Below are 63,481 nucleotides of genomic sequence, written 5' to 3'. Positions count from 1 at the left end.
TATTAATTATATCACATCTTATTAGTAGAAGAACTTCTCGTTAAGTGATAGTGCGATAATGATAAATCTTGCAAGCTGTATAATATGATTTCATCATGTGATAAATCTGACAATATAGATCAAAAACATGTATTTGAATAAAAGCAAGAATTAAATAGCGTTCATTTCTTTAGGAATCATGTTAGTTATCAAAGCTAATTTGATAATATAGATTAAAAACGTGTATTTTAATAAAATAAAATAAAAATAGTGTCCATTTCTTTAGCTCACTGAACAATTTAATTCAAATTAATATTAGAATATTCTAAAAAATTTCCACAAAGGTATGTTTGTAATAATTTTAGTATAGAATATTTTATCAATGCATTAGTGTTTGGTAGGAGGGAATGAAGGAGTGGAGTGAGATTTTAAAACATTTTTAATATAATATCTAAAATATTTTTATATTTATTTTTTGAATTTGAAATTATAAGGATATAAAGATAAATTAGTTTTTAAAATTTTTCTCCTCTCCTTGAGTCAAATAAAAAGAGTTATTTTTAATTCTCTTCTCTCAGTCAAATAATTTCTAACTCATTCCTTCCCTTCTCCTTCATTAAAATCTCTAACCTTTTCTCCTCTCTTATGAATCAATAAGATAAGTTACTGCAATAAAATATGTGAATTTCTTATTACATTCTACATGTTTGAAGGTAAATTATGCTCTCCAAACAAGCTAATAAAATGTAAATTCATGTTAAAAATTGTTAGCAATATTTTTTTATGAAGTAAAATTTTTGTTGAACTTTAGTCGGGAGTTTTATTTACTATTTTACAAGTTTTACATGAAGTTCACCTGAGCGCAGCTAGGCCTAATACTCTTACTTTTTTTTCTTCTTGTTTATGCATGCTTGATACTCTTACTTTCTCCTTTTTATCTTAATAGTAAAAACTAATATATTAAAACTGTTTTGTTTGGACTTGGGTTATCCTAGTATTAAAAAAACAGAGACTAATATGTTAACATTTTTCATTAGTATTTTGTTTTTTTTTTATCAAATTAATATTTTGTTATATCATGGTGGATACGTCAATAATATATTATTTGGAGTTACACTATATATTCACATTTTTTACATTCGGACAAATTTGGATTTGCATCACATGTACAAATGATGTGCAATTGTATAAGGAGAACTAGAACCACAAAACACTTCAGTTTATCTTGTATAATAAGATGAGGATGTTTTCAATTAATTTTATTGCATGTGTTGTGTGATGTGATGAGATTGGCTGTTTGAGGACATACACAAGGATAACAATTGATATTTTGATACTCATCTCACATGACTGGGTTAGATAAGACTAAAAAGACTCAAGATTCATCTTCTTTGGCAATTTGACACTCCTATGCTATGACTAATTAGACCTTTTATTAACAGATCATGTTCAGTAACTTGTCGTCGTTATCGTTCTTTTCCATTCTTATGCCGACAAAATACACATGCATTACATTACTACCCTTTCCACTTTTTCAATATGATCCATGCATCACAGAAGAAAAAGTATCTTAAAAGGGTTGGTGCCTCCTCTCTCTCTCTTTTATTTATTTCAAAAAAAATAGGTTTGGTGCATGCAATTAGAATACTATTCTTATTGCGACCGAAAAAATAGCCCATTTGCTAATGTAATGGGTGACCCGTGATAGGGGAGAGTCTTTAGTCTAGTATTCTGTTTGGCATGTATTGGACATTGGTAAAAAGGAACGAGACAAATAATTTGGTGAGATAGGTTCAAAATTAAAAGATTCTCTTTGTAAATTTCCTGTTACGGTATTTTATAATCACGAATCTTTATTTATGTAATTTGATATCTAAAGGAATATTAAGAATATGTAATCATTTTTTATCTTCATTTTTTAAGTTGATGATTGTATTCCTTAAATATAAAAAAATTATATTTTCTTCAAATAATTATATACAAATTTCTAATATTTTATCTGTATACAACTGCACAAAGTGTCTTAACTCATTTAATTAAAATAAAGGGAATTGAACTTTTCAATATACATAATTTTTGTTTAATTTTATTGTTATAATTACTTTTTATAAATTATAAAAAAAATTTAAAATTTCACTTCATAACTATTTGTATTTTAAATAATCATCTGCTATACTTTTTATGCTCTAATAATAATAAAAGAAGATAAACAAATAGAAATATGATGAGAAAAGATGTAGGTAAAAATAAAGTAAAATAATTGATCTACAACTAATATTTTAATCTGTACAATATGGAGATTAAATATTTATTATATATAATTAAAATTTATGATAAATTATATATGTAAATAATGTTATGTTTGAATTTATAAATTATATTTTAAATTTATATAATATATTTTAAATATATAAATTATATATTATAATTATTTTCAATAATTTGTATTATAACACAAGTTCATTTTTATTTATTGATAATTTATTTTAAAAATATTAAAATTTAAGTCATAAATAGTTATAATAAATAAAAATTAAATTAGATAAGTTAAAAAAGTCTCTAAAGATCCTAAAAATATGTTTGCGGCTTTGCGCTTGATAACTATTCATATTTAATATATGGAAATTGTTTAAAATTAATTATTTAACAAAATATTTGATTTTAAAATAATAAATAAATATTAGGATTAAATGTATTTTTATCCTTTAAATATTGTAAAATTGTGTGATTTTAATCTTTAAATCTTAATTGAGTAATTTTAGTTTATAAAGTATTAAAATTTGTACAATTTTAATCTCTCAACTTTTAATTGAACAATTTTAATCTTTCAAATATCCTATAATCTTAATATTTGTTACTAGTATAAATTAGTATATATTAATAAAATTTTTATGCAGCGCCAATGGCTAACATGATGCATATGTATTTCTAATTAAATTTTTTATACATTTATCTTATATAATATATTTATATTTTAAAAATATATTAATTTATATTTATGAAATTGTTAATTTATCTATAAATACACTAATAATATTATTGATACTAATAATATATAAATTTTATTTATTTAGTAACAATAAATATATATTATTTAATACATAAATGAAAATTTATAATTAAATAGGTTAATAATAGTATAATTTTAGAAAATTATATATATATATATATATATAATTAATTAAAATTATTAGATTTTAAATGACAGACTAAATTGTATAATTATAGTATTTGTTAAAATTACACAACTATGATATTTAAAAATTAAAATTACTTAATTAAATTTTTTTCTCTGCTAAACACACTTGCACAATATATTTTCGTTCACTTCTATGCACCCATCCTCTTTTATAGATGATGCTAAACACATCCTAAATGAGATTGTATAATTTGATGCGTTAAAATTGACCTAATTTATTGATTTATCATACCAAATTCTTTAAATTTAGGCTTAAAAAATATTTGGTTAAGTTAATTTGGTCTAATAGGCCAAATGAGTTAAGTCAAGTCAGTAAAATTTAAGTTTCAAAATATTAAATTCATTTGGTTTTAATATTTTTAAAATTGTATATAAAATTATTAAAAATAATAAAATAATTTAATTTGGTTCAGACAGACCGGTTAGAGAAAACACAACTCATAAAAGTCAAGTTAGACTAGATTAAATTAAATTATTGATCAATTTATTTAACAACTCTACTCATAATAATAGTTTTTAAATGTAAAGAATTAGGAATTTTATGGATATTGATTAATTTTACCAATGTCAACTTATAAATCAGCCAATTTTTTTAAAGAATATTAATGAAATTAATATTATATTTAATTAAAAAATAGTTTGATATACATATATTATCAGTAAGCCAAAACTTTGGTTCAAAAGAGAGGGAAAAAAACACAGCTTAGTGTGGAAAATTTAAGTTTTCATATGCATAACATAAATAAGAAATTTAATATATAAATAATACTTTCTTGTGAATTAAAATCACAAAATTGTATTGCGTATAATAATATATAAGAAAAAGAAGCAGATTAGATAAACCAAATATTTGTTTATATTTTATGAAGGGCAACAAGAATAATCTTTATAATAATTTAAATAAACATAAAAAGTTTAAGTATATTTTTAGATTAACATTTGTCTTTACTCTTTAGTTCCTCAACTAAATTATCTCATTATGGTTGCTTTTTTATGAAAATATGTGTCCTTCACACAAAATGGAATTATTTAATTTTTATTTTCAAAAATTGAAATCACATATAACACATCTCTATAAACTAAAAATAAAAATAAATAATACCTTATTTATATAGATTAAAAACATTTTTAATCTAGAAAAAATGAAAGAGATTATGATCTTATCTAAAGTTGTCAAATGATTTGACTTAATCTTTCATATTAAATGTGAGAATTGGGTGAACTGAATTTGACCTAAAATTTATTTAAGCCATTTTTTTATGACCCAACCTAATCTACTGATCAGTTAAGCAAAGTCAAATTTTAGATGACTTTATTATTTTTTAATAATTTACTATAACTTAAGAGAGAAAAAATAGCATACCAAATAGATTAGGCTACAAATTTATTTTGGTCCCTTATAATAATTGTTTGTTTCAATTTAGTCTCACTTTTATTTTTGGTTTCAATTTGGTCCTAAATAAATTAATTAGTTTCAATTTGGTCCCTAATAAATTAATTGGTTTCAATTTGGGACTTCCGTCCAAATTATTTAAACGGAGTTAACTGTTGGCCATGTGAATGTCACGTAGATGCATAGGTGGATGCCACGTGGATGCCAATTTTTTTGAAAACACTTGGAACAAGAACGGTCCGTTTTGAAACCAGAACAGTCCGTTCTGGTTGCACTTTTGGTGTGTTAATTTTGCATCCGGAACGGCCCGTTCCGGGTGCAAAATTAACACACTAAAAGTGCAACCAGAATGGCCGGTTCTGGTTTCAGAACGGGCCGTTCTGGCTCCAGATTGCTAAACATAAACGATTAATGATTATAGTTCACAGTTGTGAATCATGGAAGGAAAAAGACCCAAGGTATAAAGCATTTCAAACACTGAATTTGGTAATAATGTCAATGGAAATTGATAACTTCAACGGCTAAACAGTTAGGCTATACAATGTATTATTAAGGACAATGCAATGTATCACTAAAGACAATGGTAGCAGATTTTATTTCATTTCAAACTGGAGTGAACCACTTACTACCAAATTAACACTATACAGTAAATGATGAAATGACATGATATTTTTCCTTGAAGTCATTAACGATGTACTCCAACAACAACAACCTGTTCTTGAAGAGGTAGAACCTGAAGTAAAGGAGGAGGATACACAGGACTAACATTTCATCACACAACCATATGCAGGGACAGATCTAAGTTAATCATAGTGGGGGCACTTGCCCCACTAATTTTTTTTTCATTTTTTATATATATAAAATATTAATAATTTTATAAAATATATATTATTAATTACATTTTAATTATGTTGTTATATCTAATATAATAAATATATTAATAATTTTTATATATTTTATTTTATTGTTTAATTGTTTTTATTTTGTGGTAAAATTATCTTCATTTTTAATGAAGAAAAAATTTACTTACTTCAAGAGTAAGTTTTGATAGATTTATTCTATTTAATAATTAATGTTCTATATCAAATTTTTAAGAATTTAATTGTTAAATTAAAAAGTTTTTCATGTATAGATCAAATTTATAAATTTTTTTAAAAAATTATAAATTATATGATATTTCGTTAAATTAATTCAAATTAACATATAAAATATTTTTGTTTTAAATGAATGTAAAAATTTAGAGGACACTAAAAGAAAATAAATTAATAATTTTATTATGTTTATCCTATTAATTTTTATCATTTTATTCCTCTAATTTTAAATAAGTTACAAAAAATTATAAAGTGACACTTAAATATTTCTTCAGACAGAAAGAGAAAAAAAAGTTATTACTCTATTTATAAGACAATTGTATTTTATAAAAATATGTAATTTTAAAATTTTTACCATAAAAAAATATTTTTCAAAATTATTATATTTTTTTAATAAAATTAATAAAGAATATTCTATTCTCAGTTTTGGAACGGGCCGTTCTGGTTTTAGAATGTACCGTTCTGCTGTACTCTTGGTGTATTAATTTTGCATATGGAACGGCCCGTTTCAGATGCAAAATTAACACACCAAGAGTGCATCCAGAACGGCCCGTTCTGGTTCCAGGTGTTTTCAAAAAAATTGGCATCCAAGTGGCATCCACGTGACCAACAGTTAACTCCGTTTAAATAATTTGGACGGAAGTCCCAAATTGAAATCAATTAATTTATTAGGGACCAAATTGAAACCAATTAATTTATTTGGGACTAAATTGAAACAAAAAATAAAAGTGAGACTAAAAATTGAAACAAACAATTATTATAAGGGATCAAAATAAATTTTTAGCCAATAGAATTAGTATCTTTCAAGTCTTTTTTTATTGGTCCACTAAACTGAGTAAAATTGATTCAATCTTTTTCGTGTTTTAAAAATAAAAACGTTTGGTCTAACTTAATTTAGTTGACCAATAGATTCTGTCAAGTTGTAACAATTCACATTGTCAACTTTCCCATTTATTAATAAATTTGTATTTTTTTTGTCATATTGTCACCTTTTAAAACATTAAATTTATTTAGCTATAAATTGTTTTATTATTATTATTGTTATTAAGACATCTTACAACAAAACTCTATTTTTTTTCTTTTTTATTTATATCATAGGTATCATCTACAAAAAATAATCATATTTAAGTCGGACAACACTATTGTATATACCAAAGTTTTTCATCGAAACATTTAACGCAAATTTATATGAATATTAAGATATAACAACTCCGTATCAATACATTGTTGCTCTCGGTTGTGCTATTATCTCTGGAGTTGTAACAAATTTCTTTTATACACAAGGTATTCCTTATAAATAGTGTGTTAAATGCTTGAATTATTGTCTTATCTAGAGAACAAAGTTTGGTTACCATTACACTCAACTCTTGGTGAATACAATAGATGATGGATTATTGAACAGGGTTACGCATTAACTCCCACAAAATAAGCAAATTAATCATTAGATATGGAGTAAACTCATGTCATTTCAATGTATTCCAAAATCATTATACCATACAAAGTTTTTTTTTTTTTTTTTCCAGAAAAACTCAACAAAGAAAAAGCTTTTCATGTAATCCCGGCACCGTGACTGACGGGTCCAGCCATAGAAAAAAAAAAATTATTGTGGTAGGTGTGATAAGTGTGGTAGGTGAGGTAGGTGTGGATTAATAATGACCAAGTATCAAATCAATGGTTGTGGTGTTTTCTAGTCACATATATCCAATGGCCATGATGCATTCTTGAAGTATATATATAGGAGGCTTGAGAGGAGGCTTAATCATCCAAGAGTGAAGCATTTCCACTCATAGTTTGAAGAAATAGAGAGAGAGCCTTAGAGAGAGTTTCTCTAAGAGAGAAAAATAGTGAGCCAATTTGTGAGTGTCATCCACAAATTGAGGATACAATATTATTGTATTTTGTATTCCCATTATTTTTATAGTGGAAGATTAAGTGGCTTACTGGTCCCGTGGTTTTTCTTGAGAAAGATTTTCCACGCTAAAATTTTTGGTGTGATAATTTTACGTTTCCGCTCAGTGCCCATTTTGAGTTAACAGAGAAGGGAAATTATGATGCCATTTCCCAACAGTGGTATCAAAGCTCTCAGAGCTCTTGAAGACTAAGGTGTCATTCTCATAAGAAAATTCTTAGTATGCTCTGTGGTTGCAGTTTTATCTGATCTTCCACATCAGAAAAGATTATTCTTGTGGTTGGACACTATTCAGCCTGTATAATTCAAGATGGAGAGTACCACCACTCATGATGGAGATATGTTCAAGCTAACTGCTGATAATTTCTCATATTGGAAGCCGATGATGGAAGACCATTTATATTGCAAGGATTTGTATGAGCCAATCACCCAACAAAGTAAGCCAGAGGGGAAGACTGATAAAGACTGGGAGATCCTGAATCGGAAAGCTGTAGCTGTGATCAGAAAGTATATTGATCGAAGTTTGTTCGAGCATGTATCAACTTATACCAATGCGTATGAGTTGTGGACAAAACTTGAATCTTTAATTCAAAAGAAGACACCTAGGAACAAAGCCCACCTTTACAGACGACTTGCAAAGTTGGAGTACATGGACGGTCAAAACATGATCGAACATCTGAATACCTTCAAAGGTCTTGTGAATCAACTGAAGAAAGCAGAAATAAACATAGATGATGAGGTGCAAACTCTTATGCTCTTCAGTTCTCTACCTGAAAGCTGGGACACTTTAATTATCACTCTCAGCAATTCTGCTCCAGAAGGAAAGCTCAGTCTAGATTCTGTTACAGACAGTTTGCTAAATGAAGAATCAAGACGAAGAGAAAGAGGCTTAAACAATCAGTTTGAAGCCAATGTCATTGACAATAGAGGGAGGAGCAAGAATCGTGAAAAAGGAGGACGAGGAAAATCACAAGGTAGATCCAAATCTCGTACAAGAATATGTTGCTATTATTGTGGGAAACCAGGCCATAGGAAGTCTGAGTGCAGATTCTTGAAGAAAGACCAACAGGCTGGAACAGTCCATCCTGACCAAATCGACCCAAGAAAAAAGAAGGAAGATGGAACTACTACTGCAGTAACCTCAGATGATGTATTTCTTGTCGGAGAAGAAAATTATTTGAATATTGCATTTGATGAATGCATTTGGATAATTGACTCAGGAGCATCTTTCCACGTCACACCTCATGAAGAATTCTTCTCATCATATCAAAAAGGAGATTTTGGTATGGTGAAGATGGGAAATCATGTCACAAGTAAAATTGTTGGCATTGGTGAAATAGCTCTAATGACTGAAAATGGAAACAAGCTTATGCTGAAGGAGGTAAGACATGTTCCAGACATGCGATTGAACCTTATCTCAGTAAGTAAGTTAGACGAAGCTGGGATGATAAATCAATTTAGTGCCGACAGATGGAAACTTAGTCGAGGAAGCATGATTGTTGCTCGTGGCAAGAAGGAAGGCTCCTTGTACACTATGCAGGGAAAGATATGTAAGGGAGATATGAATGTTGCTCAAGATGCATCCAAAGAATTATGGCACAGACGGTTAGGCCATATGAGTGAGAAGGGCTTGGAGATTCTCGCAAAAGATCATCTTCCAAATATTAAAGGGCAGCCACTTGAATCCTGTGAAGACTGCCTAGCAGGCAAACAACATAGAGTATCTTTTAGAAGACCAGATGATGCAAGAAGAAGAAAGCATATACTGGATCTTGTTCACTCAGATGTCTGCTCTACATCTGAAAGATCCATTGGCGGTGCTCAATATTTTGTTACCTTCATTGATGATCACTCCAGAAAAGTGTGGGTGTATCCATTAAAGACAAAAGATCAAGTTCTTCAAGCTTTCAAGGAGTTTCATGCTTTAGTTGAACGTGCAACTGGAAGAAAGTTGAAATGTATAAGAACAGATAATGGTGGAGAGTACTTAGGTCCATTCGAGTATTATTGTAAGACTCATGGGATCAGACATGAGAAAGTACCTCCCAAGACTCCTCAGATGAATGGAGTAGCTGAAAGGATGAACAGAACGATTGCAGAGAAAGTCAGAAGTATGCTTTCTCATGCTAAAATTCCCAAGTCATTCTGGGGAGAGGCAATATTAACTGCAGCTGATTTGATTAATTTGTCACCTTCAAGACCGTTAAATGGAGAGATACCAGAAGAAGTATGGTCTGGAAAGAAAGCCTACTATGGTCACCTGAAAGTTTTTGGATGCAGGGCTTTTGTACATATTCCTAAGGATGAAAGAACAAAGTTAGATGCTAAAGTGAAGGAGTGTATATACCTTCGTTCACCAAAAGATGAACTTGGCTTTAGATTGTGGGATCCTGTAAACAAGAAGATTGTTCGAAGCAGAGATGTGATATTCTTTGAGGATCAACGATCCAAGATATCAAGAAACCTGAGAAGCCAAAGCAAAAGGAGGTTCAAGATTCAAGCCCCATAGTGATAAACAATTCAGGGGGAGAGATTTCTCAAAGAATTGATGAACCTAATCAGACAGAACAGCCTGAGTCAGAACAAAGTCAAACAATGCAAGAAGAACAAATGGAGACTAATCAGGAAGAACAAGAACCTGAAGTTAGAAGATCAATGAGAGTCAGACAACCGTCAAAAAGGTATCTCTCAGATGATTATGTTAATCTTACTGATGAGGGAGAACCTCAAAGCTTTATAGAAGCCATTGAGATGAATGATAAAGAAAAATGGTTGCAAGCAATGGAAGAAGAATTGCAGTCCCTGAAGGAGAATGAAACTTATGAACTAGTGGAGTTGCCACAAGGAAGAAAAGCATTGAAAAATAAGTGGGTGTTCAAGCTCAAGACTGAAGAGAACAACACAAAACCCCGATACAAAGCAAGGATTGTTGTTAAGGGGTGCAACCAGAAAAAGGGAATAGATTTTGAAGAAATCTTCTCACCAGTAGTGAAGATGACATCCATCAGAGCAATTCTCGGCCTAGCTGCGAAGCTAGACTTGGAGATAGAACAACTCGATGTCAAAACTGCATTCTTACATGGAGACTTAGAGGAAGAAATCTATATGGAGCAACCTGAAGGCTTTGCAGAACCAGGCAAAGAACATCTTGTGTGTCGCCTGAAGAAGAGCCTCTATGGTCTGAAGCAAGCTCCAAGGCAATGGTACAAGAAGTTTGATCTTTTTATGGCCCAACATAATTTCAAAAAGACCTCCGCAGACCAGTGTGTGTTTGTGAAGAATTATGAGAATGGTGAGTCCATCATACTATTGTTGTATGTTGATGATATGCTAATTGTTGGAAAGGATAAAACAAAAATAGCTGCTCTCAAGAAGGTATTAAGCAAGTCCTTTGCCATGAAAGATCTGGGCTCAGTGAAGAAAATTCTTGGAATGAAGATAATTAGAGATCGTTCCAAAAGAATGTTGTGGATGTCACAAGAAGACTATATCAAGAAAGTTCTTGAAAGGTTTAATATGCATAACGCCAAATCTGTGCATGTTCCATTACCTGGTCATCTCAAATTGAGTAAGAAGCAATGCCCAGTGAATGAAGAAAAAGAAGAAATGAGCAAGGTTCCCTATTCCTCTGCAGTAGGTAGCCTTATGTATGCAATGGTCTGTACAAGACCAGATATTGCTTATGCTGTAGGAGTTGTGAGCAGATTTCTATCAAATCCAGGAAAGGAGCATTGGAATGCTGTGAAATGGATACTACGATATCTGAAAGGAACTGCCAAAAGTTGTTTGTGTTTTGGCAATGGAAATTTAATGCTCACTGGATATTCAGATGCAGATATGGCTGGAGATGTAGATTCAAGAAAGTCTACATCAGGATACTTGATTACTTTTGCAGGGGGAGCTATTTCTTGGCAATCACGACTACAAAAGTGCATTGCCTTAAGCACCACAGAAGCAGAGTTTATTGCAATCACTGAAGGTTGTAAGGAGATCCTGTGGATGAAGAAATTCCTACAAGAATTAGGACAAGATCAAGAAAGTTATGTTCTCTACTGCGACAGTCAGAGCGCCATACACCTCAGCAAAAACTCGACATTTCATTCAAGGTCGAAACACATCGACGTAAGGTATCACTGGATCCGTGATGTGTTAGAAAGTAAAATGCTCAAGATTGAGAAGATACACACCAAAGACAACGGGGCTGATATGATGACAAAATCTCTACCAAGAGAGAAGATAGAAGTCTGTAAAGAAGTTGCAGGCTTAGCATCAACCCTAAACTAATCCAAGGATAATCCCTCTTTATGGCTGGAGGGGGAGAATTGACGGGTCCAGCCATAGAAAAAAAAAATTATTGTGGTAGGTGTGATAAGTGTGGTAGGTGAGGTAGGTGTGGATTAATAATGACCAAGTATCAAATCAATGGTTGTGGTGTTTTCTAGTCACATATATCCAATGGCCATGATGCATTCTTGAAGTATATATATAGGAGGCTTGAGAGGAGGCTTAATCATCCAAGAGTGAAGCATTTCCACTCATAGTTTGAAGAAATAGAGAGAGAGCCTTAGAGAGAGTTTCTCTAAGAGAGAAAAATAGTGAGCCAATTTGTGAGTGTCATCCACAAATTGAGGATACAATATTATTGTATTTTGTATTCCCATTATTTTTATAGTGGAAGATTAAGTGGCTTACTGGTCCCGTGGTTTTTCTTGAGAAAGATTTTCCACGCTAAAATTTTTGGTGTGATAATTTTACGTTTCCGCTCAGTGCCCATTTTGAGTTAACAGAGAAGGGAAATTATGATGCCATTTCCCAACAGTGACAAGTGAACGATGGATTTTAGAAGAAAATTTTCGATGGGAAGAAATTAAGATTAAGCTTATCTTAGTTGTTGAAACATATCCAAATCATACAGTATCCGAATCTCATGACAATATATTTAATAAAGAAAAAAATTGTTTTATTTGTCCTGTTCTTGACCTACTACTTGGAAAGTTAACGATCATCGCTGGATTCCATCGTTTCAAAATGGATAAGTTAACTATTTAATTGATGCAAAGAAATTGGAACTACAACCAGAAGGTCCAAATATACCTTTTTTCTCAATGGTGGGTCATAATGGTAATTGGGAGGGATCTACATGGCTGTGGCAGGTTAAATGGAGAAGAGAACCTTTTGTCCATGAAGAAGGAAGTGTGAATACATTAATAGAAATGCTCCAGGAAATTCAAATTTTCTCTTCTAAACAAGATCAATGGAGATGGATTTGTGATAAAGATGGTGTATTCTCAGTGAAAAGTGCGTACTCTTGGCTGCAACACTCGATGGGTGGAGAACTTTCATATTCTTCAGATTTTATTCTAGTCACAAAAAGTCTTTGGAAATGCAAGGCTCCGATCAAGTGCTTGGTGTTCTGTTGGCAGGTATTCATGAATGCATTCCCTTGCAAATCATTGTTACAAGTTCGTGGTGTGGAGGTGGAAAATAACCTTTGCTCTCTTTGCTCTTTATTTATAGAAGACCCTATTCATCTCTTTCTAATGTGCCCAATGGCTTTTAATATTTGGTTATCTGTAGCCAATTGGTTGGAGGTTGAGGTGGTCCTTCCAAATTCCCTAACTTCTCTCTATCTATATTGGACGAATCTTGGTATTTATAAAAAATCCAAGCAGTGTTTTAAAGTGGTCTGGGTGTCTGTAATTTGGTCACTATGGCTTCATCGGAATGGTATAATTTTCCAGCAAGGTGTAATGGATTGCAAGGAAGTGTTGGACAATATTAAAATGCGGTCATGGAAGTGGATTAAAAGTTCTGTCCCTGGTTGTTCTTTTAGTTACTCTAATTGGTATTTTAGCCCACGTTTGTGTATTTCGTAATTTTTATTAGGTTTTGAAATCTTCTGTAATGGGTTGGAGTACCCCTTGTACTCCTTTTAATTAATTTCTTTTGCTTATAAAAAAAAAAAAAAAAACATTAAACCGATAAACTAAAAATCACAATCCACAAAAAGTTAAACAAGAAAGTGGTTTATATTTTTGAAACATGGAAGATAATTTATAATATGAGTGATCTTAAGATCTAATATATATAATGGCATAGTTAATTATTATATGTAGCACCTGCAAATACTAATAGCCAGGATAAGCCATTTTCATGGCTTCTATTGGCCCACCACTAACACTAGGAATTGTAGTACAACCATATAAAATTAAATACACCTAAATTACACGGATCCAACTCCAAGCACCAAACACCAATCACCACCACTTTTAATTGCCTTCTGATATTTTTCTATTAATTGGTTGTAACCTCACAGTCTCCCTTTATCACACATGAAAATAAATATATAAAAAACTCGATCACAATCTTCTGACAAATTTCACTATTTAAAATTAGGTTGATAGCCAAATTTATTCTATTCAATAATTTCTTACGAACATTGAGTTTTTAAAACTCCAGTATTTGAGTTTTTAAAACTCCAGTATAGAATAAAAACTTCTCATTGGGTTGATCAATTGTACAAAATTTTATATAATTTGGCAAAAATTTGGTGTCTCATCAAGTAACTTCATTTAAACATGTAATATGCAATTTAAAAAAAAATGCAAATAAACGTTTATTTCAAGAGTATATATTATTACACGTGTTTAATTTATCTAAATTTTAGTATGTCTGATGATCGACAAGATAAATATGAACTAATTTAACAGTTAAATTTATTAAATATGTATTATCTAATAAATTATTAAGTGGTGTAACTAACGAGGCTCTTTAATTTTATTTTATTTTCTTTTCTCCCTATGCAAGTTTCTTCTACCCTAATTTACTTCATTTTGGGCCGAATGTTTATTAAGAGTCTTTAAAACAATTTAAAGATTTTTAGTAATAAAAGTTTTGGATAATGACTGCATGTTGTGTGTGTGTGTGTTTTTTTTAATACTTGAGAGAGACAACTTTAACTAACACAAATTTTTAGAGGTTAAAATTATAAATAACACTCTCCTTATTTTTACTGAGAATTTTTTTAGTGGTATTATACTTTTTTAGAAAAATCTCAAATAACCACGAGATTATTTTATAGCAGAATCACTTTTTATAACCAATATTAATCGACCCTTAATCTTTATTATAAGATGTTTTTTTTTTTAAAGATCGTCTGTTTTCCATGACAAAAGTCATCGGCAAAAGTCACAGTAGTCACCAGAGTAACTGAGGTTGCTAATTAAAGATAATGGGAAGAAATCTCTGATTATCATGAGCTGAAATTTAATTATGTATTATATAGACTTCTTTAAAAGTGTTTCTATATATGTCGATTATTTATTTAACCAATATATAATGTAATTTCTACATTGGTTATTAAATTAATAACTTACATAAAAAAGATAATTATATTTTCACTATATATATCACTTTTTATATTGAGTGAATATCACTTGACATAAAAATTATCATAAAATATATATTGTTCCCAGTGTATCTTGATGCAAAATAATTTTGAGAATATAATGCAAAAAAATTATGGATAATATTTTTTTATCGATAAATAAAAATTAGAACGAGAATAATGAAAATTGAATTAAAGTACTCATGCATCACTAAGTCGATCAGCGATTGATAATCGATAGTCTGATACAAAGACAACGCGTGTTTGTTTAACTACACCTATTGATGCATAAACAGTGTTTATTAAACTCACAGTCTAGTATTTAATAAAAAATAATATCTGATGTAGAAAACGAAGGATAAATTAAGTGGAGGCTTTCAAATAATCTTCAATTTAACTTGGTACATACTTTGGACAGCTGTATTGTTTATTTATATTATATCCTAATGTAAAAGCCAAAATCAAATCTCAAAAGTTGTGGTCAATGTCATGATACATATATCCAATTTGCTTAGCGTGCGAATTTTGAACATATATAATAATGTCTATCCGAATCACTAGGCACTATATATCCCCTTTTTTCTGGAAATTTTTTATTTACTATTCTATGTGATTTCATCTTAAACAGAAGATGTTCCAACGATATTAGGCGCGAATCCAAAACGTATCTCAACTGTAAAGTACACACCACTCAATTAATCTCATAAACTAGATATATAAAATTTAATTTACTAAGTACATGTAGAATCTTAAATTATGTACAGTGAAATTAAAATGAGACGATGAGTGTTGGGAATCCCCACTAAGAAAGCATTATATATATGGAGAGAATTAGCATAATAATATGTGGAAAAGAGAAAAACTGAAAAGGCATAATGGGTTCCCTCCCGCAGGCGCACGTAGTAGAGGACTGCATGGGCATCCTCCAACTCTATAGCGACGGTTCCATTCACCGTTCCAACCAAATAGAATTCAAAGTTTCAGCCACCAAAGACAACACCGTAACCTTCAAGGAATACCTATTCCACAAAAGATTCAACCTTTCACTGCGCTTCTACAAGCCCCAAAACCAAACCCAAACCCAAACCCAAAAGCTCCCCCTCCTCATCTTCCTCCACGGTGGAGGCTTCTGCTTCGGTTCGCGCACGTGGCCCCATATTCACAACTGTTGCATGCGCCTCGCCTCGGGGCTCCGCGCCGCGGTCCTCTCGCCGGACTACCGCCTGGCGCCCGAGCATCGCCTTCCCGCGGCGCTGGACGACGCCCTGGAGGCGGTCAGGTGGCTCCAGAGGCAGGGGCTGAGCCACGGTGGGGACGCCTGCTTCAGTGCCAACGTTGACTTTGACCGCGTCTTCATCGTGGGTGACTCCTCTGGCGGGAACATTGCGCACCACCTCGCGGTCCGCTTCGGTTCCGGTTCGATTCAGATGGACCCGGTTCGTGTACGAGGTTACGTGCTGTTCGCGCCGTTTTTCGGCGGGGAGGTTCGGACCAAGTCAGAGGAAGGTCCACCAGAGCACATGTTGAACCTTGAGTTATTGGACAAGTGAGTCACCCTCAATTTCACTGCTGTCTTTTTTTATTTTTATTCAATTAACTCTTTCTTTAACATACCAAATCTTATAACTTATGTTAAGGGGATTACTCCTAATATTTCTATTCGATGGATTATTTGAGAACTTTGTGTAGGGTGTCTTTTTTCTCGGCCCTTTCGATCTTAGCTATGTTTTATTTCCAAATGGACCACTTTAATTAGAGGACTAGCTAGCTTAGCATCACTATCACTGCTTCATTGCAAGTGGAATGTAAGTAATTAAATGAACAAATGCTACGAAGTGCTGTGGTGCCTATGAATGGACCCACTCAAATCACTACACTACACTTGTTTTTGTTTTCGCCTTATATGTGGGAAAGGTACATGCGACGAATAAGACACATCTCTATAACAACAATTTTTTTTTTAATTATAATATTAATACTACATATTTATTATGTAATTATTTTTTGTTGAGCATCACGAACACATATAAAATATGTGTATTTTTTTCTCTCAATATAATTTATTTTATATCAAAAGTTAGAATTTAAATTTTAAATAATTTAATTAAAAATTATTATCACTTTTGTGAATTAATATTGTATATTATTTAACTACACTAATCTTGATTCTTAATTAATTAAATGTTACTGTACTCTTTTCAAATTATAATATTTTTTTTCATCAATTTCTTAATAGTGCTAATACTGATTTCATCGTTCATCGAAGCAATTACAACTTTTACAATAAAAATATTTCAGAATAATAGAGATAAGAATGAGTTTAATTTATACATACATATAGTCATATATATATATATATATATATATATATATAAGTATAAAAGAATATTTAAACTACATCGATATAATTTTTACTAAATATTATATTGTTCAATAACTTTATATTAAATATGAATTTTATAAATTTAATCATTAAATTATAACTTTATATCATTTTATATATTTATATAAAATTTTGTTAAAATTACATAAATTGAAAATAATCAAAATATTCATATTTTATCTTATTTTAAAATGCATATATTACGTTACTTTTATTTTATAAAAATAAAGTATTAAATTATCTTAAATTAATATAAAATTATATATATAATATAAAAATAAAGAATTTTTAATTTAATAGTTGAATTTGTAAAATTAATCCTAAAATAAATCAATTAAACATTAAAATAATAATGCTTTACTTTTTATTCTTGAATTATAATTTATTGAGAATATCATATATAGTGGCGATTTTTCTTTTTTCTTTTTGGATGAGTAGTGACGTAAATTGTTTACTTAGAATAAAAAGCGAATTAAAACATGAAACGCGTGTACAACATTAAGATTAAATAATATAATTAGTTATCAACACACATCAGATTTCCAAATATATCCTTTGAACAAAGTCATTTATAAGCTTTTCCGCTTTCTAGAAGATATTGCTAATCCAATATTATAGCAAAATGCAATATGTTAATACATGTTCTAATTAATTCCATATCATTTATTTATTCTAAGCCTTATCCAATTAATATGCTTCGCAACAAATAGAGACAACTGTTAGATACATATTCGTCATATAGGTGACAATGAAATAAAGTTTTTGTGATGATCATGTGGTTAGTTTTTAGGTCTCTTTCACACACAAACATATGCTAATAGTACTATTTTTTTTTATATTATTATTTTTAATTCCAAACAGATTTTGGAGGCTGTCAATGCCTGTTGGAGAGAGCAGAGACCACCCATTGGTGAATCCATTCGGACCTGGAAGCCCAAATCTTGAAGAAGTGAAGCTTGATCCTATTTTGGTGATAATAGGTGGCAATGAATTACTTAAGGATAGGGCAGAAGATTATGTTACAAGGTTGAAACAACTAGGCAAGGACATTAAATACGTTGAGTTTGAGGGATGCGAGCATGGGTTTTTCACTCATGATTCATACTCTTCACAAGTTGCAGAAGAGGTCATCCAAACCCTTAAACGGTTCATGCTGGAAACTTCTAGTTAGAACACACCTCGAAAATAAATTAAAGAGTAGAAAGATATATATATTAATGTAATTACCCTTTGTTAGTGTATATTTTTGGTCAAGTACAGTAGTTCGTGGGTGTCAATTTGATGTTATGTGCGTCTAGTTTTTAATTTGAGATGCTAGCTAGTCAAGTACCCTTTAATTTCTTAGGTATTTGTATGGGTATTTATCTATAAAGTTTTATGGAAAAATGAATGCAAGTATGAGTAATTTATCACATATTCACCTTTCCTCTTTTTTATAAAGATAAAAATCCTCTTGGGTCATACCCACACATTATTAAACATATTACATTTCATGTAACAAAAAAAACATATACATTTATAACTTATAACTGATTGATAATTACTAAGTTTGTGTCTAATGTATTTATCTATTACAAATCAATTTTAATGGTTTAACTTAGCCCGATGTGTTTGACTCTGACTTATTAAAAGCCTACTCATGATACCTAATTTATATAAGATTATATATGCCTATAAAATTATTATTTATTATTGTTAAGCGTAAATTATATATAATAACATTATATTATATATTTATTAGTGTATATAAATAAGTCGACTTAAAAACTATTGATTACTATTATGTTAAAATTTTAAACAAATTATCACATTTAGAGAAAATTTTAATATCATAATTCAGCTTTCATTTAATGTAATTTAAATAAATTAGTTATATTTTTATCATAATATAATTAAAATTATAATTACATGCAATCAATATTAATTTAACGTCATTTCAAAATATTACATTTGTACAAGATCTTCATTTGCTGGTTGACGTGATTCATTCCTTATGAAAGTCAGAAAATTAATTTAGATATTTTGAAGAAGAAGGAGAAGAAAAAAAGTGGGATGATGATTGATCGATGAATCATGAATGACAATTGACAAGCACATAGTGATGAGATTGTGGGAGTGGGAATCTTATAGGTCATTCAGGTCTTGTTTATGATCATACAATTTGACACACAGATAGAGTATAAAAGATGACGGATAACACCAATAACATAAGTTTACAGATTTCTGTGTTCGAAATTAGATGACATGAATGACTTGCTTTTATCTAAGTTCCACTAAACACTCAATGTATTTTGTCCTCCTTTTTAGTGGGTTGGGAATGTATTCAAACGATAGTTTTATGATTAATTAAGGTGGATCGCCGAATCTTTTGATCATTAGTAATCTAATAAGTAATAATTAATTAGTTCATAAACTAGTATCTTATATTTAATTTGTTTTTATATTTATATATTTTGTATTAAGTTAATCTTTTATGTTTTGAAATGTTAACAAATTTGCGAAATTGCCGTTGTCACTAAACTTCGTTAGGTAAGTGTTGTTGTGTCTGCTAGCTGGGTCGTGAAGGGAAAATTTGAAATCAAGTAGGAGATTGAAGGACTTTAGATTTTGAATTGTGTGCAAGATTTGTGAACTCATGAGCATAAATATTGAGATAGAAGGGCAAATGCCATTGAAAAGTAAAGCAAGTTCTTAGAATTACAAAATTGGAAGGTATGCTTGATTTGTAAGTGTTGTTTAATCTTATTTCATTTCGACATTGTTGGTTTGCAAAAGTGGAAAAGAACACTTTTAATTTAATTTTCCGTGATAAGAAATCACTCCAGCACTAAGCAACATAGTGAATATCAATAGTTCCCCCTCATCTATATCAACATGAAAGAACAACTGAAATGAAAGAAAAAAAAATTGTATACCACATAAACTAAATATTTTACGCCATTAAGTGGTATCGTACGTGCCCTTAGAAATTTTAAAGCATGCGTCTTTGACTCACTAATCACAAATCACAATTTAATTCGTTACCAATCATTTTGACAACACACTTGCAGTCAAACCCATCCATCATCAAATTCATCTCAATTCTCAACCATAAAATATTAGTATTCTTTTTGCTTTAAAAAAAATAGATGAGTTAAATCCTCGAACTTATCAGAATTAGAATAAATCTTAAGACTCTATAAATATTTATAAAAATAATTACAGATTACTCACTAACAAAATCGACAAAAATATAAAACTCATGTTCTTGGTTAGTTTTACAATATTTGAAAATTGAAAATATCATAGCGTCTTTAATTAGTTTCACATTAAAAACGCTTTAGGTTATGTTTTTAAAAATATTTTTATTTAAACTGTTATGACTTAAAAATTATGTAGCACTGATTTGTTTTTTGTTAATTCACTCTGATTTCATTTTCCACTCTATTCCATTTGACTAAAACTCAACCATTTAACACCAAAGCATCGTGGCGTCAACATCGATTGCAACCTCCACAAGGCACATTCACACCAGCACAAGGTTCAATGAAGGTCCACCACTTATAGCGAGAATCACATGAGCAATATATACCAAACAAATGCTAACAAAATACACCCTATGTATGACTTCATGAATACCATAAAAGAAAAAGGAATTAATGAAAGAAGGGAGAAATTTGAGAAGGATGTCAAAGCTATAAAAAAATTCAAAAGATAAGTACTTCAAACACTAAAAAATATTCACTTCTGTCGTTTTTATGTCATGTTTACTCACTTGTATATAATTAAATTAAGTCTTTATTCTTAAAATTGTGGCAACTTTTATAAGTATATATTTTTTATAACATTTTTCTCATTTTATAATACTTTCTTAAATCAAACTAACTTGATGTTTTAATTTCTCTTTAATTTTTTAGTCCACTAAATTTTTTTTAATTAATATTTAAATTTATTTAATTAATGATTGACCTAATTAGTGATATATTTATAATTTATCATTAAAGTAATATTTTATCAATTAATTAACCTAATTTAAAAAAAATTAAAATAAAATTTCTAATTAAATGTCCACTATCTTGATATTTTATTTTTATTATAAATAAATTATTATTCTGTTAATTAATTAATATTCTTTTAAATAACTTTTAATTATATCATCAGGTCATATTTTACACCAGTATCTGTAAGCAAATAATGCATGCAATATTTTGTATAGTTTTCTAAATTAAGTTAAAAAAAAATCACCCGATCAAATATGCTTTCTTTGCCAATTTATACCTTCATCTGAAATGAAAATATATAATGATGAAGCTCAACAAGAACGATCATTCTTAATTGTCAATTTTATTGTATAAATATTAACTACTAAAACATGTAAATGTCACATAGAATAGAAAATTCTATTAATTATACCATTTTTTTTCTTTCAATAGTTGCATGATTTCAAATAATTTATTGCCATAATCATTTGAGCAAACTTTATTTGCTAACGTTATTCTTATAATTTCTCAATAATTTTAATGTTCTAATGATATGTTTTTATATATTCTTGTAAAAAATTATAATTTTTATTTTTCAAAAGTTTTAATCAATCATTTTTTTTAGACAAACCATGTTACTTTTAATTAAAAAAATGTTGTTCAAGTCGGATAATACAATAACAAACAAAAACACCCTTTATAAATATTTAACCTAAATACATACAAAATTATAAAAAGAAATGTTAGAAACATGCTTTCTAATACATTTTTTTATTAATTGAAATTTATTAAAAAAATTAGTAGATTTTACACCTTATTTAATAACTTATTTCTAATTTTATAATTTTTAATAAATTTTAACTAATAAAAATATTATATTAAGATAAATGTATTAAAATGTTGATGTGCGGTGCTAACTCCTCAATTAAAAAATATAAAATCTAACTTAGCAAAGAGTTTAATGGTAAAACTAGGCCGGACCAAACTCGACGGCTTCTCACCCTTAGCTTGCCGGCTCCGGCAGCCTGTTTTCATTTTCAGAGCTATAAATTTGAGGTTGTTTAAAAAATTAAAATAAAAAGGAATTTGGATTCATTTTAAAAAATGACAAAATTAATGAAGTGAAAATAACTTGCCGTTTCTGATTGAACTAACACCGATTGAGTGGCTTTTTACTGTACCTTGTGAATTCAAATTCGAAAATAATTTAAGCAGAGAAACGATACCCACGTGTGTTTGGAAACTTGTTTCATTTGCATAATTGCCATATCTTATCTTTTGGTGAATAATGTGCTTTATTATCTCAACGTCAACGTGCTTTTTCCGTTGATTTGTGGGTCCAAAACAAGGTATCCCGACTTCATCTAGCTAGCTACTGTACCTTCAATGAATCCAGACAGATGCATGCACACATGCTTAAATTATATTTATATCTCTTATTTGTTGTTGTCGGGAGTTAACACACATATACACATGTTTTCACATTGGTGAGATATTGTTCCTTTTAGGCTCAGCTCTCACGGTTTTGTTTTTAGACATCACCTAAAAGACCTCTCTCATAACAGCGGGACACGCCTCCTAACCCTCTATGTTACTAGGAAACCTCTCTTCCACATGGATGGCCCCAAAGAGCTCACTCACGCTCAGAGTACTTGCACCGCTGCTTCATCGTGAGCTCCCTCATGATTTCGACACAAGGGATCACCTAAAAGACCTCTCTCATAACAGCGGGACACGCCTCCTAACCTTCCATGTTACTAGGAAACCTCTCTTCCACATGGATGGCCCCAAAGAGCTCACTCACGCTCAGAGTGCTTGCACCGCCACTTCATCGTGAGCTCCCTCATGACTTCGACACAAGGGATCCTCACGCTCAGAGTGCTTGCAGCGTCACTCCATCATGAGCTCCCTCCTTTCACATGGACCCACCGTTAGGAAGACTTTCGACACAAGGGATCCCAAACAAACTTGGGACCCCTCCACCCTCAATGTTACTAGGAAGCCTCTCTTCGCCTCTCTTCCACATGGACCCACCGTTAGGAAGAATTTCGACACAAGGGATCCCAAACTTAGGATCCTCACGCTCAGAGTGCTTGCACCGCCGCTCCATCATGAGCTCTCTCATGACTTCGACACAAGGGATCCCAAACAAACTTGGGATCCCTCCACCCTCCATGTTACTAGGAAGCCTCTCTTCCACATGGACCCACCGTTAGGAAGACTTTCGACATAAGGGATGCTTCTCTTCGCCTCTCTTCCACATGGACCCACTGTTAGGAAGACTTTCGACATAAGGGATCTCAAACTTGGAATCCTCGGGATCCTCACGCTCAGAGTGCTTGCACTGCCGCTCATGAGACACAAGGGATCCCAAACTTCCCTCCACCCTCCATGTTACTATACTCGTCGAGTCGTCGAGTCGGTCAGACCATCGGCTCTGATGCTTAAGGCTCAGCCCTCACAGATTTACTTTTGGACATCACCCAAAAGGCCTCTCTTCCACCCTCCATGTTACTAGGAAGCCTCTCTTCCACATGGACCCACCGTTAGGATCGGCTCTGATGCTTAAGGCTCAGCCCTCACAGATTTACTTTTGGACATCACCCAAAAGGCCTCTCTTCCACCCTCCATGTTACTAGGAAGCCTCTCTTCCACATGGACCCACCGTTAGGAAGACTTTCGACATAAGGGATGCTTCTCTTCGCCTCTCTTCCACATGGACCCACCGTTAGGAAGACTTTCGACATAAAGGATCTCAAACTTGGAATCCTCGGGATCCTCACGCTCAGAGTGCTTGCACTGCCGCTCATGAGACACAAGGGATCCCAAACTTCCCTCCACCCTCCATGTTACTATACTCGTCGAGTCGTCGAGTCGTCGAGTCGGCTCTGATGCTTAAGGCTCAGCCCTCACGGATTTACTTTTGGACATCACTCAAAAGGTCTCTCAACCAATGGAAACAATACTATGTGTATATAAACTCTTGTCCATCCTTTTGTTTAAACGATGTGAGACTTTGCTTGCAATTCAACATTTGTGTTAAAATAATATTTCATCAATGAAATTTACATAAATTAATTATTAATAATTAATTATAGAATACTTTGTAAATGATATTTATAAATTAATAAAAAATATATATATTAACAGGTGGTCTATTTTACGCAGAATTATCATATTTGTAAAACAAAATATTCTTAAATATAAGTCATTTTCCATCTAGCGTGGAAAGACATTAAGCATCATTTCTTGAAAGATAATGCAAATGAGAAGAGCAATTTTGGTTGGAAAGTGGAATCATGCATATCCGCAGGGGTTTACGTTCTGTATCAATATTCTTCCACGAATTACTGTGGCTGGTTCAAAGAATCTGAGATACTAGCTAGTAGTGTTTCAAACCACAAATGATCGTAATGACAGAAGTTTCAAATGATACTATCAACAGAGATTAAGTTTTCAGTTCTCTATAATTAATTAGTTTATTAATTTCTTAATTTGGAATGTCTTGGATTGATTGGACATTTTCAAAACAATTAATCTGGTCCAGTGGAGAATCCATAATGTCCACTGGAATCACCATATTTTTGCTTCAAATTAGTTTAGTTTGGATATTTGTGTATGATATGTATATGAGATCACCTTTTGAGTGTTGGCTATTTTAATTATATATCATAGTTTTCCACCATTTGAGACAGTAAGAGCCTGTGCTAAAATCATTTCGTGGCCACTCAGGAATTATCAGACCAAAAGGTCGAGACAAGGAATTGGATGCCGCGAACTCTGCAAAAGAGACGCAATATCTTTGAACTGAAAAGGTTAAATAATTAAATAATACTTGTTGCACCAATGTATCATTGTGGATCATGACTATGCTCACAAAATTTCTACAAATTAATCTACTATTGCCGAAATTCCGTTTCTACTTTTTCCGGCACTAAATGGAAGACGATAAGCATCAAAGACTAGATGACACTATACTGTGTATCAATTGGAAATCAATGTAGGAGGAGAAGATATGACTTTGGACTACCACTTTACAAGCTCTTCACAATGATTGTACAATTTTTGTGCCAATGTAAAAAAAAAAATGACCTATATATAGGGGGTTCAAATTCAACCAATAATTAACGAGAGTAATCATGATATGTGCTAATTATTGGTGACGTAACGAATGACTACTACAAGCTTAGCTAACATCCGCTGGTGGAATCGACTAACGTGCCGCACAAAGTCATCATAAGATTAAACATTCCTGCAATAACAAAGTTTAAATATAAATGTGTTGCATGGGTACGAATAAGGGTATGAGATATACGATTTTTCAAAAATTCTAAAGTATAGGTACGTTAATGTAATTTAAAAAATTATATTTTTAATTATATAAATCTAAGTTAATTGTATAAATGATAAAAAAAATCAAAAATAAATAAAGGATTTACCATTGCTTGAACTATAATATTAACAATAAAAATCTTAACACTTAAAACATGATTATAATATCACTCTTAAAATATGATATCACACTTTAATTGTGATATATCAAACTTTAATAATTTTAATCTCTTCATTTCTCTATCTATCATATGTGAAAAAACTGTTTCTAATAATGAAGGAGTTATATGTAAGGATAAATAAGCATTCTCTCTACCTATATTCTTGCATAGTTAGATGAACATTTTCTTTGCAACAATGTAGTTTTTATAGCATTGTAACTAGGTAGAAGAAAACCTAAGATAGAAGTGTTAGTAGCTACTAACATAATAAGATTCCTAGCAATATTAAATGACACATCAGCAGAATAAAATAGTACTCTAGCTATATAACAAGATAAATGGTCCCTAACCTCATTATTAAAAGCCTTGTTTAATGGTCCTTCTATGCCTTTTCTTCTCTAGCTTTCATTTATAGGTGAATTTAAACATGTAGTTTTGGTGGGTAAAGGTACTTGCACAAATTTTTACTTTTTCAATGGCCTCTAATTCAATTTGTGTCATCTCAACAACACTTCCACAGTTCCACGTGATACTTTAGAACAAATAATAATTCTCTTGTCTTTTGAGAAATTGAGTCGTTAATGAGTTGTCTAATGTTATTGTGGATGAGAATTGAGATTTAAGAAGAAGAAAAAATAGAAAATATAATTTTTTTATTCACGTATATAAGTACTCATGTGTACCCAAATTAAGTAATCTACTTTTAAAAAAATAATAATTTGGTGCATATGTTCACAAGTACCAAGTATGGATAAGTACCTAACATGAATTTTGGAGTACTTATGATCGAAAATTGTTCAAATACTAACGATTAGTTGAACACTTTTTTTTTTCTTACTCAACTAATGAGATTCGATCCCTACCAAAATCATAATTGAATCATAATTGAGAATCATAATTGAGAATCATAATTTTTATGGGTGATTAAAAATAAGTAAATAAAGATAACATGATAATTTAATCATTATAAATTTTTTTAGGCTCTCACAGAACATTCTTGTCAGATCTATTTTTAAAAATATTTTTTAAAATGTTGTTTCTAAATAATAAATTAAACATGAAAAAATAATATTTTTAAATTTAAATTTATAAAAAAAGTAAAAAATGTATATCAAACATCCTAATCGACTATTGTATTCATATCATAGTACCCCTTTATTACGTTGCTAAATAAAAATTTGCTTGTGGAAAAAATACACCTATGCTAAATTGATCCAAAAGTGTTTTAAACTAAAAGAGTCTCTATCTAGATGTTTTGACTAAATAGTGATGCATAAATTACAGCGAGAGGCGAAGCCCAACCCAATTAAGTTGTAGAAATAGACCTTTCTATCGGATTTAGTATGTTTATTTTGAATTATTATAAAATGAAATATATGATATAAACAAATTTTTAAAAGTAGTACTTATTGATAAGAAAAAAGAAGTGTAAAAGATTTTACACGATCAATCAATTAAAAATTAATTATAAATAATAATATATAATTAATTGTATATAATGAATATATGTGTGTTTTTTCTTATCCTTATACAGAATTAATTATATACGGAGCATATATTGTATTATCTAGCACAAAACAATATGTAACATTAGCAAAAGAGTTGAACATTAACAAACCAATTGCCAAAATGGGAGGACTTTGGTGGCTTGGAGTTTTGGAAAAGAAAAATGAGGGCCTATGAGCATATCACTTACAAGTTACACCTTCTGTAACAGGCATGGCAACGGGGCAGGGCGAGGGCGGGTTTTACGTTCCCCGCCCCCGCTCCTGATACCTGCCGAGGATAAAATCTAGGTCTCCATCCCCGCTCCTAGCGGGATTCGGGTTTCCCCGCCCCGCCCCCGCCCCCGCTCCTATTTTTTTTTCCTTCTTTTTTTCTTTTAAATAAATATGAACAATTTTTAAAAAAATAAAATAAAAGTAAAATAATATAAATTTTTACATATAAATATTTCTAATTTTGGTTTATATATATATAAAAATAACTTTTTAATTATATTATTAAGCGGGACGGGGGTGGGGGCGGGTATGGGGGCGGGGACGGGGTGGATATTAATATCCCTACCCCGCCCCCGCCCCGATTTTATCAATTAGAAAAAATCCGAACCCGAACCCAAACCCGATAAACACGGGTTTTCCCCATCCAAATCGGGACGGGTTCGGGTGGGTACTCACGGGGGCGGGTTAGATTGTCATGCCTACTTCTGTTAGATCATACAGTTGACGCTAACATCACACTTCATTATGGTTGGTAAATGGTAATATATATATATATATATATATATATATATATATATATATATATATATATATATATATATATATATATATATATATATATATATATATAGGCTAAAAACCTATTTTGGTCCCTTATAATAATTGTTTGTTTCAATTTAGTCCCACTTTTATTTTTGGTTTCAATTTGGTCCTAAATAATTTAATTGGATTCAATTTGGTCCCTAATAAATTAATTGGTTTCAGTTTGGGACTTCCATCCAAATTATTTAAACGGGGTTAACTGTTGGTCACGTGGATGCCACTTAGATGCATAGGTGGATGCCACGTGGATGCCAATTTTTTTAAAAATATCTGGAACCAGAACGGTCCATTCTGGTTGCACTTTTGGTATGTTAATTTTGCATCCGGAACAGCCCGTTCCATGTGCAAAATTAACACACTAAAAGTGCAACCAGAACGGCCCGTTCTGGTTCCAGACTGCTAAACATAAACGATCAATGATTATAGTTCACGGTTGTGAATCATGGAAGGAAAAAGACCCAAGGTACAAAGCATTTCAAACACTGAATTTGGTAATATTGTCAATGCAAATTGATAACTTCAATTGCTAAACAGTTAGGCTATACAGTGTATTATTAAGGACAATGCAATGTATCACTAAAGACAATGGTAGCAGATTTTATTTCATTTCAAACTGGAGTGAACCACTTACTACCAAATTTACACTATACAGTAAAGGATGAAATGATATGGTATTTTTCCTTGAAGTCATTAACGATGTACCCCAACAACAACAACCTGTTCTTGAAGAGGTAGAACCTGAAGTAAAGGAAGAGGATACACATGACTAACATTTCACCACACAACCATATGCAGGGACAGATCTAAGTTAATCATAGTGGGGGCACTTGCCCCCACTAAAATTTTTTTCATTCTTTTTTATATATAAAATATTAATAATTTTATAAAATATATATTATTAATTATATTTTAATTATGTTGTTATATCTAATATAATAAATATATTAATATTTTTTTTTGTGGCGAAATTATCTTCATTTTTAATGAATAAAAAATTTACTTACTTCAAGAGTAAGTTTTGATAGATTTATTCTATTTAATAATTAATGTTCTATATCAAATTTTTAAGAATTTAATTGTTAAATTAAAAAGTTTTTCATGTATAGATCAAATTTATAAAAAAATTTAAAATATTATAAATCATATGATACTTCGTTAAATTAATTCAAATTAACATATAAAATATTTTTGTTTTAAATAAATGTAAAAATTTAGAGGACACTAAAAGAAAATAAATTAATAATTTTATTATGTTTATCCTATTAATTTTTATCATTTTATTCCTCTAATTTTAAATAAGTTACAAAAAATTATAAAGTGACACTTAAATATTTCTTCAGACAGAAAGAGAAAAAAAAAGTTATTACTCTATTTATAAGACAATTGTATTTTATAAAAATAAGTAATTTTAAAATTTTTACCATAAAAAATATTTTTCAAAATTATTATATTTTTTAATAAAATTAATAAAGAATATTCTATTCTCAGTTTTGGAACGGGCCGTTTTGAATCCAGAACGTCCCGTTCTGAAATCAGAACGGACCGTTCTGATTTCAGAACGGACCGTTCTACTGTACTCTTGGTGTGTTAATTTTGCATCTGGAACGGCCCGTTTCAGATGCAAAATTAACTCACAAAGAGTGCATCCAGAATTGCCCGTTCTGGTTTCAAAACGGGTCGTTCTGGTTCCAGGTGTTTTCAAAAAAATTGGCATCCACCTATGCATCTACGTGACATCCACGTGGCCAACAATTAACTCCGTTTAAATATTTTGGACGGAAGTCCCAAATTGAAATCAATTAATTTATTAGGGACCAAATTGAAACCAATTAATTTATTTGTGACCAAATTGAAACAAAAAATAAAAGTGAGACTAAATTGAAACAAACAATTATTATAAGGGACCAAAATAGGTTTTTAGCCTATATATATATTATGACACTTCACACTACTCATTTAAAAAAAAAACTCTTTTTCTTAAAAAAATTTAAAGATATTTTTAACCATTGTTTAGTTTTTAGACATACTAGTCTTATCTTATATGGTGAGTATTTATATTTTCAAAATATTAAATATATTTACTTTTAAGAAATATTATTTACACAACAAAATTTTTGTATTTGTCTCTTCCTATCACATAGGGGTGAACACCAATCTCAGACCTAACCTGAAACTAGAAAAATCAAAAGAAAAAAAAAGGTAAATAAATGAATTTGAATAGATTATCAGATAGAGAAGTTAAAAAAGCGGTTTAGAATGGTTAATTTTGGTCAAGTTTCATTTAACGCATCAGCACTTAAATTTAACGGTTCAAACAAAATAAGAGTCAAAATAATTATCATTTAGATTCAAAAAAGTTAAACTTATTTTGGATCATCTTTAATTTTTATTTTTATTGCATAAAAAAATTGAGTTGACAATATAGTTTCTAACTCATTTTTTTTTATCATGTATCTAAAAGAATTATTATAATATTTAAATTATTTGAAACTTAAATAATTTTATTTATTTTTATTTAAACAAATTAAATAATATCTAAATGACTAAAGAAATAGATAACAAATTGGATAAAAATTTACTTAAGCCAATTAAATGATTTAAAATTCAATACATATATATCTATAAAAAATTGTCCATTAAAATGGAAATCTGCTCAAATGGAGACTTGCCTAAACTAATAAGTTATTTAGACTTTTTATTGATTAAGATTTCTTTTGATACCCAAATTTTAATTAGTTTTGATAAATATATTGTCATTTGATTGATGCATATCTAATATATATATATATATATATATATATATATATATATATATATATGTGTATGTGTGAAGAGATTATAATTACAACGGTGTAACTTTTACTAAGTATTACATCGCTTAATAACTTTATATTAATTGTGAATTTTGTAAATTCAACCGTTAGATTGAAAGTTCATATCACTTTATACATGTATATCTATATTAATAGAGATTAAAGTTATTGAGAGATAAAATATATTTTAATAAAATTAAGCTTAAAAAATTAGTTTCTAATTATTGATTACAACTAAGTGAAAAATAAATAAATTTTTATTAAAAATACGTTCACATGATAAATTTTTAGAAATAAATCAAAAGTGGAATTCAACTGTCTGTGTAGTACATAAATCTAAGTAATGAAGGAAGTAGGAAGTTGGAACCACCCTGTCAAAATTAATGCTAATCTAAAAAAGATAAAAAGGCCAAATATAGTAGAAAAGACAAGGTGAATGGGAATGAAAATTACATATATCTAATTCAAGCGATAAATCATTGCTAATGAATGAATAACTTAAAGTGCGGCCCTAGCTACTTTACTCCCTACACTACTGACTCACATTTCTTTAAAACCTATCCTAAATGACCCCTTAAAAAGTCCATGCAAAATCTTAATAAACATAAAAGTTAGGTGTGCCAACTAGGAGTTTATAAACCACTAACAAAAGATAAAAATAAAATTTAATCAGAATATATTTATAGCATAAATGTTTTTCGAGCTTTAAAATTATTGTTCTAAAAATCAATAAATTTATTATATAATTGTAAATGTTTATAATTGATTGATAATATAAAAGTATATAACTATTAAACTACTTTAAAAATGAAAAGGAATAAAAAAAATTGATGATACTCACAAGTTTATTAATTTATCTAATTTTTTAAGATCAAATTAGATTTTTAATTTATTTTTATAAGATGTTATTAAATAATATCAAAATTTATATATTTATAATTATCGATTTTTTAGTAGATTTATCACGTTATTTATTATCAAACCGTTTTCAGACTGTCCATATATATTTAGAGCGTGTTTGAGTTGGAGTCTGGACGTGAAAAATCACGTTTCATTAGAAGTAAAAAATATTAGTTTATCCGTAAATGAATACATGGACGTGGAGAGAGGATAAAATTACGTTTGAAAATGAAAATCAAACACGCACTTAGTATGACAAATTTCGATATGTTTAATTTTTGACATAAGAAAAATGGGTTAAAAATCTTATATTACTTAAAAATAAAATAATTAAATAATATATAAATAAGAAATAATTATCACTTTATAAATCAATTATATTATACTTATAAATAGGAAATAATCATCACTTAAATAATTATATTATACTTAATTAAAATCTAGCATCATAAACTATACTTAATTTTCTTGTGATTTTCATTTCTCCCGAAGAAATTATAAAATCATTTTACTTTTCATGTTTTTGTTTCTATTCCTATCCCTCTCCTCTCATATTTATTTGGTAGCCAACTGAGATTATGATTAGCTTAATAGTTATTGCACCAATGCCGCAATTCTAAGTTGCTGTCAGGTGTCACTAATCAAATGTTAAGTATATTAAAATAATTGCATCACCTAAAACCAATTTGAAATGCAAAATATTGAGATAGCTAAATACGTGTATAGTACTAAAATAAGAGGAGGAGACGAGTGAAAGTAAGTAGTAACCATCCATTTTGAATGCTATGTGGGGATAAGAGAGAGAGAGAGAGAGAGGATTGAGCTGAACGTCAAGAAAATCTAAAATCCATTGCTGAGAGAGAAAATAATAAAAAGAAAAAGAAAGAGTAAAAAACAAATTTTAGGGTTTCATAATCATTCTTCCCTCCAAAGGCCAAACCAAACACCCGCATTCTTTCCTCCCAAGAAAGCGGGTTCACCCTTTCTCCATTCGTCAACCACATTTCTTCAAGGTCATTCTTCCCCTTCCTTTTTTGTTTTTTATTTTTTATTTTTCTTTTCATTTTTCCCTTTCAGCTCAAATATTTCTCCAAGCCACTGTAAATTTGCTTTTATTTATTTATTGTTATTGTTATTAAAATAACATAATTTTGTTTATATATATTTGGTAATAATAGGAGTGTGTCTCATTGGATGATTGATCGGTGGTTGGCATGGAGGGAGGGAGGGGGAGAGAATGGTTGGGGGTGGTGGTGATATGAAAATCATCGCTGAATTTCGTTTTATTTTCAAAATGTTTTAATGAATGAATTTTGATTCATGGATTTGGAATCTTCCGGCGATTCCGTTAAATGTTGTAATCACTGTGTGTGCGGGTGTATTGATTGCTCCATGGCAGCTCAATCTTCTGGGAATTGGCTCCGTTCTGTGAAAAGGAAGCACAAGGAGTTTGACCAGAACGGCCAATTCCCTGATCAGGATCCGGTGGCGCGTGTGGAGATTGGGAATGAATGTGATGCATTGCGTGAGGCAGTGAGCAGCCAACAGAAATCAATACAGGATTTGTATGAAGAATTGGAGGAGGAGAGGAATGCTGCGTCCACGGCGGCGAATGAGACTATGTCAATGATATTGAGGTTGCAGAGGGAGAAGGCAGAGCTTCAAATGGAAGCGCGCCAGTTCAAGAGGTTTGTGGAGGAGAGGACTTCACATGATCACCATGAGCTATTGGCATTGGAGGATTTGTTGTATCAGAGAGAACAGGCAATCCAGTCTCTCTCGTGTGAGGTTCAGGCTTATAAGCACAGGTTGATGAGTTATGGCCTCACTGAATCGGAGGCAGAAGGTGATGCCTATGAATTCCCCCCTTATGAGTACCCCCCTTTGAGATGTAATGCAATGCATGCTGATAATGATGAAATAGACATCGATAAATATGCGTTTGGCGAAACTCCTAAGGACCGTTTGAGGAACCTTGAAACTAGAATATCTCAAATGGAGAGAAGTCCCACTTATAGCCAAATGGATGGGGAGTTCAATGGAAAAAACATTCTAGAGAAGGTGATAGTTGGACATTCTCCAAGATGGGCTAAACATTCCAGGAAAATTTCCTGCGACTCGTCTTCATTTTGTCCCGAGTATATGATGGATTCTCCTAAGCTCAGTGGTAGCTTTAGGAAGATGGATTGTTTCTCACAATCGGATGACGTTTCCCCTTTGAAGAAAGTAGATAATGCATCAGAAGCTGGTGATGATATGATTGATAAAGTCTATACAATTGACTCTGATTTCAAAGGTGGAGTTGGTGTTTACGATGATTTTGCAACCACACCAAGGGAGTTCGTTAATCATGCGGATTTTGAAGATCCGTACGTAAAGAAGCTTTGCATGAGGCTTCAAACACTTGAGGCTGATAGAGAATCAATGAGGCAGGCAATCATTTCAATGCGCACTGATAAAGCACAGCTTGTTTTACTGAAGGAAATAGCTCAACAATTGTGCAAAGAGATGTCACAGCAAAAGAAAATGACAGCACGATCCTTTATTAGCAGCTTGCCATTCTTGACAGTTTTCAAGGTAATTTAGAATCAATCGGTGTCTGCAAATTATTTGATAATATGGACTTATATCCTATTTAATTTACCCATTTTTTAGCTCAAGGTTCCTTTGATAAAATCTCTATCCATTTCATTCATCTCATGATTGAAGATTCTGTTAGTAGCAGCACTTATGCTATTTCATCTTTCTTTTCCTGTTCAGTGGGTTGCGTCAATTGTTTTCTGGAGAAAGAGAGCTCATGAAATCAAGTAAGTAGTCAGTAGCTTTAGTCTTTGTTTCAAATTTTGTGTACTACACCTAGTGGGATGAAGCCTGGTTGTTGAGTTGTTGAAATGTGCAGTTTCCTGAAGTGAGCAAAATGAGGAATAATTCTCACAACTACCTTAGTCAGAAATCATTTAAAGAAAACAATTAATGTGGGATTCAAGCAGTCTCATCATGCATAATGCTTGCAAAAGAATTTGTTAACATTGATTTTCAGGCATTCTATATATCTTAAGGTTCTTTATTTCCCGATGAATTTCACTGCCTGGCTTTTGATGTTCAATGTACTAAATATACTTGTAATGTATTGTATTAAATGCTTGACATGCATACATGATCGTAATCTCTTCAAAAATTACTTTGTGGTTTACAAAAAGGCCAATATCGAGGAGTGTAAAAATCTTTGAATGGCTATAAATTAATTTCTCATTAATTGTATAAGTTATACAGTCCTCACAAAGCAGTCTTATTAGTGTGTGCTTTTGTACCCAACATGATTTTCTACCACCAAACCAACCGCACTTAGTATAACAAATTCGCTGTGATGTGTCTGTTAATTATGATAAATTATTTATTACAAGGTGAGTCTTAGAGGGTGCATTTTTTCTGTTTTTGTTAAACTTGTGTGCAAAGAGAGAAACTTGTTACGGGAATCCTTGAATGATTGCTTGACCATAAATTATCCATCATCTGAACTGCTTATCATTATAGGTATATGTTCGGGCTACCGTCTGACAGTGCAGGCTTGCTAATGCTGCTTGACAAGGGACCCCATGTAAGGTCATGGAGATATCTTCAATGTACACAAGTGGGAGATTAGTTCTCCAATTATTGTTTTAGCTTACAGGGTAGGCTCATATGTGGGAGTGAGAGCACCGAGTCTTAATCACACTATACAATATATTTTTCCCCTTTCCTTTTCCGTTAGATTTTTCTTGCCAAAAAAGGTGGTGTTTTGTGCAGTGTTCTTTTATTTCTTTTGTATGAAATTAACTGTAATATGTTGATTGATTGTTGAAACTCGGGATATGACAAGACATTTGAGCACTCTTCCTCGAATACTTTGTTAAGGTTGAGTAGATGTACATGTCTTTGGACAGCCCCTCTTGTACATGGCACATTGTAGGAATGTAAGTTTCCTCACCATGCAGTTTCTATTCGATTTTCAAGTTCAATCCTAGTGAGTGATAGGGTTGTTGTTGAATCGATGGATTCTGTTGGGAATATATTATCTATATATTTTTTTATGTTTATAACTTTGACTGAGGTATACGGGCAAAACGAATTTGCAGTTATATTCTTGACCTATATAATGACCTTGAGGCTTTTTGATTATGGGAAAGAAAATGTGTGACCAGAAAAGTCTTGGAAAAAGATTAAGTTGTGCGTTTGAATTTTATTAGACGATAAAGAAAGGCAAAAAGAAAAATTGGTGATAAAGTGATAACCGAATAACCTTTTTAAGTCTTCAACCTACCGGAGTTTATAACTTTGTGGCACTTAATTAATTACTGTGTTTGTTGCTTGTAATTTTAAAACACTGGGCAACATCAACGTTTGTCATAGAATAAAGGCAGTTTGGTGTGATTTTTGCCTTTTCTCCTATTCCTTTAAGTTATGGGGTGTTTGGAGTGTATCTACAGCAACTCGTTAACGTGATGAGGAAGGAGAGTTTAGTGAGACACCTTACGTTTTTCTTTCACCGGCTGAAGTAGAGATTATACAAAAGAAACTAGAGAGATATTTATAGTTCATGTGGGTTTTATTCTTTTGATGTAGTTGAACATCGAAGTAGTGCTCTTCAGATTTTGAATATCTTGTGTTTGTTTTGTATGCTTCTATTTTGCGAGCTTTGTGTTTTGGGAGATGTTAAACTTCCACCCCCTATTTGGCTACTTCCCAAACCAATTGCGTTTTCAAACCTTAAAAGCACAGGAAACTTCTTCGGTTTGGGATACGTTAAGGCACAAATTTAGGCAATCCAGCTCAACAGATCACGAATTATTAGTTGTTTGCTTCGTCTCTTCTGTGCTAATCATGATTCACGAGTTATATGTAATAAAGAGGAAGTTATTTAGATCATTCTCTGCAGAATTTGTTGTGGTCTAGGATAAGAAGAAAATAAGAGAAAATAAAAATAGCAATGTGATTTCTTATTTAATTGAAGTGAAAATGAAAATAAAAAGATTAAAGCACAATAGTTATATAATTATAAAAATAAACGTTCGTTACATACAGATAAAAACTTTTGCAGAAGTACATTGATATTTAAATCATAAAAACAAACATTTGTATTACAAGAGAAAGAGAATGACTATTTTAAATGAAAAAATATTACATTGTTGTTAAAGAGCTAGATATTTGAATTATATAAGAATATAACTTGTTCATGAAAAGCATCTTAATTATTATATTAAAAGGTGTATTTAAAATAAAGCCAAAATAATTATTATATTAAAATATAAAAGTCATTTAGTTTTCTTTAATTTTTTATTTTTACTAATTACCATTTAATTTTTTATTTTTACTAATTACCATCAAAATATTAAATATTATCAATGTGATTTTCTAATTAAATTTAACATCTTATTATCTCATTAATTACCATGATTGCAATGTTAGTATAAGATTGATATATATATATATATATATATATAAATAAATAAATAAAATTTTACATTACCATCTAATAAAATTTTGACATATAAGTTTATTAACTTTTATAAAAATTACTAAACTCAACTAAATAAAAATTACGATAAATCAATAAGATTAGTTTAATGGTTGAGTGGGGAGAGATTGTGATAGTCATGAAGACGTATATTCAATCCTCATTGCGACCATCTTTGTAATCTTTTCTATCTTAAAAAAAAAAAAAAATTACGATAAGTATAATTTTTAAATAACTTTTTATTTACCTCAAAGACACATTTGGTTTGGGTATGGGTTTTGGTATAGGCTTGGCCGCAACCCCACATAGAGACCAGCCAGAGGCACCTTGCCGTCGACAGCACTCGAAGGATGCGGAGCTTCGGGATGAGAAACTTGTTGTCCCGTGTCAACAGAAAAACAAAGAAAAGATTCAGAAACTGCACTTCCTTAACAAAAGAGTTATCACGCTTAGTGGAACAGCAAGAAGAAGTTACCGATGAAGGTTTCAGCATCAAAAGCTCTGCCCCATCACACACTCACGGCGTTCAGCCCTTGGGAAACCTCTATCTGAACCCATCTTCCACTAACTCCAGAGACACTGGCTTAGGTAATCTTCACACCCTTTCCGATGAGCTTCTTCTCGACATTCTCGGATTTTTGGATTCCACTAGCTTAGGTGTTTTGGCCACTGTTAGCAAGTCCTTCTACGTCTTCACCAACCACGAACCCCTTTGGAGGAATCTCGTCTTGGAGAATCTTCTCGGAGGGTTTCACTATAAAGGGTCTTGGAAATCCACCTATGTTGCTGCTTCCTTCCCTTCATTTGATACCTCCACCATTGCTCTTGGGGGTTTCAAAGTTCGAGACTTTTACTCCGATTACCTTTTCCAGAGTTGGCTCTGTGCCAATCTCGAAATGAAGCCAGAGTGGTTGGAGAGGGATAATGTGGTTCGGAAGAGGGGCATTTCGATTCAAGAGTTTGTGTTGAATTTCGAGGAGCCTAATAAGCCCGTGTTGTTGGAAGGGTGTATTGATAATTGGGGTGCTTTGAGAAATTGGGATAGGGATTATTTAGTGCGGTTGTGTGGTGATGTTAGATTTTCAGTTGGGCCGGTGGAGATGAAGCTTAGAGACTATTTTGGGTACTCGGATCAGGTTAGAGAGGAAAGGCCTTTGTATTTGTTTGATCCTAAGTTTGCTGAGAAAGTTCCGAAATTGGGGGATGAATATGAAGTTCCTGTGTACTTTAGGGAGGATTTGTTTGGTGTTTTGGGCAATGAGAGGCCTGATTATAGGTGGATTATTATTGGACCAGCTGGATCTGGATCTTCTTTCCATGTTGATCCGAATTCGACCTCGGCGTGGAATGCAGTGATCAAGGGGTCCAAGAAATGGGTATTGTTTCCTCCTGATGTGATTCCGCCCGGTGTTCATCCTAGCCCTGATGGGGCGGAGGTGGCTTCTCCTGTTTCAATAATTGAATGGTTCATGAACTTCTATGGTGCAACAAAGGACTGGAAAAAGAAACCAATTGAGTGCATATGTAAAGCTGGAGAGGTTATCTTTGTGCCTAGTGGATGGTGGCATTTGGTGATCAACCTGGAGGAATCTATAGCCATAACCCAAAACTATGTTAGTAGGTGAGGTTCTTTATTGATTTCTGTAGGTTTTAGATGTTTGGTTAATAAAATAGTAATTTTGAGCTTCTGTGTGGTAATAGTAATTTTAAGTGTTAATCTTTGCTTTTTGGTTAATAATTGATGAGATCTTGATAAAGCTATGGCTAACCTCATTAGACTCGGTTTCTGAATGGACCGGAGTTGGTCATGCTTTCCACTTAGTTGGTCATGCTTTCCGCCCGGTGTTCATCCTAGCCCTGATGGGGCGGAGGTGGCTTCTCCTGTTTCAATAATTGAATGGTTCATGAACTTCTATGGTGCAACAAAGGACTGGAAAAAGAAACCAATTGAGTGCATATGTAAAGCTGGAGAGGTTATCTTTGTGCCTAGTGGATGGTGGCATTTGGTGATCAACCTGGAGGAATCTATAGCCATAACCCAAAACTATGTTAGTAGGTGAGGTTCTTTATTGATTTCTGTAGGTTTTAGATGTTTGGTTAATAAAATAGTAATTTTGAGCTTCTGTGTGGTAATAGTAATTTTAAGTGTTAATCTTTGCTTTTTGGTTAATAATTGATGAGATCTTGATAAAGCTATGGCTAACCTCATTAGACTCGGTTTCTGAATGGACCGGAGTTGGTCATGCTTTCCACTTAGTTGTAGTTTGATACATGTTTTGGCTTTTGAATGGTATGATGGATTGACTAGTCAATTATTGTTCTGTTAAGTGCCTGATTTTAGTTGTATTCACCAGATATTATATGACACCAATACCTCAGAATCTTGAAGGAAGCAGATATTTTGATAGGAACATTTTCTCAGAATATTCATTATTTGTTTTTTGTTGATGGTAAAATATCCATTGGCAACTCAGAATTTGGCACTTTAGACTCATCACCCTTTGGGCTAGACATTCGAAAATTTATTTGGACTCGTTTTGCAGTTATGAAGGGTCAGTAAATGGTTATTGCCTGGTTTGTATTATATTTGGATATGAGGGTCAGTGAAGAATTGTCATAAGTATATGCCTAGGCAGAGTATGGCACCCTGATTAGATGCTGGATTAAGTCACCTATGATACTGGCTGGAACTCACCCTAGTCAAAGAGCTCCTTCAGGGAATTACCAATTACCTACATATTTCTAAAGGAAAGTTCATTTTTCTTCTTTGTGTGGCTAATGCCTAAAATAGATTGATTTCGTATTTAAACTATTATAACATCTTATTTGTCCATGTGTCTTCTAATATAATCATTAACAAAACAGATGAGCAAAATGTATATTTCTCGACAATAACAATAGCATGCTTCGTTTTGTCTTAATAATCTGAATACTTATTGAAACTCTTGACAGGAACTCGATATATTAATACTAAACTACTAATAATTTAGTGATATTTCAAATTTATATTTGGCTTTATATTTTGCATGCGAGAGTGATGGTCTAATATCAAAAGTTGGTGGTCATTTGTTGCAGGAGAAATTTGTTAAGTGTCTTGGATTTTCTTAAAAGGCCAAATGCTAGCACTCTTGTATCTGGAACAAGGGATCGAGTGAATTTGCACGATAACTTTAAGAATGCTATTGAGGCTTCTTTCCCTGGAGAAATCGATGAATTGACTCGGAAAGAAGAAGAGAGAAAGATCCAGCAAAGGAAACTTTCCTTCTGGGATTCTGTCACAGATGCCAACGTGGGGGCTTTCAAGTTCTCCTTCTAGATAAATATTCAGGGATAACGAGTATTGCTGATCCACATTCTAGAAAGATGCTATGCATCAATTTTGACATTTTGGTTAGTTTTTTTATTGATTGTACTCTTTCAATTCCTTTTTGGGTGCTACAGCACATGACAACCATACATTTTTAAGCTCCCTGCTGTTAATCATCCAAAGTGCAAAACCATGGATTCTTGTTTCCTACTGAAGATATGTATTTGATGAGGATGTATGTCCACACTTACAGATATGCGATGAAGAGAGTTAAGCCAATTTGATGATTAGGAACTTAGATTGCATTCCCTGCTCATAACAAACAAATATGGTTCGCAGTCGTTGTACCATAGGATACCTAAGTAATGGTAGTAAATATGGTTCTCATTCATTATTCCCAATCCTAAAATTGAAAGGTATTCCTTAGAAGTAATAATAATAATTATAATAATAATAATAATAATCTATACTAATATATAAAAAGGGGATACTTTTTTTTGATAACCACTTTGGTCTCCACTTTTCTTGGCCATTATACTATTTTATTTTAAAAAATTATAAAAAAAAAATTTAATCAAATTTAAGAACTTAAAATTAATGAATCTATACTTCTATGCTAATATATAAATGAGATATCATTTTTAATAACTACTTTTAGTTTATATTTTTACATTAATCATTTTATCCTTTGTTTATTTTTTAATAACTATCTTTTTTATGAGTAACTTATCATTTTTTATTTTTATTTTTTCCTTTTAATACAATGTAGGCACAAAGTATCTTTTTCTTACTAGTAATAATAATAATAATAATAAATTATATTTGAATGCATTGTTTTGGAGGAAGATTCAAATTATGTCGTTATAAGATAAATTAATTATTACATCATTCATAATTTTTTAGTTAAACTATTAATTAGCTATTTGAGTTATTTTTAAAAAAATAAATATGTCTCTTAATTAAAAATTATAATAATCAGGTCTTTGATGATGTAATTTTTTCTTTAGTTGAGTCTTAGGCTTTTTAAAATTATCACAAATTTCATTTTCTAACAATTCCAATATGTTAAAGTCTAATATTAAGGACTTACATTTTTAGTTTAAAGACCCAATTAATAAAAGGTTTAGGAGTCTATTTGAAATTTCTCAAATAGTTCAGAGATTTCTTTAGTAATTTAATATCTCTATATGTAATTGATGTGATTCATAATTTTTAAATATATAAAAATAAAAAATAACTATATATTTATAATTGTTCAAATTTTGATAAAATTTAATAAACAATCAAAATAATATAGAATCATAATTCACTGTTGAATAAAAAAATTATATAAAACTATTAGAATAGATTATATCACCCTCTCGTGAGACAAGAACCCCTCATTTCTTGAGAGATGCAAATATTACATCATCCTCTTTTCAAATATTAAAATATAAAATAAATTACAAACTTTTATTGTGTAGAGATTTGAGCATTGTACTATCACAGGCATATTATATTAAAATATATAAATTAGAGTATTTAACTTAACATCTTAAAAGGGATTGTATAAAATTTTAAAATATATTTTTTATTAAAATATCTTTAGTTTATTATTATTTATTCACTTAATAAAAAATTATAAAATGTATGATTAAATTAAAATTAATTTATTAAAATAATAAATAAAATAAATTATATATATACTTATATATATATATATATATATATATATATCTAAGTACTAAATTATGTATAATTATATTTTACTTAATATTAGATTTTTAATATAAATATATTCATAAAAAATTAAATGAATAATATACGTATTTTAACATTATATCTATAATATGATAAATAATATTTAATTAGAAGACATCAGTTTATTTACATATTTCTTAAAATATTTTATTAATAACATTAGTTAAATAATATCTTAAAATTTATACATTATCTTAATTTAATATATCTTATTAATACTATATAATAAAAATATTATTTTATTTAAATATTTATGAAAATATTACATTAATTATGTTAATTAAATACTATCTTAATACATGTTTTGATTTTATTATATTTATATTTATATATATAATTTTATTTTGATAACTTAAAAAATATTTTAATAATTAATTTTTTATTTTAAATATATAATTAATTTTAAAAAATCATAATAATTTGTAAAAAGATAGTTAAATATATAAATAAAGAAGTAAATTATGTTTTATACCAAGAGATAAATTGTTAAAGTATTACATCAATATTTGTTAAAAGAAAAAAGTGTTTATTTAAAAAATACATTATAATATTATATTCTAGAGAAATGTTAATGTAAATGATATTTTAATAGTAATTTTTTTAACAGAAATTATTGAAACTTAAAGAAAACTTTTAAAACCTAATTAAATGTCCGTAATTTTTAATATAAAAAAGAATACAAGATAATATTTGTATATTTAAAAGGAGGAGATTGTAATTTACACGTAGTGTTATTAATAATGAAATAGTTAGTATAACTTAAAGCAGTAATTTGATTACTCGGCATATTCTATGCTTAGTTGCATTATAGTTCCATGATGTGTATTTTTGGCACTGAAACATGAGCATCACTAGTGGTAATAACTCAATTTTGAAAACTCTGAGGTTGAAGAATCCGAAGCTTGTGCTGATGGAGCGTTGTTCCAATGTTTGGGACCTTAAATTGATCCATGCCTACATGCTAAGAACCCATCTCTTCTTCGATCTCTTCGCAGTCAGTCGCCTCGTGGCTTTCTGCGTACACTCATCCAACTTGCTCCATTACGCCATCAAGCTCGTGTCCCAAATTCAAAGTCCCAACCTTTTCATCTATAATGCACTTATCCGAGGATGTTCCACCACTCAAAACCCTGAAAATTCTTTTCACTATTACATCAAAGCTCTACGCTTTGGTCTATTACCTGATAACATCACTCACCCTTTTTTGGTTAAGGCCTGTGCCCAGCTTGAGTCTTCAGCTATGGGCATGCAAGTGCATGGTCATATCATTAAGCATGGATTTGAACATGACTGTTACGTTCGAAACTCCCTTGTTCATATGTATGCCACTGTTGGGGACATAAAGGCTGCAAGGAGTATTTTTCGGAGGATGCGTCGGTTTGATGTAGTTTCATGGACTTGCATGATTGCGGGTTATCACCGATGTGGGGATGTTGAATCTGCGCGTGAACTGTTTGACAGAATGCCGGAGAGGAATTTGGTGACGTGGAGTACTATGATTAGTGGTTATTCCCGGAATAACCGTTTTGACAGAGCGGTTGAGCTGTTTGAGGCTCTTCAGGCAGAAGGGGTGGTGGCTAATGAGACTGTGATGGTGGGTGTGATATCTTCTTGTGCTCATTTGGGGGCTCTTGCAAAAGGGGAGAAAGCTCATGAGTATGTGATGAGGAATGGCTTGAGCTTCAATCTGATTCTTGGGACAGCTTTGGTTGATATGTATGCAAGATGTGGGGATGTTGAGAAAGCTGTTAAGGTTTTTGAGCAACTGCAAGAAAAGGATGTGCTTTGTTGGACAGCTTTGATTGCTGGATTGGCCATGCATGGTTACGCAGTGAAAGCACTTTGGTATTTTTCAGAGATGCTGAAAACGGGGATGGCTCCTAGAGACATTACTTTTACTGCAGTGTTGGCAGCTTGCAGCCATGGAGGAATGGTTGAAAGGGGTTTGGAGATATTCGAAAGCATGAAAAGAGATCATGGGGTGGAACCAAGATTGGAGCATTATGGATGTATGGTTGATCTTCTTGGTCGTGCGGGAAAGTTGGGAGAGGCAGAGAAGTTTGTTCTTGAAATGCCTGTGAAGCCAAATGCTCCAATATGGAGAGCACTTCTAGGAGCTTGCAGGGTTCACAAGAATCTAGAAGTTGGGGAAAGGGTTGGGAAGATTTTGTTGGAGATGCAACCAGAACACAGTGGTCATTATGTGCTACTCTCCAACATATATGCTCGTGCAAACCAGTGGAAAGATGTTAGCATCATGAGGCAAATGATGAATGACAAAGGAGTGAGAAAGCCACCAGGGTATAGTCTCATTGAGATAGATGGAAAAATTCATGAGTTTACAATTGGAGACAAAACACACCCGGAAATAGAGAAAATAGAAAGAATGTGGGAAGATGTAATACTCAAAAAAATAAAACTAGCTGGGTATGTTGGAAATACGGCTGAGACATTGTTTGACATTGATGAAGAGGAAAAGGAGAGTGCGCTTCACAGGCATAGTGAGAAGCTGGCTATTTCATATGGAATTATGAAGATTCGGGCTCCTACACCCATTCGGATCGTTAAGAATTTGCGGGTCTGTGAAGATTGTCACACAGCCACGAAGTTGATTTCAAAGGTTTTCGAAGTAGAGTTGATTGTGAGAGATCGAAACCGGTTCCATCATTTTAAAGAAGGCACATGTTCTTGTACGGATTACTGGTGAAACAGCAATGTTATTATTTACAGCTTAGAGTAATGGTTTTGGAAAGAGGGTAATTCACGTATCCAATTGACCGACGATCGCAACAATTCAAATCAAATGAATTAAGTCGGTTCAAATTAGTTTATTTTATTTTGTTCCTTAAATTTATCTCGATTATTTCAAACTGATCTGATTAACCGATCAACCTTTCTTTCATTTTTAAACAATTTAATTTTTTAAGTTTAATATCAGTTAGTCTATGAACTTTTTAAAATATTTAAAAATTACGTCCTTAAAATCCAATGATCAAAATCAAGCTAATCCAATCCAATCATGGATTTAGTTTAAATATACTGAAAATTTCTTAAAAAATAAACTAATTTAAATGTCTACTTTAAGTTTTATTATACTTTAAACCTCACCAAACCAACTTCTAAAACCCTCTCTGCAAATGCATATGACAAACTAGAGATAACTTAGACAAGATGCGTTTGGGTTTGAAGATTGATTTCGGAAATCACAATCGAACAGAAAAGAATTCTTCAAAACGGATTTAAAGCAGCCAGAGATTTTGCACTTTCCAGTTATACTAACGTGTAGAGTTTCACGATTATTTCATATTCTTTATTCTGAACAGATAATTATCAATAACGCAATCCCGAAATTGCTCACCTCAGTAATTGAGGTACTTGACTCGATTTATAGTGGTGACTCTGCTCGGCACAAGATTAAATCCTCTATCGGATCAATGGACACAGAAACTTGCAGTGTTAGAATTCACTTGGTTAATGTATGTCCTTCACTTCGAAACCTTGGATTTACGTATAAACAAATTGTTGAGAGCAATTCAAGTGAGAAAATATCCCGTGGCTGCTCGATTCAAATGGCAATCACATCCAATGTCAAGCACTAAAGGCAAAATGAGTTCGTAATTGATTTATTTCCTATCACAAGGTCATAGTTTTGTAATCGTGAATGAAATGCTCAAAATGCACCAATTGCTAGAATTAGCAACTCGCAATTGGCATGGATATAAAAATACAACATTCTTCAGTATTCATTTTCTAGAGGATCAAGGGAGGCACTTAAACAAATTACCCATCAATGTGATGGATATAATGTACTTGTAGAGAAGATTATACAGGGGATAGCGATGCTGTATAAGAACCATCAGAGTAACTTATGCCTTTTAATGAACATGAACACAGTCGAGATGTGACTACAGTTTCTGCAATGCCAAATGAACTTTTGCAGTCTTGTAAGCTTTCACTACCGGCAGCTTTGGATTCAGACTTCTCACATGTTGGTTTTAAGGCAACATTCAAGCCAATCGAGCTAGGTTCCGTCACAAAACTGTAAGCCACAAGATAGACAAAACATCATTTAGGTTTCAAATAACTATAACTATGCATGGTACAACTAGTTTTAACTGGACAGTGTGTAGCAAAAATCCATAACATCTCAGAGCATAAATGCTCATGAAATTCTATTTATTTATTAGATAGAGCTCATTGACTCAACAATCGGCAAGTTATTACGAAAATAAAAAAGAATGAAAATGTTTTCTAAAACCAAAATGGCGTAACTGTTCCTAAATCCTTATAGAAATTCATAGGACCTAGACATATACCCGAATTTTCTCATTCACATGTTATAAAGCTTCGTTTACCCCGAGCTCATCCATAAATAATATGGCTCCAAAAACCCACTAGTCATAGATCCACATTAGATCACCACAGGCTCCTACGTCCAACAACCCCGCCACCGCTGCCAAATCATAGGAGTGCAGGCCCTGCTTGACTTGTTTTGAAAACCGTTGTCCATTACCAAGCAGTGCTCTTTAAAAGGCAAATCCAGGATACTTGAATTTGCATGTATACCCACCACACTCTTACTCATTATTCATTAACCTCTAAAATTTAGAGTACTTATTATTGACCACATGAAATTATCCTATCTAAACAACTGAAATTTAACACTGTAAAAAGTATTACCAAGTAAAGGCTATTCGTACCTTGCCTCAAAGCTTCTTCCTTCAGAGGCTATCAATGCACATATATCACAAATAACCCAAGGTGGAAGTAGTGCATTCTTAATTTCAATGGTACAAAGGCCATCTTTCCATATAGACCCGTTATAAGAAGCAGCAATGTCTTCAGCTCTTCTTGTCTCCATGCATTTAATCTGAGAAACAGAAATATATAGATTCCAATTATTTAAATAGCTAGCGGAAGAAAAATAATCATTGAAGCTTCAAACAAACTGGACAAAAAAATTTCAATTTTAAAGCTATCGAATCCTCTACATGGTTTTCTTGAAGATAACAATATATTATTGATACTAGACCAGTGCACAGATTTGAAATATTAAGCAAAGAAACTAGTAACAATAACATTGGACACATAAAACACTATACTGGAAACACTATTAGTATTACTTGCTCAAGTAACATAAAAGGATTGGTATGACAGCTCAATAATCAACTTAAATAGACAAAATTCAAGAAAAAAGCACACGAGAAATAAAAAGGAATGCAATGACGTCAAGAACATATACATCAGGAGTAGAAACGGCAGAATTTTGAAATGGCACAGGAGAACACAAGACAGGTACATCCACACCGGATAGTGAGGTCAAGAGAAATCTGCAGAGTGCAGACAATAAAAACGTTAGTCAGCAAGAAGATTAAAAATATAAGAGTAAACATCAAATAAGTCTGATTTAATTTGGGCCTATGAAAGTGACTGTTGATCATCCTATGAGCATTGTTTAGCTTATTTCAATGTTCTGTATTGAAGCTTATCTTGATAAGAACTTATTAAATAAATGCTTGGTTTTGATGTTTATCAAAAAACACCATAAGCCCGAAGTACAAAAACTGGAAAGGAAGCTATCAACAAATCAAAACGTCAGTCACCTGTAATTTAGTAAGATGTCATATAAACCATGTACACTGTTGTTGCCACTAAATACCAGCAAAGATTCTGGGCTATTATCAACATCAGAGAATGACCTTAATCGTCGGATCTGTTATTTCAAATAACATGCATCAATAAATAAAATTATACATTAAAAAAAAACTTAAATACGGTATTGGTGTTAATTGATAGACAAGCTTTCAAAACACCATAATATGAACAGAGACAGACAATTATTAACATGAAGTGCAGGACAATAACCAATTTGAATAACCTATGCATGCAATTTATTAACAAAATTTTCATCCATCGATTAGTTGAGTTTAATTTAGATATACATGTAAGACTTCACTCTTTTAGTAATGTAACGATGTACAACTATAGGAAGGTGTAAAAAAATATTTTACAAGCAATTTAAATTAAACTCTAAATAGTTCAGTTAATGTTAAATGGGAGCCAACAGTAACAGAGAAGTAGTTTCAATAATTGGTACAAATTTATCATTAGAATCACAAAGTGATAAGCATGCTATGTCAAGATTAGGGAGGAATAGGGCAGGCCAAGCCAAGTCAAACTTTGAATATATAGGTTAGGCATGTTTTATAAAATTAAAGCTTAAACATGACCTATTAGCCTATTTAAAAGTCTATTTAAATTATTAATGTTAATTAGATAAATAAACTTAATTTTTAAAAATCAACAAAATTATTTTTAAAATATAGTTTACTCAATATTATTAAAATTTAAATTTTAAAAGAAATATAGGAAAAAAATTGAATCATTTTCTATTGAAGGAACAATTCATGTGTAATTATGTATGTTGATATACACTCATGCACAGGTCATAAGCTTATAAACCTATAATGAAGAAAAAAAAACAATTGTATTAAATAATATTTTAAATATTGATAATTTATTTTTGTTTTATAAATATATTGGTTTATTTATATTTTTAATAATATATTATTTTTATTATTATATTATATAAATAAATAGACTGGTTTATCAAGTCTAACAAATTTTTCTATAAATTTAAGTTTGGCCTTTTTATATAAATAAACTTTTTTAAAGGTCTAAACTTTGTCTTTCTATTAAACATGTCAGGCCATAAACCCCTTGTTTAAGGCCTGCTTTATTTTCATCCCTAATTAGAATTGATCATTTTACATTTAGAGATTAATACAAACATCATTTGAAAAACAAACACTTTATAAATAGGCAATAGCACAGATACAAACCTGTCCTAAGTTTTGCTTCTCTATCTCAGACAACTCAACTAGATCTTCAGTTGTAACTTGTTCCACTTTCGAATGGCAAAGAGGCATAGAGAAACGGAGATCCTAATAAAGGGTATGCAACCATAAATAAAGTTCAGAGATCATCAAGAGAATAAATATTGATGCGAAAATTCAAGTATTATAACTATAATAATAAAATAAATAAAGAAGCCTTGCCAAATAAGCAATATAGAATAAAAGTCCTAAAAAACCACGAGTACTTGTATAGAACAATAAATTTCATTCAAGTTAAAAATGTTTGTAGTCAGAATCATAGAGTAAGTACATCCCTTGTTGAGTTGTTACTCATTATGCTCGTTGCCATGATCTACTTGAACACAGAAATTGTTGGCAAGTGGCAACTAAAATGAGACTACTACTCTGACAAAAACCTAGCAAGACAAGAAATAAAATGCCTTGTACCTATTACACTTTCACTGAGATTTTCCTAGATCTGGAAATATATCATCAATGAAATATCATTCTTAACATTACCAACTCCCCCCAAAAAACTGTCACACTATGCGATTAGAAACTTATAAATAAGCTACACATAATACTTGATATAAGTACAGCTTACATGCTCTCTTAACAATGATCTTAAACCTTGGGTTGACTGAGAGATATAAGCATTGCATGAACATTTAGATTCCCCAGAGCCATCGCCACCGGTGAACATCACCACAAACTGGGCAGTGCAAACTAGAAAAGGGAAAGAAAAAACGTTACAACTGCAAAATCCATATTCCAATATAAATAAATAGATGTAAAGTGTTAACAAAAAATAACGCATAATGAAGTTGGAAGTTTAAAACAATAGAAATTAAGTCAGCATCAATAATACCACAAGAAACAACTATATTTTTTTTATCATAATAGTTCTTCTTTATGCAGAAAGAGGATAAATTACATCTCACGAGCAGACACAAAAAGATCCAGAAGAATAGAAAAGGCAAGGCATCATATAAACATATTTTTATAATGATTACAACACTATTTGACAAAAAGAAAATGAAGGTAATGAACAATTACCATAAAAAAGGCCACAGATGTTCTTTCGAAACATGTAATAGAGGTTCCGAAAGGATTCTTCCCAAGCTACTTGTCGTTTCCTCAAGAACTCCAATTCTATGGCATGAAAAGGGAGGATAAGAGCTTGAGGAAAATGGAGAGAGGAAAATTACAAAGAAACAATAAACAGATATACTGAAAACTGCTTGAAAACCTCCGTCTGATGTTGATGAGCTTATGAGTGATATTATTGAAGGTGGTAGAATGGACTGAGGATACATCCATGAAGGTAAAACTTTAAAGCCTTCAGAACCTCTCATATTTTGACTCTTGAAATAACTGAGCCGGAAGGTTAACTGAGGCATGGTACCGCGCATAGCTGACCTATGTACCATGAAATTTGGAAGTCAAAAATAGCTTTCATGAAATGACACAATGGACATCAAGGATAGTTGACAGCAAAGCAAGCAATGAAAAATACATACAAATCTCATAAACAAATGTCACAACATAAACATGTAGACAAATAAAAAAGGTCAATTTCCTGTTCAAGGTATCAATGTCTATGCAAGACAAGCTCATAAACAAATCTCATAAATGACATACAAATCTCATAAACAAATGCAACAACATAACATTAGACAAATAAAAGAGACCAATTTCCTGTTCAAGGTATCAATGTCTATGCAAAACAAGCTTCATATAGACAACAGATTTTATCAATAGAAACATGAAATATTAACAAGTTATCTAATTCATTTAAATAAAGAAAATTAGGGCATGAAAAATATTTGGCAGACATACAGTACAACATGAACACATGGTAAATTCATTAGTTCCATCAACACCAACATTATCGCATCATATGTAAATATTTTTCTTCTCAATTTTGAAAATATAATGAAACTGGACTCCCACTTCTATCATATAGGTCGACCTGAACATTATCATTAAAATGTTTTACCTGCCAGTGCATCTATCTAATATTGACAGAAATCCAGTTGAATTGGCTTAACAACATTTAGTAAAGAATTCATCAGACTCTATATGAGCATTGAGCATAAAATTAAATGATTTTTTAAAATCTATAAAAGCATTAAGGAAACCTAAAATATCTCATTTTCTTATATAAACTATGAATCCCAGTGTAAAAAACTTTTCAATTCATTCCAGTGCATCCTATTCCTACCAAGCTTGATGCAAATACATTAGTCCATCTATGCACTCATGACTCACCAATTCTCAAAAGAGGAGCATACAATCCGCATACTTGATTTTAGAGTAAGATCCAAAGGAATTTTCTGGCCAGGTAGATGCCATTCAGATAAGAAGTTTCCTGCAACAGTTGGCAAATCTGTGTGTCCTTCAGCCGAATCAGCAGCAATGTCATTAGCCTCATGTGGTTCGAATGCAACTAGTCCTTTTAAAGCTTTGCCCTATAATTTATTATTGGTAGCCTAATTATAGGATCTGAAATGTAAGTAAACAGGTAAGAAAAAGTCAGACAATTTCATTGTTTACCATGTCAACAGTAGCCAAGTCACAAGATGCATCAGCAGCTGATGAAAGCTCCGCAACACTAAGAAATGTTCCTTGGCTGCACTTTTCAACTGTTTGACAAGATCGTAATACATCATTTTTGCTAAGCTCAGCTGAAGAAACAGAATTTTCCAAGCTGACAACAAATTTGGAGCAAGATCAGCATTGGGAAAACATAACCATGGGATCAAGCAATCATCTAAATTATGAAGCAAACCATGAATTTCCTTGCTGTCTCTTGGCCTCCAAAGTCGAAAAAACTGAAAGATTCTTCAGATTACTAGTTTGTCCCAAAGATGGATTTTCCTGAGCATAGTAAAAAGGTTTGCATTGTTCACTACCAACAACATTAACATCTTGGGATCAAAGATTTAATTAAAATGTCAACTTAACAACCTTTGCATTTTCCTTTCCAGATGCAATTTTAAACCTGGACTTTTTGGCAGTAAATACTTCATCAACTCGTGTGTCAGTGTATCTAGGGGCCCTCCACAATCTTTTTTTGTTATGTCCATTGTCCACCTCTGTGATCCTGCAAACATAAATCAACCATGTTCTCAGCAAATAATGAAATAATAGATTGAAAGAGAAGCAGAAGCTTACTTTGTAGGCTCAGCCAAGGAGGGGCATGGTGATTCATCAGTAAGGTCCACAACACTTGCCCGCTTCAACAGCTCTCCCTGTCAAGAATATACGGTATGAGAATTAAAATTTTGCCTTGACCACAGATATATACTAGTTAATTGAAATTGTATTATGCCTATATGTGGAGGGAGTCAGGGGTGCACCAAGATACAGACTCCATTTCAATTGATATGAGAAACGAGCGACCATAGTAGAGATACAACTGGTCACAAACTATGTCTATAAAGTTCACTTCCAAATCATAATCCTAGGGGATATTTTACTTCAAGGCAACCATTTATATTTATACATTACCTACATAATGGAAACACCTTGAAAGCATGTACCTACTACTTAGTCAAGCAAAAAGCGCATACAGTAACTCATTCTTGGACCAGTGAAAATGAAATTATATATCACAAAATTATAACAATTTTTCTTCTATGGGTATGAATTACAATAACAACTACAAGATTCATACCACCCTAACTCTCACCACTAAGCCGTCAGTAGTGCTGACCCTAATGGTTCACAAAAGTATAACAATAAGACCATTACGCATCGAATGCTAGAATCAAAGCCCAAGTACATACATAGTTGAGGTAGCGAGCTTGGCAACTTACCCTAAGTTCCGAAGGTGTCTTCTTTTTAGCCATGGATCCACTTTTCAAAGCCCCTGAGCCAAGTCGATGAGAGCTCGGAGGCACGGAACTTGATTTTGCCACTTTTGCCATGCCTCGCTTGGGAACACCGTCGCCACGCGCACTTCACCGACCAAAACGCATCATCGTGGTTAATCTGTAAGGGTAGAGTCAGTAAGCATGAAATATTTGCGATAGAAACCACAAATTGCACAAGGGTTGGGCGTTCTGAATGCGAATGCTACAAATTATGAGCGCAAGAGCGTAGGTTTTGAAAAATAATTTGAATAGGAAAAATGCGAATCGAAAACGCGAGGGAATAGAAGAAACCTAATCGATAGGCGAATGTTGGTGTCGTGTGAGTTTGGCGCAGGAAGGGAAGAGGGTAGAGACCAGAGAGAGTGAATGGCGAACACAGCGGGACCTGTTGAAATTGGTTTAATTTTTTGTGCGTTTACATTTTAAAACGAAATTTGATTTCCCTCCTGTTTCTCACGCCGTTACAGCACCGTTCCACTTTTTGCAACTTTTTATATTGGGCTGGCCTGCCTCAGGAGTCAGGCCTTTCATGATCTTCTACCCAAATAATTTGGCAGGTAATAAACACACCTCCACTTTCATATAAACACACTCCCTTTTTTTAAAAAATATATAAAATGTCTAAATTACCCTTAAAAAAATGAAATTTCTAAATTTACACCCCCTTTCCCGCACTCCCATACTTCACACCTCCTTTCTTCCTAAAGCCTCTTTCCCGCACCCCACACTTCACACCTCCTTTCTTCTTAAAGTCTCTTTCCACCGTTGATCTCGCCCTCGACACCCTCGCTGCCGCTAGATACTTTCAATCGTTGTTTTTCATATTCTGGTCTTCAAGACCAGAAACGGAAGAGAGCATAGAGCCATAGATCCATTTATTGTAACATTGACACTTCATGTAGGTGTCCAATAGAATTGAGAAGCACAGAAATATGCAAACATGGTAACATGTGATATAATACTGCGGTAAGTAGAGAAACACCGAAAATCAGACAGCAACAATCCGTTGTGAGATCATTTCCTGAAGCTCTCAGAAACAACTCCACAAAAATCTAAACAATGAAAACTACAATTACGTGTCAAGCCGGAATGAAAATATATAGGATTTTTACGAAAAAAATGAAGATTAAATTTTGAAGTAATGACTCATCCCTGACCCTATTAGTCATCTCCAATTCTCCATTTCCGTCTGATGTTTATTGCCGAGGTTAGGGGGGGTGTGGGGTGCGGGGAACGGGGGTGTGAGGTGCGGGGAACGGGATACGGGAACGGGGTGCGGAAAAGAGGGGTGTAAATTTAAGAATTTTATTTTTTTAAAGGGTAATTTAGATATTTTATGTATATTTTTTTTAAAAAGAGGGTGTGTTTATAAGAGAGTGGAGGTGTGTTTATCATCTGCCAAATAATTTACACTATTATTTATTCCAAGGAACAAATCAATTTTAGCCCGTGGGCCCCAAAAAAAATATTTTTTCGCTTCTTTATTATTTTAAAAATAAAAATGCATCACTATTCTTCTTTTTCCACAATATTCTTCGTTGTCATTAGCTCTAGGATTAATCCTAATAATATGACCGTAATATCCTTATATCATGGACAAATATTTAAGCTTTTTTTATTCATTCAAACATCTTATTCCCAAAAGATGAGACAAATTATAAATTAATATCTTTAATCTGAATATTTGAAACATAAATAACATTTTTTTAACAAAATTAAATTATTTATTTTCAAATTAAAATTGTTTAATCATAATTTTATCGTTAAATCACGAAAAAAAAACTATTTTTTTGTAAGAAATGAATGCTGGTTTGCTATGATAAATGTTTTTAAAATTGTAAAATTGTTTGTGGGACTAATTTTCTAAGTTATATGAATGGAATTTGTCACATTACTTTTTTCTCTTTTTCAATGTAGATCTAGTCGATGGGATTCGGAGCACAAATCTGTTGTGACGAAGTATAGATCTTTCATAACAAAGCATGACACGTGTACTAGATCTACCACAATGGAATGCAAAGAATGTCATGGGTAGAAAAACATTTTTTTTTCTCGTTCATGACTTGTAAAGAGTGCATGATGGTGGTCGTCGAAGAGGATAACAACAAAAGCCAAGTGCCCTTATGCCATGGTTCATCTTTATTTCATCTATTAAAAAGTCTAACATTATTTAAAAAGCAAGATCAATAATAATTTATAAATATTATATTCTCTCTCAATTCATAAGATATTGAATTATGATATTGCAATGAACACTAAAGTGTACAATATCTCAAAATAATGTAATCTTAACAATTTTAGTGAATTTAGATTAGAATATTGATGTTATAAGAAAGATTTAAGCCATTTTTACTATTTTATCTTCAATTATAATACTTATTATGATATGTAAAAAGAATCTCACATCATTTAGAAATTAAAAAAAAAAAGTTATAAACAAACATTTTCAAGACAAAATTACAAAATTATGATAACCTAATAAGTATCAAAATAAACAATATTATGGATTAAAAAATCAAACCATATCAACAAACTTGATGTGAAAACACCCTACTCAAGCATGACAATAAGATAAGAGAGGCAAATTTGGCTCTAATAATAGGACTAGTCAACAGTTGCCTTTTCTTGTCTTCGTCCCTATAAAAAAGACTAGGTGGATAATTAGAGTTTAAGTTTAAAAGAGACGAATTTGTATTATTCTTAAATTCATTTCCATTTTCATTAGATTTTATCGAGTTGGAGCATATTTATGGAAAACTGATTACAAGTTTTTTTATAATTTTATTTTTTTAATATTTTAAAATAGAGTATATATTATGATATTAATTATATTTAAACCTAAGTAATATGAAAGTTAATAAATAACAATATTTTAAAAACAACAATTAAATTATATTTTTAGTTAAATATACACTTTTAAGTTTATTTTAATTAAGTATCAATGTAATTATTTTATATTTTGAATAATCATATAAAAAATTATAAATAATTCTTAACATTAATTACTATTATTAAAATTATATGACGGATATCTACATGTGATTTATTTATCATGCCTACCTACGTCCAGGAGAATGAATGAGCAGCATTTTGAAGTTCATTGCCTTGCCTGCATGATGGGTATACACAAGACACCACCTCATACGTACCTTATAAATTTGTCTCCAAGTACACCATATGATTACCGGTCTAATTAAATATAGATAACATTGTCATTGATTCCTGGAGTAATACATATCATTGATTTTTTGGTTTGGGTACGATACGAGACAGCTATTAAACTAATCAAATATTTATATATAGACAACATTTGATCTTGGCCACCTGATAAAAATTCTTATAAATTGGAATATTCAACTCTCAAGACTCAACTACATTTTTGTTTTTATTTAGATTGACGATTATTTTCAAACCAATCTCGTCCTGCGAATCGGTAAACCACAGTCAAACCTAAACATTTCAAGACCACTCAATTCCTGGTCAATTGACGCCAAGTTCAACCTATTTGGCTATTTCCACCAAATTTTCACAACTCTGGTCTCACTTCATCGTCAGCCCCATGTGGATATATATATAACTTTGACTAACAAAATCGCACATTAATTAATTCCCTCCTTATTCATGACTCCCTTCAGTTAAAAGTTATTATAAGCAGATAGATTTAATTAATAATTTCGTTTTTGCAAACATTTGGCAATAATAATGTGTTTTTAATCATCATAATCATAAATAATAACAATAACGACGCTCATACAAAATGTAGAAACTGCATCAAGTCTTGGAAATCAACAGAAATGGCAGTATGCCCTGCGCTACCTATAAAATCCTCTATCGAGTTTTCATCCATGGTAGTAGTAACGGTGCTTCCGTTCTCCATGCTGGATGCTGAAACGGGTTTGCCAGTTAGCTGCTGCACGAGACCCATAAATTCTTCAGGCTTCACGTGAATGACCTTGGGAGACCTCAAATGCACTATAAGGGGTGAGAGGTGCTGCTGCTTCTTGATCTTTGAGGAGTTTCTGTTAACCATAAGAGATGCAGGCTTTGGACCCTGCAACTGCTTGTGTCCTGTGGCTTGGGAATCCATTCACAAGATAAGAAGATATGTTGAATTAATGCTGGTAAGTTTTCTTGACTTGAGCTCTAGAATATGATCAGAAGTGATAGGTTGCATATATATTGGGGAGGGACAAGTATATATAAACATATATATATAAGACCTAAGACATGGTGGTTGAAATTAGACAAGTGCTTGGTCTAGTCTGAATTCGTCTACTTTGCATCAGGTAATATAATATATACATGCTTTTGGACTTTAGATAGGAACATGAAGATGGTATCATGGTAGTATTATTTTTAAGAATATTTTCCGCTTGTCATGTCTGACTTGCTGTAAATCGTGTATAGAAGGGATTTTTCAGACAACGGTCAAAGTCTTCTTATAATAAGAATTAAGAAGACACTGTTTTTTTCTTCTTTTATTAGCCGGTCTGCAGTGGTAGTTAAGAAATGGCGATTCAAAGCGCTGCATCTTATTGATTGTCAACGTTTATACTAAGTTTAATAATAAGAAAAATCAAATAATTAACAAGTAATAAATAGTTTGGATTTGAAAAAGTAACAAGTAATAAATAACTTAATTCATTTACTTCTCTCTTTTTTTTACTTGCATTCTTTCTCATTTTTTCCTATTTATTAATATTGATGTAAAATTTATTTATTATTTAATAATTTTTTAAAATTATTAAATAATTGTTAAAGTTTTTGCATTATTCAATACTTAAAATTTGACAAACACTTATTTTTTTAATTTAATATTAGAAATAACATATGGATTGAATTAGTGGATCATTGACCTCCTTATTTTTGTGAGTTGAGTTTAATTAACCCATTAATTTGTCAACTTGTCAATCAACTTGTCAACTCATTTCTTTTAGTTGTTTTTTGTTTTTATAAGATAAATTTATAGTAAATTTATGTTAAATCAATGTTTTTATTTTATAACTTCTCTTTTCAGACAATTATTCTCATCATTTTATATGAAATAGAAGTATATTGTTTTAATTACATTTTTTATTAGTACATTTTTATGTATAATTTTTTTTAATAAAAACATATTACTTTGTCTTTTTACATGAAAAATATATCATCTTTAATAAATTTTATTAATAATAATAAAATTACAAATTGAAGTAATATGTATATTAAAATATTTTAATTAATTTTTTTTAAATAATTGGATAGATTAAAGGTGAGTCAACTTAGAAATCTTAACTCGCTAATTAAGTGAACTAATTTGTCTATTCATCACTAAGTAGGATGAGTTACATGTTCCAACTCAATTTTATTGGTGAGTTAATCTATACTACCCTAATATTTTGATGCATCAATCCACCTCGTCTTATCTTAAATAACTTGATCGATTCTATCATAATTATAATTTTTTTAAATTAAAAAGCTATTATACTCATACAAAATCATAAAAAAATTATAATATATTTTTATATTAAGACAATCTTTTAAAACCTAAATCAAACATCCTCTGTAAATTTGGATCAAGTTATATACTTTGTTATTCTACAACATATGTTAAAGTTATATTTTAGAAAAATCTGTTTAAACTCAATAAATTAAAATTTTAAACTAGCTAGTCTCAATTACACATTTCATTTTCTCTACACACAAAACAAATATAAATGCATTTTTTTCAGTTAATTTATTCCCTATATATATACACACACATTATTCTCTGTCTTAATTTTCATGGGTGGCTGAAACGGGGAAATTAATGTGGGAAAGGCCAAAAAGTGGGGAAGAACAATAGAGATTGAAGGAAGAAACGGGATGATACGTGGAATAAAAATGGGGGAATTAGGGCCATACAAAAGCCACGTGTCGTGGCAATGTCCGTAATGAATTCTGGCAACACACTTGGCGAGAGATGGCGGCTCAACTCAGCATTTTTGTTTTTGACGTATTAGCGACAATAGTTCGATATTTTAAATAATTAAACCCACTAAGTGAGTGGACCTCATTCATGCACACATTGTGTAAGTAACCATCACGTCCTTGTCACGTGAGATTCCCTTCCACCAAGGGCACCGCCTCATTCTGTTCAAAGTTTTTATGAACAATGGTCACTAGTGTAGTGATATAATAAAGCTTGGAATTGGATCTTTATGTACTCTATTTCTTTCTATGAATAAATTTTCATCCTTTATCAATTATCATCACTTGTATAATTGACAAATCTTGACCCAATTAATAAAATGGAGATAAGACATATTAACACCTATTTTAAATTAAACAATATGGTTGCCCATTCATATAAATGATTAAAGAATTCGGTAATGATAATCATATCTCTTGCATCACATCAAAATAATTAAAGTGGAGCATTATTTGATTGAACGTTCATTTATGAAGCTAGGTAAGAGTTTATATAACAGAAATGTATCTGAATCATATTCAATCTTGAATTCATTCCCAGTGGAGGGATGAAAAATGATGTTGCATGTCACGTGCATGTGTTGGAAGACTATTTGGAATATAGAACATTATATAATTTATGGGATTGAATGCAGATTTAAATGAATACGTGGCGAGTTGTTGTGAAAGGAGGGTGACCAACCATGGAGCGGAAAAAGATATGTAGACAGCTCCTTATCGACTTATCATCATGAAGCACCAAACAAGTCCTTTTGGGCCACACCTTTCTCCATCTTCACAGCTATTCACTATTGTGACCACTCATCCTCGCCACAAATTTCTCATTACTAGTACTGCACCATGAGAATGACCTCTTTTTTTCAACGTAGAAACCGTGTACTCTTCACCAAATTCCTTGCCATAGATAACGAAAGCCAGTGTCAATATATATGTGCAGTCATTGATCGATCGGTACATGTCGTCCTTCGCTATTCCAAACAATTTAATTAATTAATCAGCAGAATATTTCCAACTTTCTATATATCCTCAACCCAGAACTTATCTATGAGGAATATAATGTGAGCATCTATGCGTGTGTGCCATCTAGATTATTTCAACACCAGAAATTAATTTTTAAAGACTTTTTTTTCTTAGATCCGTAGCTAAATTTGTGAGATACCCCAGCACCTAATATAATAGATATGAAAAAATAGGGGGGAATTCGAAATGATAAAATGAGTAATATGATAATTAGAGATAAAGAAAAAAAATAAACGCATAATAATTATTGTAGAAGTTTTATGTATAATAATATTGCTCTTAATTTTATAAAGTTATTTGCTTGGCTTTATCTTCCATGTGTATTTAAACTAATGAGATATAGTTTATATATATCTATATATATATATATATGTATGTATTTACAAAGGTATAACTTCTGTTTTTGAAATTGTTCAAATTATATACTGGCTATGTATTTCAAAGAATTAAAAAGAAAATAAAAATTTCGAGAAACCTAGTACAACAAATGAATTGAACTTGGATGATGACTGATGAGGAAAATAAAGGATATGCAAATTAAGAGCGACCATGACCATACTTGACAGCTTTTTTCATTAATTAATCATTTTGTCCATACATAGCTGTATGCCTGTATCGATCATTCTGAATAATTAAGTCAAGGGTTATTATAAATTTATATATATACATTCACTATTTATTTATTTATTTATTTTGTTTTTATTTCTGTCCTTCTTTTCCTTCACATCTATATTTCTTTTTACATCTAGTATGTTCCCTTCTTATATTCTATTTTCTTTTCTATCCCAATCCCAAACCCAACAATGGGTAGACGACAAGTTAGATTAAACCAAATCTCACATATAGTTAACGTACACCTTTTTGGTATGCAAAATTCCAAAACCTGGGTTCCCTCTAGTGCAGGTAATTATCTCGATTGATCTGAAGCAACCAGGACATGAAGATTGTACACATGCAGAGGCCCCTCCTGCAGGCTGCAGCCTCCAAGCTCCAACCCAACACAAGTTCATATTCAAACTAGCATGACATTTGTCCATATTAGGTGTACTTGATTAATTAGCACACACGTCAGCCATGAGAAGGCGTCCCCATATAAGGTTAAACCTTCATTAATATATACCAAAAGCGCTACCCTTGTCTTGTCATCACATCAAAATTCCAACCAGTTGACGCACATCCTCAGTCTGTCCAAACTCTCAGAATTTCATGCAAAATAATCAGAAAAAAACTTATTCATGTCCAATACGTGTACGGCAGATAGCGCATTCATGCAAACTCAATCATATCTTTTACGATTACGTACCATGACGCCACTCCCATGTAATATATATATTTTATAACATTTCTTACAATTTATAATAAAGATAAGAAAATTAAGAAGGAAAATGTGAGGTAAAAGCGCGTGATGGAAAGATTATAAAGACAAAAAAGGAACTGTAATTATATTCCTATTACATATTCCACAAGGGCAGTATATATATATTTTTTTAGGCAAGTGGTAAATTTCATATATTAATGCTGAAAACGAGTAAAGTTCGTTTCAAGTAGTGAAGTGGAGTACTTAATTAACCTGTCACAGAATGCAGTTACAAGTGATATTAGGAAGGAAACAGAAGGGTAGTTTAGTAATTTTGTTCCCGACTCATAACTGGACGTTATAAAAAGGGTGAATGCTCCACATGCTGTGTAAGTTGGATGAGCAATTGTTTACTTGAACATGGTCCAGATCCATTCCATTCTCTTATAGTCCCGCGAATTTCTTCTCACTCTGTCTTCTGGTTCTGCTTTGGTCGTTACTCCTCTCTCAGAAAGCAGAAAAAAAAATAAAAAGTACGGTAAGACAAAGCCAGCAACGATCTTCTCATATCATAATCTTGTATACTTTAATTATTTAATTTATCATAATGTCAACAATCTTCGCTTACTACTAATTTTGGAGGGCAAAATGAAGAATCTAAATTTGCAGGCTCAGTTATATCCTTCTCTACACTATTTCTCCGTCGTTAATTAGTTCTTAGCCTCAACATTACGTAGAGTGTTAATTTAATTTAATTATTAGCACTGTAGCAATGGCTGTGAGTATGGAAAATGCAAGTACATCCAGCTTAGCGAGAACGAAATCGGATCAGCTAGCGGAGTTGGCGGCGGAGGCAACAGGTGTGAAGTCGCCGCCGTCGGCGGAGGGTGGCGGAACGCTATCAAGGAAATCGAGCCGGAGGATGATGGCGGCGTCGCCGGGTCGCGGCGGGGGGAAAAACGCGCACATAAGAAAGGCAAGGAGCGCTCAGTTGAAGGTTGAGGTGGATGAGGTTAACAGCGGCGTGGCTCTAAGCCGAGCTTCGAGTGCCAGCTTGGGGCTCTCATTCTCCTTCACCGGCTTCACTCTGCCTCCTGATGAAATCGCCGATTCCAAACCTTTCAGCGACGACGATATCCGTAAGTCAATTCACACTCAATCATGAACCATCTATTATTTTTTTTTAGAATCTCATGCCATAATTGTGGACAAATATTCGAGTCCCATATCGATTAGAATATATAAACAACACAACTCGCTGTAGTTTTGAAAGTTCACAGATAAAGTTAATGAAAGGTCCAAGTTCATACAGTTCTCTTCAAAACTGTAGAAAATCTCAATCCTTTCATATGCGGGTGATTAACTAACTGCTTCTCTTTTCTTCAAATGACAACACGTGTACAAGAACTGGAAGACTAACCTTGTGATGACATAACCTTATTGGACTCTTACTCTTAACTGTTAACATTTTCATTTTTTTTTAATTATAAACTTACATTATTTTATACAAATAATAAATAGTTTAATTTTTTACCTTAAAAAAATATAGTTTAATTTTCATGTATATTGTTAATATATATTTTTAACTTATTATTTTTCATTTGTATTTTTTAAAATTAAAAACTTACATTACTATCTCCTCCTCAACTGTACCTCAAATTTACTTCAACTTTTTCCATGCAGAAATATCAAAGTTGTTAATTATTACTATATTGATAATAGTCATGATGAAAGTTAAAAGAGACACAGGAAAGTACGATTACTAGTTTGACTACGTACGTGTGATTCACATATAATTTGGCTGGGCATTGGTACTACGGATGCGATGCGAAACAAAATTGGTTCATGCCAATGATTAGAAGAACCTGTTGTTTTTATAACATTTTCCCACCATTTATATATAGCCTAGAGATTTGATTAATTTAACTAAAACATAGTGAAAGATGGAATAACTGGGTTAAAAACATAGTGCAAAAGTGATTGTTTAATGTTTTAGAACAATGTTTTGCTGTTTGCAATTTGATATACTTGTTTTGCATATTTATTAATCGAAAAAAAATAGTACACATTTTACTGTATGCATTTTATTAAACAAAAATGATGTAAAAG

General features: G+C 31.6%; 6 protein-coding genes across 12 annotated transcripts in view; 5 read left to right on the top strand and 1 right to left on the bottom strand.

The window, feature by feature from the left end:
- Nucleotides 1–15,749: 15,749 nt before the first annotated feature.
- LOC109797792 (alpha/beta-Hydrolases superfamily protein) lies at nt 15,750–18,755 on the top strand. The gene is made up of 2 exons (XM_020357928.3): nt 15,750–16,504; nt 18,203–18,755. The coding sequence occupies exons 1-2, from the start codon at nt 15,834–15,836 to the stop codon at nt 18,510–18,512; spliced, it is 981 nt and encodes a 326-aa protein (XP_020213517.1). The 5' UTR covers nt 15,750–15,833; the 3' UTR covers nt 18,513–18,755.
- A 13,862-nt stretch (nt 18,756–32,617) lies between these two features.
- On the top strand, nt 32,618–35,909 carry LOC109796740 (myosin-binding protein 7). Its single transcript, XM_020356514.3, has 4 exons — nt 32,618–32,843; nt 33,009–34,407; nt 34,591–34,637; nt 35,365–35,909. Exons 2-4 carry the CDS (start codon nt 33,151–33,153, stop codon nt 35,471–35,473), a joined length of 1,413 nt encoding a protein of 470 aa, XP_020212103.1. The 5' UTR covers nt 32,618–32,843; nt 33,009–33,150; the 3' UTR covers nt 35,474–35,909.
- Nucleotides 35,910–37,575: 1,666 nt separating this feature from the next.
- LOC109797361 (transferring glycosyl group transferase) lies at nt 37,576–40,910 on the top strand. Of its 3 annotated transcripts, none has more exons than XM_029271045.2 (3): nt 37,576–38,945; nt 39,126–39,380; nt 39,868–40,390. In XM_029271045.2, exons 1-3 carry the CDS (start codon nt 37,675–37,677, stop codon nt 39,929–39,931), a joined length of 1,590 nt encoding a protein of 529 aa, XP_029126878.2. In that variant the 5' UTR covers nt 37,576–37,674; the 3' UTR covers nt 39,932–40,390. The 3 variants fall into 3 exon arrangements, with proteins under 3 accessions (XP_029126878.2, XP_020212968.2, XP_020212966.2); XM_020357379.3 differs by lacking the exon at nt 39,868–40,390 and adding an exon at nt 39,537–39,855; XM_020357377.3 differs by lacking the exon at nt 39,868–40,390 and adding an exon at nt 40,400–40,910 and having other exon boundaries at nt 37,579–38,945.
- A 2,249-nt stretch (nt 40,911–43,159) lies between these two features.
- Nucleotides 43,160–45,308, top strand: LOC109796421 (Pentatricopeptide repeat (PPR) superfamily protein). The gene has a single exon (XM_020356096.2). It carries the CDS (start codon nt 43,213–43,215, stop codon nt 45,076–45,078), a length of 1,866 nt encoding a protein of 621 aa, XP_020211685.2. The 5' UTR covers nt 43,160–43,212; the 3' UTR covers nt 45,079–45,308.
- A 601-nt stretch (nt 45,309–45,909) lies between these two features.
- On the bottom strand, nt 45,910–53,551 carry LOC109807251 (uncharacterized). 2 transcript variants are annotated; one of them, XM_083077685.1, is made up of 15 exons: nt 53,398–53,551; nt 53,050–53,224; nt 52,406–52,482; nt 52,199–52,334; nt 52,020–52,108; nt 51,785–51,938; nt 51,500–51,699; nt 50,460–50,647; nt 50,285–50,380; nt 49,833–49,954; nt 49,214–49,315; nt 47,975–48,084; nt 47,614–47,701; nt 47,072–47,241; nt 45,910–46,410 (listed from the first exon to the last, which is right to left on the bottom strand). In XM_083077685.1, the coding sequence occupies exons 2-15, from the start codon at nt 53,158–53,160 to the stop codon at nt 46,194–46,196; spliced, it is 1,860 nt and encodes a 619-aa protein (XP_082933811.1). In that variant the 5' UTR covers nt 53,161–53,224; nt 53,398–53,551; the 3' UTR covers nt 45,910–46,193. The 2 variants fall into 2 exon arrangements, with proteins under 2 accessions (XP_082933811.1, XP_082933812.1); XM_083077686.1 differs by having other exon boundaries at nt 50,478–50,647.
- An 8,194-nt stretch (nt 53,552–61,745) lies between these two features.
- The window catches only part of ABCG22 (ABC-2 type transporter family protein), an 8,208-nt gene continuing 6,472 nt past the window's right edge, over nt 61,746–63,481 (top strand). Inside the window, exons 1-2 of one of the 4 annotated variants that reach the window (XM_020372324.3) lie at nt 61,746–61,905; nt 62,135–62,511. In XM_020372324.3, coding sequence (XP_020227913.1) covers nt 62,145–62,511 — 367 coding nt within the window. In that variant the 5' untranslated portion in view covers nt 61,746–61,905; nt 62,135–62,144. Of the gene's footprint in view, nt 61,911–62,134; nt 62,512–63,481 lie in introns of all 4 variants that reach the window. The other 3 variants (XM_020372325.3, XM_020372322.3, XM_020372321.3) reach the window with 3 other exon arrangements.

This window comes from Cajanus cajan, chromosome 6 (genome assembly GCF_000230855.2).
Source record: "Cajanus cajan strain Asha chromosome 6, NIPB_CcT2T_4, whole genome shotgun sequence".
Lineage (NCBI taxonomy): Eukaryota > Viridiplantae > Streptophyta > Magnoliopsida > Fabales > Fabaceae > Cajanus > Cajanus cajan.
This window is presented reverse-complemented; position numbering and strand designations above follow the sequence as displayed.

Coding starts and splice junctions, on each gene's coding strand:
- LOC109807251 (XM_083077685.1), bottom strand. CDS start 53,160: ATGGCAAAAGTGGCAAAATCAAGTTCCGTGCCTCCGAGCTCTCATCGA. Junction 50,648..51,499: donor TGCTCCTCTTTTGAGAATTG/GTGAGTCATGAG, acceptor CATGGTACATAG/GTCAGCTATGCGCGGTACCA. Junction 47,702..47,974: donor GACATCTTACTAAATTACAG/GTGACTGACGTT, acceptor TGCACTCTGCAG/ATTTCTCTTGACCTCACTAT.
- LOC109796740 (XM_020356514.3), top strand. CDS start 33,151: ATGGATTTGGAATCTTCCGGCGATTCCGTTAAATGTTGTAATCACTGT. Junction 34,408..34,590: donor CATTCTTGACAGTTTTCAAG/GTAATTTAGAAT, acceptor TTTCCTGTTCAG/TGGGTTGCGTCAATTGTTTT. Junction 34,638..35,364: donor AAGAGAGCTCATGAAATCAA/GTAAGTAGTCAG, acceptor TTATCATTATAG/GTATATGTTCGGGCTACCGT.
- LOC109797361 (XM_020357377.3), top strand. CDS start 37,675: ATGCGGAGCTTCGGGATGAGAAACTTGTTGTCCCGTGTCAACAGAAAA. Junction 38,946..39,125: donor ACCCAAAACTATGTTAGTAG/GTGAGGTTCTTT, acceptor AATGGACCGGAG/TTGGTCATGCTTTCCACTTA. Junction 39,381..40,399: donor ACCCAAAACTATGTTAGTAG/GTGAGGTTCTTT, acceptor CATTTGTTGCAG/GAGAAATTTGTTAAGTGTCT.
- LOC109796421 (XM_020356096.2), top strand. CDS start 43,213: ATGAGCATCACTAGTGGTAATAACTCAATTTTGAAAACTCTGAGGTTG.
- LOC109797792 (XM_020357928.3), top strand. CDS start 15,834: ATGGGTTCCCTCCCGCAGGCGCACGTAGTAGAGGACTGCATGGGCATC. Junction 16,505..18,202: donor AACCTTGAGTTATTGGACAA/GTGAGTCACCCT, acceptor AATTCCAAACAG/ATTTTGGAGGCTGTCAATGC.